General features: G+C 38.8%; 1 protein-coding gene across 1 annotated transcript; it reads left to right on the plus strand.

Moving 5' to 3' along the window:
* Nucleotides 1-20,501: 20,501 nt before the first annotated feature.
* On the plus strand, nt 20,502-23,137 carry LOC129730252 (uncharacterized). The gene is made up of 3 exons (XM_055689430.1): nt 20,502-20,765; nt 22,568-22,734; nt 22,795-23,137. The coding sequence occupies exons 1-3, from the start codon at nt 20,747-20,749 to the stop codon at nt 23,020-23,022; spliced, it is 414 nt and encodes a 137-aa protein (XP_055545405.1). The 5' UTR covers nt 20,502-20,746; the 3' UTR covers nt 23,023-23,137.
* The last annotated feature ends 48,952 nt before the right edge of the window (nt 23,138-72,089 follow it).

A 72,089-nucleotide genomic window follows, 5' to 3' on the forward strand; every position in this document is an offset into this window, starting at 1 on the left:
GTTTCGCTGGCCAGTAAATAAAAGTACCCACTGCGGCAGCAGCTAAGACTAAGAAATGGCGGCGGCCCAATTAGTCGAGCGCGCCGGACCATTAACGATGATATTGGCAGCTTCGCCGCCGTGACGCTGCTGGCGGGCTTTCGTGACAATCGGTTGAACTGCAATTTCGCCGTAATAAGCTCTCCGCTAGGTTATCATCGTCTGAATGAAAAGCATGAGTTTTCCAACCAATGTTCAAAGGTAATTTAATTGATTGAACTATTGAAGTCTTGTCTAGATCAAGCGATGAACCCGTTTCGGATAAAAACCGAAGGAGTCGCTTGGTGATCAGTGTGAAACTATTTAATGCAAATGCTGACGAAATAATTCATTAGTGTTACAGCATGGATATTCACAAAATAAAAATTAATTTACATGTAACCGCTCAGACTTGAAGCGTTACCAACCATGAGTGAGAACGTGTTTTCCCGTTCCTTAATACGCGGCTCGCATCGCGAAAAGCAGCAGACCACCAGACAGCGCTCCCTGCTTCAAATCCATCAATAATTGAGAAATTATGCATCATTTAAATTGATGTGTTTGATAATTATTTCGTCTCTGCACGACTGCTACCGTGGTGTTGCTGCTGATTATAACAATGTGGATGATGTGGTTGATGATGATGATGGAAACGACAGCGATGACGGCAACGGCTGGCTACTGCAACAGTTGCAAACTTGCAACCGAACGGTGATCCGATGGAAAGACGGGCTAAGCCGATTGATGTAAAGTACTTTTTAGTGCGGCATTTACAGGTAAATGAGCTGATCGTATGTTCTGACAGTTAGTTGAAGCATTCCTCCGAGCGGCGGTCGTTTGCGAAGCGCGATCGGATGTTTTATCTGCGGGAAAATAGACCTTGATTACACGTGTTGCGCCAGCTCGTGCTCATTTGCAACTTATTGACAGCCGGATTGTGTTTTTGTAATGCGCTGCCGTGCCACAATAATTCATGCCAATCTATTTTTACTACGCATAAGTAATGCAAATTATTGTCTATGAATAACGTATGCCAGTTGCAAATTATAGCAATTTGAATTTTGCTCCGTTTTAAATGTGATAAAAATAGCTCTTCAAGTATCACACACACACACACGGAACAGATACACGTAATAAAACAACACAGATCAAGCAGGAGGCCGACAAGCATCGTCATGCTAGAGAAGCCCGTTCATCAACAACATTATTTTCAACGATCGCCGCATTTGAAATGAGCTCCGTAAAGCAAGATGAAGTTGATCAACTCATGAAAAAAGAAACACACCCCATTATCCTTCCTGCCCGATGGCCGTCGTAGTATTGCAAAAAATTACACGACAAGCAGCGCTTCGGTAATTGAGACGGAAAAAACCCCGTTGACATAATTTGACTCGGTCCCATAAAGTCACCGGCAGTGAGAAGCAAGCACTACGGCGGCAGTACGGTGACTGTGACAGCGACAGGTTAAGTAGAAAAAAAAAAAACAAGTCTCAGTCCGCGTGTCACTCTGCACTTATCAACAGCAAACGTTGCGCCTGAATTGGTGGACTCTGGGAACAGAACAAGCGCGACAAGATAGAGAGAAGTTAACTTTTTATTTTTTTTTGTTCCACCGCTGGTACCCTTGCGACTTGTTGGAAAATGTGTGCTGTGAAGATGCAACTTCAAACCCAAGCGAAGCGGGATCATGAAGACTAGCTAATGATAAAAAAAAAACACATTGGTACGTTTGCAGGCGAATAGCAAAAAGTTAAAAGCCTTATAATGGCCGATTAGATGAAAAAGCTTGCTATCACGAAGAATTTTTGGAGCGGCAAAAACAACTGTTAGTTTTCGTTCTGAGCTATAAACAAGGCCCAATAGTAGAAGAAGCATTTTAAGACCGAAAACTCTATGTTTGAGTGAGAAAAGACTGCTCAAGAGGAATCGATAGTAAAACACTATTAAATATCCTCTCATCTTTTCATATATGTATATAATTTTTATTATTATTATTATTATTATTATTATTTCGTAACCTAAGACTTCTGTCTGTAACATTAAAACATTGTTAACTATTTGTATTTGTAATAAGAGATTGAGAATAGAATTTGTCGTTTTGCTAATTTCTCCTAGAAAGGTATAGCAATCATTGTGCACTGGGCCAAAAATAAAATCTAGCAGAACGAAATTTCAAGCGCTCTCAGTGTTTAACCAATCGATTTCCGATCTTCTACAAAGTTTTTTATAATATAGCTAGAGTTTCAATTTGGATGCTTAAATTAGTTTGCGACTGGCCGCTAAGTTAGCAAAGCGATGCGTAGATGTAAGAATCTTAAATAATATTTTATAAAACTTTGTAGAATGCAAGTTTCTGAGATCTACAAGTTTTTATTTATTTGGCTTGATTATCCGGAGAATTCGGTTAGCCGGAGTGAAATATTTTTAAATAATTCAAACTTTTAAATTTTTATGTCTTCATATGGGCAGAACTCATCAGCCAGCCACGTACCATCGCAAGGGTCAAGTAACGGAAAATCCTTGTATTACAAAACACAGAACTTGGCAATTTTCAATACCAACCGCTCCTCCCGCCCCCACGCACAGTGGTTTAAAACGCGAAAAACGTGATCGTCAGCCTTTTGAGTATGAAAATGTCATTTAAATGCTATAGTGTATTCGACAAAGTTTTCGTAGATTTTAAGGGGCATCTGTTGATGCAAATAAATTTTTGATTAATTCACCTAAAAGTGAGATAAAATTTTTATTTTTTTATTTACTTATCAAATCAAAACAAAGTCTTCGGTAAAGTTGTAAATAATCTTATGTAGAAAAAAATTGCTGAGGACACTTTGAGTTTGAGATCTATCTCTTGAAAATCGACCACATACAGGTAAAGCATAGACATTTTAAAATTTTCTAAAAATCGGAAAATACCAAATAACTTTTTCTGATGTAATTTTAAAGGCCAACTATGTTCTAGGAATTTTTTCATATTTAAATAATACATCATTCTGCAGAACATACCTTGGGAAAATTTTCAACTTTTTCATTGGCTTCAAGACATTTTAGATAAAAAAATGCACTTTTTCAAACTGAAATTTCTCGAAAAGCTGCAAAAATAACAGTCTTCACTCGAAAGATGGGGATTAGTATTAGCTTCCCCAGGTGGTTCCACTAGCTTCTTGCAGTCTCTTGAAGCCTTGGGCGTGGGTAAAAAAAATAGTTTATTTTGGTTTTTCGGCGTTTTTTCATGGTTTTTTCTTCAAAGATGTACAGATAATTTTACCCTCGCCCAAGGCTTTAAGAGACTGTAAGAAACTAGTGGAACCACCTGGGGAAGCTAATACTAATCCCCATCTTTCGAGTGTAGACTGTTATTTTTGCAGCTTTTTGCAGCTTTTCTAGAAATTTCAGATTGAAAAAGTGCTTTTTTTTATCTAAAATGTCTTAAAGCCTATGAAAAAGTTGAAAATTTGCCCAAGGTATGTTCTGCTGAATGATGTATTTTTTAAATATAAAAAAAATCCTAGAACATAGTAGGCCTCTTAAATTACATCAGAAAAAGCTATTTGGTATTTTTAGATTTTTAGAAACTTCAAGAATGTCTGTGTATAAAACTACATGTATGTGGTCGATTTTCAAGAGATAGAACCGAAGTGTTCTCAGCAAAGTTTTTCCACATAGACTGTCTACAACTTTGCTGAAGACTTTGTTTTGATTTGATAACCAAATTAAAAATAAATCGCTTATCTCACGTTTAGGTGAATTATTCAAAAACTTATTTGCATCAGAAGATGCCCCTTAAGATGTACAAAAACTTTGTAGAATACACTATAGCATTTAAATGACATCTTCATACTCAAAAGGCGTTCACGTTTTTCGCGTTTTTAACGCTAACGCTTCACTAAATACCCTTTGAGCGTTACGTAGTATATGCATGATCCCTAATATTCGGATGGTGCAATATCTGAAGAATACGGCGGGTGAGTGAATATGAGTTTCAACGACCTTGGCAATATGAGACCGAGCGTTGTCATGCAGTAGAACCACTTTTTTGTGCCTCTGCTCGTATTGTGGTCGTGTTTCGCACAGTACCTAATCGCATCCATTGAAGTAGATGCCATTCCCCTGTGATGGTTTCATTTGGTTTCAATAGGTCATATTAAATAACACCTGGTGACCTGGTCCCACCGAATACACAGCAAAACCCTCGCAGCTTGTACTTTCTGCCGAACCGACACGGCATGGTATATCATTTGAAGCAAACTGCATTTTCTTGAACAGTCCAGTCCAGTCCAGTCCAGTCCAGTCCAGTCCAGTCCAGTCCAGTCCAGTCCAGTCCAGTCCAGTCCAGTCCAGTCCAGTCCAGTCCAGTCCAGTCCAGTCCAGTCCAGTCCAGTCCAGTCCAGTCCAGTCCAGTCCAGTCCAGTCCAGTCCAGTCCAGTCCAGTCCAGTCCAGTCCAGTCCAGTCCAGTCCAGTCCAGTCCAGTCCAGTCCAGTCCAGTCCAGTCCAGTCCAGTCCAGTCCAGTCCAGTCCAGTCCAGTCCAGTCCAGTCCAGTCCAGTCCAGTCCAGTCCAGTCCAGTCCAGTCCAGTCCAGTCCAGTCCAGTCCAGTCCAGTCCAGTCCAGTCCAGTCCAGTCCAGTCCAGTCCAGTCCAGTCCAGTCCAGTCCAGTCCAGTCCAGTCCAGTCCAGTCCAGTCCAGTCCAGTCCAGTCCAGTCCAGTCCAGTCCAGTCCAGTCCAGTCCAGTCCAGTCCAGTCCAGTCCAGTCCAGTCCAGTCCAGTCCAGTCCAGTCCAGTCCAGTCCAGTCCAGTCCAGTCCAGTCCAGTCCAGTCCAGTCCAGTCCAGTCCAGTCCAGTCCAGTAGCGGCTTTTTCAAATGATTTATAAAAACTGGTATAGCTTTAGGACTCAATTCCGTTCGATTCTCAGATTTTCCTGAAATTTAAGCTGAAAAATCTTCTCAAGTGTTTTGAAGAGTTTAATCTAAAAAATTAGGGGAAAAATTCTCATTTTGTGGTTTGTGGTTTTAGTGATTTCGTTGCTTCGAAAAATCATGTTTCATATATCACGTTTTCGCAACTCGTGAACATATTTTTAGAAAGTTGTACAAAAGTATTTTAAATAACATTTGCCACATTGTTTTTTATTCTCGCTTATTTTCCGTCGGTCTAGTTCTGCCACTGTTGTTGTGCCAATCACTGACACCCAGGACCCTAACTTACGACCCACCCGTTGATTAACGGACCGGCGCCAACGGTTTTACTTCCTCATGCGATGGAAGGCGTGATCCCAGAGATTTTTCGCCTCAGAATAACTCCCGGTGTCGGCTAGGATTGAATCTAGACCAGTTAGGTTGATTGTGAGTGGATCACGCTGCCTCACAACCATCGAACTCAGGCTTCGACTCGAAAAGGAACTCATTACGCGTTAACTTTACTCAACGTTTACTTATTATACAATTTTTCTTCTGAAATATCACGCGAGAGACATTCCGAGCTCAACCTTTGTCAACAACAGATGTGCGATAGATAAACTTAGATATGTACAGTTTTCTTCGTTAACACACAAAAAACTGATTTTGAAGAGAGGTGTTCTTCAAAAAACTCTATTTTGTAGTGTCCAACGTACAGATAGGACATCGCAGTATTCAGCAATTGTTTTTATTTTAAAATTTTCCACAACTTTGCTGAAGTAAGCTATCTGGTATATTGAAAATTAGGAAAAATATTTTTTTGATCTAACTGTTAGGTGGATTGATCGGAAAACTGAAAATGCCAAAAGTAAGGCCTTGTTCTATGAAACAATTTTGCTGAAGACATTGAGTACATAAAATCAATTTTTCACAGTCAAATCTAGATGATCACGATTTTTCAAGTTTAGACCACTATGCACTGTGGGATTTTCAAATAATTCTTTTCACCAATTGTTAATGTCTTGAAATATAACCCTTGGAATGTGTAGAAACTATTTTGGAAGTTATTTCATGAAATGGTGGTTGAAAAACGAGCTTTACAATAAGTATTTCGTCGTTTTTATATCACTTTTTTGTACTTTACGACCTTCAAAAGGGCATTACTCAAAAATGTACCGTACGATGATTTTGAAATTTTGACCAGAGATCGTGGACGTCATAACGAATCAAATGGTGTACTCAGATTCTTTGGTGCATTTTATTTTATAATAACGGTCTGTGGGAGCACCGTGCACACATGATGCCTAACTTATGATGGCAGAAAAAGCTATAGTTTTGTAAAAACCATAAGAAAAATAAAAAGGATATAGAAATATAAAAGTTAAAATGGTGACAATAAAACAGAGCGTTCTAAAACTAGTTTAGCTTGAAGAATTCCTGCAGTCAATTTTTTAAATTTTGCTTTGTTTATATATTGTCTTAGAATGGTGAAATTTTTCAAGTTGATTCATGAAATTTATGATCAGAGTTTAAATGATACCCAAGAAATGCGACCGGAATCTGTGAATTTTCTCAACAAACAAAATTTTAAAAACAAAACAAGTGGCGACCTCGTATTAGGATTGATAAACCTTAAATTCTCTCGAATTATTTCGAATAAATTAAGTCTCAAAAATGTGTATTTTAATGCAGCGCCGTGGTCTTTCCGCCGGCAAATGTCATGCAAACTAGCAAGCATGTTTTTTTCTTTGCCAGTCTCTCTCTTAGCTAATGCAGGACACACATCGGACCCCACACAAACACACCGGTAGCTGTTTTCTCTTCAAATTACCGGTCCCCGCGTTTACTGAAGTTTCACATTTCATCGCGACAAACTACGCTCGTTCCCACAATACGCGCCCCAAACGACTCATCATGATGTGTTGATTTCCACCAGGCCATAACTTTACCGGCCTGCCTGTGACTTCCATTAGCGCACATTTCTTCTCGCTAAAATCTGCCAAATTAAATATATTCCCAGCTCTCATGGCAGCACACCAAAATAAAAACAAAACAACGGACCATCGCCGAAAACCTGCCACCGATCCATAACACGTCCAACCGAAGGATCGGGTTCCTGGAAGGCTTGAATCCTTCAACGCTGAGTAAGTGTCTGCGAACAGGGCTCTCCACGGCGGCCAAACGATTCGACGATTGTATAATAACATAATTTTTATGACCACGTCAAACGTGCCAGAAGAGGACGGCGAGCCTGTCCAATTGATATATTTCGACTAACGTCTAATTTAAATTTTAAATGAGAATCATCATTTTTCTCGCAGCTCCATTAGAATATATGCGCTGCCAGCGAAGCACGTAGATCACGAAATTCGGGCGTTGATGGTGGATCGAAGCAAAGCAAAAAAAAAATATAATTCGCAGCATGAATTCTTGAAGAGATCAAAAACGTTTGCTCCAGCTTTAGCAATATTACTTGTTATTCTCTTCAATTTGTTATCCGTTCGTTTAGGTTGTTCCTAGCTTTATAAACAGTTCATACCCAGCAGCAATATCGGGCCAAAGATCCAAACGCCGAGCACGAAACTCCACCGTGTGCTTTCCAAACTAAGAAACACCCTGTCCGGGTTAAGCTTATATTTTCTCTGTCTGGGGGTCTTGATTGGATTCGGGCCGGCCTTTCCTCCTTCTGCCCCGCCAGCCATATTATTTCACGAGCGCACAGAAAGGGGAGGTGTTCTAATATTAAGCTAACAGAAAACAACATCTCCGGCATCGACCAGCAGGTAGACGTGCCGTGGCCGAGTATGACATGGAACCTCCGGTCCCATCCCGCGAATGCTAGCCGTGATCACGCGGCCACGATCCGCCAGACGTTCATCTTGAATTTCTTGAAAAACATGTTAAGTGTAACTAACTCATTATGAATGCTTATGACTGTGGCCGCCGCGTTCGAGGTCCGCCCGAGGTCCTAACAAACGATGGACTTCGAAACAAAAACAAAAAAAAAAATAAACGATAGTGAAAGAAAGACAGCACAAAAGGAGGGAATTGGGAACATTCGAGCCGGAATGGTTGGGTTTTGCGTTGTTGCGCTCGCAGATGAAGACCCCGCTGGGTGCCTAAATTATTGTATATATGCTCCGTTGGATCTCTCTCCGTAGGCGGAGGAGTGGAGGAGAAAAGAGCGCGAAGATATTTTGATAACTTGCCGGGGATAACTTTGGCTCGCTATCGAAACGGAAACGTACCCAGCTTGAGGTTGGTGGAGATGAAGCAAAAAAAAAAACGAAAATGAGTTCGGAGACTTAATTTTAAAACTTTAAATTATCTCATTATGGTTTACCTCTTTCTAATGATGGCGCACGGGATGAGTATTCCGCGCTTTGCTTCCTTTGTGGTGTAAATAAATTAATTGGATAGGTAGGTTTTCGTGGATGTGGATTCTTCACACACCGAGCGGGGTTTTGGATTCGACACAAATTTGTTCGGGTAAATATTTACTCTGGAAGCTCTATAGAATCTTGAATAGAGATTGTTGTAGGTGAGTATGGGATTTTTACTCAGCTGATGCAATTTATTTAGTTTACCTGATTTGATCATTTGATTTGATTCTTGACTTTAAAAACGGGAACAGAGATGTTTTGCCAAATACAAATCATTTCATATCGTTGAAATTGAACTTGAATTCGAAATTAATACTTAGCTGTCCTTTAAATCGAGTCTGGAAGGCTTAGTAACAGATTCAAGCTTTTATAAATTTTCTTTATAAATATTTTAAAATAGTCAATTCTTGTAAATCTTATTTCGATTTTAAAGACAATCATAAGAACTGATACAGAATTTTCGACCTTTTGAATTTTCGATTTACTATTTCCATAACTTTCGAATTTTTGAACATCTGCTTTCAATTTTAAATAATTTTGAATCAAGTTTTGAATTTTTGTCAATTTTATACTTCGGTTACTAGCTTTTGGGTGTTATAGGTACTTGTTGATTTTTGAATTACTGGCTTTCTTCTTTTCGGTTTTATCGGAATTCTACTCTTTGATTTTTAACCTTTTTTGAAATGTGAATCTCCTGCTTTTGCGAACCAAGGTTTCATATGGCTTTCCCTTAACAGACTTTTACTTTGATGCAATTTCGGGTATTTGATTCCTGACATTCGATGTCTCGATACGTTTTCTGTTTCAATACTAATTTCTTGATAGTCATATGAAAAATGCTGAAAAGGATATAAATATGCCTTTTAGTGACGTTTGAAAGAAGTTCATTTTGAGTTTCCAAAATTTTTGTTTATGGTATTTAATTTTCTGTTTCGATTTGTGGGAATGAGAGGTTTTAATTGCTTATGGTTTTGTTACCACTAAAAGAATTTTGGTCCTTGTTATCTTGTTAGATAGAGAACAAATTACTTTGATTTATGATATGTATCATTAAATAATTTTTTTCATAGCAAAGTCTTTATAGTTCAAAACCATTTTGATTATAACTCAACAAATCGCGTGCCCGCAATGATACAATTCAAGCAAAGATGACACAGGACGATAAAATGTTTTAAAACTATCAGAAAACGAAACATCTCTTTGCTGTTTTCAATCCGCAATATTTTGCCAAGTGGTAACATCAATAATTTCAAATAGTGGCACACTGCAAGTCTGTTAATTTTCTCTTCATTGCGAATAACCATTTGCATATAATTCGGGATGTTACTCGGTTTCTTGTTATTCCAAGCAGTATATATCTTTTATCTTAATTATCAAGCCATTTTCCCGAGTAGTGTTGTTGTATCAATCTTGCGGTTCAATCCGGGCCGGGGCTTGGCCGAGTCCGGGCCGTATACGTGTTCTCTTCGGAATTTTTCATTCATTCACACTGCTCCGTGTTTGAACCGTGCCTGCGCCGTGCTCTGGCCGAGAAATGTTGATGTGTGTATGTGAAAGAACGTCTTCGACTTTTTTTCATACCGCTTCGCACTCTGCGCGAAATATGTCACTACAACACGCACGCATCTACCCGAGTGCCTCCCGTGCACTCATCGGGCAACACAAAATATCGTCGGCAACGATAGTTTTTCTCTCGCATGTCGGTAGCACGGCGGCAACTTGGCGCGTCAGTGTGAATGTATTCGTAAGAACGCATGCAATCAATCTCAAACAAGCACGAACGACACACGGCACAGACACGGCCCGGACCCGGCATGGAAGCAATGGGTATAATCACAGGGGGTTGTTCATCGTCACATCGCTATTTTGTCTAGTCGAAATGCAATTTACATTGTCTGGCCGTGGCAAAGGAGGCAATGACAAGAGAAAGACAAAGTCCCGTTTATTTCCTCTTATTTAAAATTCATAATTTGGGTTCCTAATACTTTGAAGCAGTCCTTCTTTCGTTCGTAAACAACGGCTCAAGCGGTAAAAAAAGGAAGGGTTATCACCATCACAAGCAGACGAAATATTGTCCCCGCAAAAAAAAAAGAATATTTCTTCAAGCTCGTGTCGATTTGTTCTGTACCTACTACTATGTGTATAACCAAAAGAGAACATTTATTAACTTTTCAATTATAGATAAGTTTGTCATAAAAAGGACAGTGTTTATATTAGAATAATTGTCCTCAATTGTTGATCGAAAATCGAATTTCGTTTCGGTTAATGAACATTTTTTCTGATGCTTTCACAGCAGTCACCATAAACATTGTCTATTCTACAGATGAAAACTGTTTTCTGCCGTGTCGCGACCGACAGCAAAAGATGGTTGCTCCATCTTGAATTGATATCCGTTTAAGAAAGGCTTATATAGCCAATCCGAGTGGTACTGTCCGAGGCCTACCGGACTAAAGAGCAAATTCAATGCAACTCTTGGTTAGTTTGTTGCTGTTGACTGATGTTACTTCTTCCGGTTGATGAATGACGAGAATACACTTGGAAGAATGGAGCGAAGCTAGTCGTTTTCATTGCCTTAGAGAGAGAAAGAGAAAAAAAAACAACAAACTTCGTAAACGTAGAAGCGAGAATGACGGAATTTGAAAAATTTGTAAAGTTGTATGTGTTTTATATGCACCATATCTCGAAAGAAATTTAAGAACTGCTTCTGTTTCGAAAGCCAGATTGAAAATGAACGCGAGCCGCATGCCTGTGCTGCTTTTATGCATTATGATCTCTTCCATCTCTTCCACGGGAACAGTTAGATAATTGATGAAACGACCAATCGATGCGATGAAGATGAGATGCAAGGAGTAAATGCAACATTTGGTACATTTTTACGATATTTATGTATGGTATGCATGCACTTGGTTGGTTGAATGATGGTGATCTTCAATTGAATTTGGAGCTGTTGATTGTTTTTATTTTTAATAATAACAAACCTTATAAAATGCAGGAATCCAATGATACATAAACCATAAACATATGTGTCAGTTTTAACATCGCTATACATGATTGAAACGTTACATATAAAACGGTTCACAGGATGCGAGAGAAATCTCAAAATGACTCTTACGGAAAGACGTAGTTCTACGTCAAAAAGTCATGGGGACAGCCCGGTCATACTTCTTCGTCGCCGGCTCGGCCAAATGTTCACGCTCCGAAGGTTAAACTGTATAACCTTCGGAGCGTGAACATTTGGCCGAGACGGCGACGTAGAAGTATGATCGGGCTGTCCCATGACAGTTAGGACTCGATTATCCGGTGACTCAATTAGTCGGGATTCGATTATCCGTAATTTTAGACTCGATTATTATATTTTTTCTGTTTGTTTTCATTATTTATTTCGAAATTTTACCTTTACTATCCCTTCCAGCAGATTTTTTACCATTTCTGGCTTTTGTGGCATGTTTGAGTAAAATGAAACCAATCAGTGTCACATTATTTTTATTTTCTCGAGAATGTACTCCTGTTTTCCACAGGAATGATTTTTGATTACGCCACTGCACCATTCAAGTAACATAACGAAAGAAAATAATTATTTTACGTTCGTTGAAGGCAAATTTGTAAGAAAATTTGGTGATGGTAATTATCCTGTGTATTTGGTTGGACCAGGTCCGTTTTATTTACTAGGGACCCTCCATTAATGATGTCACGCATTTAGGGGGTGGGGGTGGTGATGTGGAGATGGTTTTTATAATTGGGATATTTTGTGACATATGGGGGAGTAGGGGTTAGTTTGAGTGTGACATCGCATTTCAACTCAAAAACAAAAATGAAGAAGACACATATGCCTATACCACAGAGTTCAACTCAGAATTATTTATGATACTTGCATCATTTATTCATAGTTCTACAATCCCTGTTTTTGTTCAAGATTTGCTAAAGATAAAATAAATGACAATCTTTTTCCTTTAATAATTATTAATAATTCATTAGTTCTGTTTTACCGTGCATATTTGACAGCGCAAATTTATTCTTTTTAGTCTCTCTCAATCCTACTAACATGAGGAGAAGATTTGGGTTGCGAATTGTTTGGAACTGAATATGGATGGTCTTTCAGAAATTAACAATGATGCTGCAGTTACTGCCTCGGCTATCTATGTCGTCGATATGCGACTCCATCAACAGAATCCAGAATAATGATTAAACGCCTTTTCTAGTTATCGTTTACAATCTTCCTTCCCTTTAAGTCTCAGTTTTTCTCTCCGAAAAATCGTTCTTATTTTAAGAAAATGCATTTATTTACAAATTTCTCGTTTTTTAGTTAATTATAAGCAAAGAAGAGGGAGGGGGGTTTAATGACGTGACGTAATTGAGTGGGGAGTCAAGGAAGTTGTGTTCCAAATTTTGCGTGACATCATTAATGGACGGTCCCGTATGAAACTGAACGAAACCATCATTCATGTGATTAGGCCGAACACTGCTCGAAAAGTAGCCACAATACGAGTATAGGCACGAGAAAATGTTTTTTTTACATAACAACGCTCGACTCAATATTGGAAAAGTCGCTAAAGCTTACGTTACGGAAACGCTTAATTGGGAAGTCCTACCTTACCTGCCTTACCCACATATCGCGCCGTTTCATTATTACTGGTTCTGTTCAATGGCACATGGTTTGGTTGATTCTGATTCTGCTCATACAAAGGCATCGGAGAATGGTTTGATTCGTTCAAATGACGAATACTTTTATCATAACGGTATTCGAAGTATTTCAGAAATAAAGGGACAAAACTGTAGCTAGCGATGGACAATACTCTAAAAGATTTATTTGAGCTTGACGGCCGCAAATTCCGTAGTTGCTCCTCAGTGATGGAAACAAGCTATTGACCTTGCTCAAAAAGCCACACGTCAATGGCTGTTTGGAATTAGTTTACCATTTTCAATGAACAAGAATACAGAAGCGTACGCTTTGGCTACGTCCTCACTGTCGTCTAGGTAAAGAAGGAGATTTTAGAGAAGGAGATGTAACAGTTTTTGTTGTCGAGAACCAAGTTTACCACCGCATCTCGCATGACTGCGACGGAAAGTATGGTTAAGGTTACTATGTCACCGTGGCAAGTTATGGCATCGAACAGTGTTGTACACAAAATGACATCATTATGAAGACAAACTATAAATATCGTTCAATCAACATTAAATGTGCTGCACCTAGAGCAAAATCTGCATCACTAATTTCACTTTTTGCACTACACACTAAATTAAACGCAGTTTTTTACTCGACTCCTCAAGAACTTATGCACAGTATCCAAAAATATAGAAAATGTCAAAAACGACAGTTTGTAAACACCGTTTAGATAGTGAAACACCTCAGGTAAAACGTGTAGGCACGATACATGTTCACTTCCACTCGCGGTTACAGTTTGCTTCGATCTTTTCTTTCCAAAAGAAAGTTGTATTTTTATGAAAAAGCAATGAAAAGTTAGTTGCGTGCCATTATATTTTGTCACCTTTTTTGGCTTTTGTTTTGTTATTTCTCTTTCAATTCCTGTTCAACTTTTTAACCTATGAATGTTTAAATTACTGAATGGCTGGAGTTTTTGATGTTGAATATTAAATTTCGGGCTTCGAAATGAGGCTGGCATCACGGCTAACTAATAATACGTGCCATTTCAGCGATCCGTTTAAGTTATTAATTTATAAGTGAATTAAGTGGCAAAATTTGCTAAAAAGTGTCAAGTTGTGATCTGTGATGCTTTGTTTAAGTGAAAAAAGTGAAGGTTTGGTAAAAAGCACAGTGTTTCTTGCGTGAAAGTAATAATTCCTCTACGAATTGAAATTGAAAATTGTAAGGCCAGCTAAGTTGCGTGAGTGTGAGTGCCTACTTTGTACGTCGCGCTAACTAGCGGTTCGTTATTAACATGCAAAAATAAAATGCATAGTGGTGTGAGTGAAGAGAACGATAATATTTGGAAAGAGAGTGAAGAGAGTAGCGTTGCGCTGTGCTTGTCGGCGTTTGTTTCGCTGGCATAGGCATAATCAAAACAAAACAGATGAGTATAAGTTTTTGTATCAAACATTTTAATGTCGTTTTCGTTTTCGCGGTGTAGCTACACTCAAACGACACTTTTGACACCTAAAATGTTTTATTTGATTTTTCGTGCTACCCTTTTTCTGTCCCTCCCTACACTTTTTCTGTCACTGATGACACCCGAAAAAAGCAGAGTGTACTGTAGGAAGTTACCAACACATTTACACGTATGTGTCAAAACTGATTTGTTTTGGTTTCCGTTCCACGTGGTAAAGTGTCAGGTAAATTTTTTCTCAGCACATTTGCGAGATGGACATATGAAATGGAAACGAGACAAAATAAAGAATGCGATAATGACCAAAACAATTACGCATACCAATGCAATGACACTGAAAATGTTTTATTTGAAGCTGCAAAGTATAGCACGGAAAAAAGGTAGCTACACCGCGAAAACGAAAACGACATAAGAATGCATAGGCTCATGCAAAGTGTGGTAGCTTTTCGGTTGCGGGTAGAGTTTTTTTTTGTTATATTTACAAACCAGATTAGGCGATGCACTCTTACAGGTCAAAATTGGCAGTTTTACAATATAGTTCCAAAATTTATCATTCGAGCATGACAATGCGGCATGCGATTGATGCATCGTCTACAATTGTGAGTTCTGGCAGGGCGGTGACATTTCACTCAGTTCTATGTTCTTGTTTTATGATTTTCCTAGCTTTTGGACAAATGTTGATATACATAAGTAACTTTTATTTAATTATGTTGCAATCGTGTTGGGCGTGAAAATAGTTCATGACAACTGAACTTTGATTGCAATTATTTTGGCATTTTAATAATAAACTTGGAACTCTGTTTTGCTTGATATGAATATTTGCATTTTTTCAAGTTTTTGGGCTATAAATGCATGGAACTTTGTCAGTTTTTATATGTACCGTCTGCCGGGGTGAGATTGTGCCAAAAAGGATACATTTTTGTTCCTTAGCTTGTAATGTACACATTTAGGCAATTAGTTTGATCAAAATCACGTCAATGCACACTTGAATGATTAGTTAACGACTGCCACAAATATGGTTAAGTTACAATAAACTATAATTTTGCTAAAATTAAATGAACTTTGGCCTAATCTCACCCCTTATATGGGGTGAGATTGTGCCAAAAACAAAAAGTTGACTTCAACACCAGAAAAATGATCAGTATTGTATCTACGAATAATTCACATAAATAACATGATAAATCAGTAAATATAGAGTCCACCATAAACAACGTGGACTATTAAGGGGCTGTAGGGGGTAGACCAGAAACTACGTTTCATATGAAGTGTAGAAAAATGTATGACTGGATCAAATCGATATCTGGAGTAACCAGTTATGAGAACGTGGCTTATAGACAGTCTCTATACACATAGTGGCGTCTCCAGGTAGCTTAGAAAGAGAAAACGTTAGGACATAAGGCCTGAGAAGACTTTTCGTTTCAATTATTATATGTCATTGACCACTGTATATTCCATTGGAGATCTCGAAACCACTGGAAACGTACCCACAACCCTCCTTCCTCGCTGGAAAAGTTATCATAGAGTGTACAAAATTTTGTTACATTCCATAAGTAATATCAGTCAGTTTAAGTTTCCATCTAACAGTTGTTAGCTTACTGTTCTCAAGCTTTTAGTCATTATTTCAAATAATACCTTGGCTAGACAACACACCCCATGTAAACAATGCAAGTGTTCTGGTGTATACTGATATAATTTTGTCGTAAATATGAATTCCGTACAGTGTACCGTTCATCACAGCTTAGCACAATCTCACCCCAAAATGGCTAGAAAAGTGTACAGTTTGGAAAAATATTATTTTCTGAGCCAACACAGATTTAATGCATAATATTCCCGATCAGAAAGAAAAAACAAAAATGTAACAGAAGCTGTTAGTGTGTTACGGGAAAAACCTTACAGGCTGTGTTTTCAATTTGATTTCGTTAGGTGTTAAAATAACAGAAATTATAACAGAAATGATTCTACTAGTATCAAATACATATCATAATTTGTTACTAATGTATCAGTTTTCTAACAAAATAAGATAAAATATAGAACGATATAATAACAAACATTGTTAGAAACAACAGGTTTTGATAAAAACGAAAAATTAGTTAGACTTGTTTCAGAACTACTTCATTTCAGGTTTTGTTATTATAACTCATTCAGATTCAATTTTGTTATCAAAATTATATTAAAATATTCAAAATTGTATCAAAATATGTTATTCATATCTCGCGTTGATAGAATTTTGTAATTTTTTAGTTATGCTCTTCTGATCGGGTTTCCTCAACACTGAATGTGTGAATGACGACATCCTAACGTATCAACTGAGCAGTAAGTTGATGAGATTTCTTGAACGGGTTGGTTTGCCTTGGACATTTTGGATAACGTTATTTGCGCATGTTTTTCACCCTGTACTTTGAAACATTATTTAAGTGAAACAGTTCACTGATATTATCTATATTTTATTTGAAGTTGTGAATAAATATGTCACGTTTCATAAAGTATTGAATTTGAGGTATTAGGTTCTAGAAATCTCAAGTAATTTAACATACAAACATTTCCCGTTTTGGCTCAATCTCACCCCCGTGGCTTAATCTCACCCCGGCAGACGGTACTCAGTACTTCAGTAGTTGTCCTTGGTGCGAAACGTCGTGTCGCGTATGCGTCGCGAGGAGAAAATGGAGCGGTCGTACATAATGCCCCGGTGAAACGCATCATCGGCCCGGTTGAGCTTTGCTTATCTAAGGGTTTCCGGAGTGTAGTGGAACACTCCGCTATTGTTTGCTTCGGGAAGGTCAGCTCATTTTCGCGCACGTTATTTTGACTGTGCTCAGTGTAACTATCTTAATACAGCAATTTCGGAGTTCAATGACCATTACATCGTATAATGCTCGGGTGTGCCTCGTGGGTTTTTTTTACTCGCTTTATCGGTTCTTTGAGCTGGTACCAGTAGTTTGCGTTCGGCGCGCGGTGCGTTTTACGAAATTCATTCGTTTCGAGGAAAATTTTAATGGCTCACGGGATGAAACGCAAAGTTTGGTGTGACACAGACTGTTAACGATTGGTAGGTTGCCGATGATAACTAGAAACTTCGATTTTCATATATGCCGATACAGCGATCGTGATACGGTTCTATTTATATCGTCTTCTGGTGGCCGGTTGCGCGGAGACCGAGAAATATCCATATCGGGCGCGAATTTGTGTAGAAAAGATCGCACCATCAACCTCGATGGATCCGGATCAATTCCTTTCCAATAACACTAATTCCTTCCTTTGATACTTGTGGATGATGCAGAGGATTCCTCGGTCTCTAGTAGCAACAAGTATTAAACTAATGTCGTTTTCGTTTTTGCGGTGTAGCTACCCTGCGGACTACACTTTGTCCTATCACTGTTTTTTTTACATTTTACTATCGCGGACAACCCTTTTTTTGTCCCGGGCAGTCCGCGAAAGAAACAGAGTGCAGTTTTGAAGACACCAACACATTCACAGGTATGTGTCAAAATAAAAAAAATGTGTCAAAATCAGTTTGCTTTGATTATCGTTCTTCGTATGTCAAACATCAGGTTGAATTTTATTATTATTTCATTTTATTATTTTGTCACTTTTCAGTAAATTGGCAAATTTTTCGTACAGTAGCACAAACGCGATAAAAGACAATGGCGATAATGACCAAATCAAAAGTGACAGCTACCTCTGGTATTACGCACACCATTGCAACTGCTCGGGAAGTGTTTTTTTTTCAGTTGCAAAGCGTAGTCCGGGACGGGATAGTCCTACCGTAAAAACGAATTCGACATAACTCTCCCGATATCCCTTCCTCTATTGATCTGCATTGGGCGTGGCCAGCTACGTTATTGACCAGTGAAAAGAAAAATCACCAGGAATTGTACACTGAAAATGGCTTGCTACTCCTAGAAACCATTTTGACGGTTCTTTGTGCAGTTTCAGCTGATTCTGGTCAATCGCGGGCAACACACGGGCGATCAATGTGCTATGCTGCTATGCTTGAATATTAAATTTCTGGCTTCTTGAATTTGGGTGTTTTTTGTAACATTACTAGACCTCACATGGTTTTTTGTTTCAATTTTACCTTATCGAGTTAAGAATTATAATATAGAAGAAGTTAGGCATCCGAGTGATACTCTATAAACTGAATATCTAGCAGTATGATTCAAAACTGTTAGTAGGAAATAATAATAAACCCGGTTCAGCATAAACAGTATCTATTTTGGTCCTCTTTTCAGTCATCCAACCCAACCAAGTGCACAGTAAACTGCCAAACGGGAGAGAATGCTACAAGGTCTGCATGCAAACGCAGTTCAACTGTTGTTTCAAGCTTCGTGCACGGGAAAAATTAATGTACTTTCGAATATCGAAAACCACTCACTTAGTAGGGGGCATCCAAGCTGTGTACCTGGCAACGCGATAAACCGCAAGCTCCGAGCTCGGAACCGTGGAACCGACAAAGATAGGAAAGAGCAAATTTAATAATAAATGAGAATATCATTATTATTAAAATTTATAAATATGTAAATTTAAAAACTTGCTTATTCAATTTTGAACCTCTCTCTTGCCGTGGACAGACAATAGGGAGGGACGGGACAGGACTGCTGGAGCTGGGCTGTGATCGGCGAACTCGTCCGGAATGGAGCTGTAAGAAATGATGGTGCTCTTGCGTTGTCCGCGTCCAGAAGCAAACGGAAAGACGCAGCTATTCGATGCGGCTTTTCTTGAGTAAGTAAAATCTTCCAAGATGGCAGACCACGGCGAATGTAAGTTGGTTGGAACCGGAGAGAATGAGATATAAGAAATTTGTTCATCTTAATATTTTCTTAAACATTTGTCTGCTCTCGGCCTGGTCGAGTCGAAGCTCTGGAATTAGGTTCTGCCACCTTTCCCCGCTGGTGCTGGCTGTTACTATCTCATAATGCTTTGAAAATTACGTACCATCGTCGGGTAAGTGGAAGATGTGGATAGAGGAGGCCCTGGTACGGAGAACACGATCCTTTCCGCCCAGTTCGAACCAACGCTGCTCAGCGGAACATGTAATTTTTGTATCATTAATCACACTCTCGGGGTGCAGTAGTAAAAGAGACGGGCAATCATCGCTTTAAACTCCAATAGGTTACCCGATAGGGTGGCCGAAAACGAGGAATTTAAATCAATAGTAGCTGGGAGGATTGTTAAAATTTAATCGGTTAATTATTCATATTTTACAAAAGGAATCGAAAGTGGATTAGTTTTGTGAAACTTTTTTGGTTTGATCACTCTAAAGTAGCACCCCACGCTAGCAGATAACTCAAAGGCAGAGAGCCTGGTTTTCCACTGGTTCAACTGTCAGTGTCCGAACTGAGTGGAACAAAATTAAGAAATGATGTAGTTGTTTTTATAAATTATCCATCAGCTATTAACAACGTAATTGCGTATAGCGTGTCTTGGACTGGACGCGCGATTCAAAGATTTCCTTCTCATTTGCGCCTTCCGTATTTTTTTTTCTCTCTCTTTAGTTTCTTAGTCGTCGCTATTAAATCCTTCGCGCGCAAGGGCAGACTGGGCCGAGTTCGTGGCGTTCGTGGTACGAATGATTCAAATTAGCTGACTGATTGCGTGGTCGACGGGGGTTGCTAAGCACCTGGACTTGCCTGGTTCCCGTTGGCAATTGCGTACCGAAGGATCCGTGCCCGAACCGTTTTCTGCAGCTGGATGTAATAAATCAATTAAATTGCCCAGCGTCAATCGCGGAGCCGAAACGATACATTGTAGATTGTTAATTTGTTTCGATGCGAAAACGGCCCGCCTGAGTGAGGAATAATGTTGCTAATGTTTTCTGATAGATAGGTGAGATAAAAACAATTATTAATTATGGGATGAGGGCTGCTTGGAAACCGAATGATGGAAAAGCGGGGGGCTCGGATCTTCCTGGGATATAAATCATCATTCGCAATAAATATCCACGTGAAATTTTAGCAGATGTAAACATATTCGATAATTGTTTATACAAATTTATATCGATATTGCTACTTAATGAACTCTTGAAAATTAAATCGAAGGATAAATGCTGTATGCGCTGAATTTTCAAACCGCAAGAAATACAAAACTTTGAAGCATATTCTATTAACAGAGCATGAGCATGAGCATGAGTATGATTGACCGCCCGCGGTTGCTACTCCGTTATTGCCAGATCAGCTGTAATTACACAGAGAACCAACAGATGATGCTTGGGACCAACATGCATCCTCAATGTGTAAAAACCGGTGACCTTAATCTTTATATTAGGCAATACCAGCGCCGGCCGCATCCGAATGCAGGTCAAAGAAGGAATTTGTATAGGAAAATGTTGACGTGATACTCGCTTATTGGAAGCCGAGAACACCTCTGCACTTCCACGAGAAATCACTGGGATGTTGGAGAAAGGGCAAGGTACACAGCAGGGTTCGTTTTGGTAAACGATGCGCTGATTTCGAGTGTCGGGTTCTTTAGAACAAGTATCGCGCGAACAAGCTCCGTCACGATATTCATAATGCGATTCGAAGTCATTCAGTTTGACAATGTTACACCGCAACAATAAATCGTACGCAAGGATACTGGACCTTTGATCAAATTGGGACAACTTCAAATAATATGATATCTCCTCGTAAGGTGATCCTCTTTACACCGAAATCAGTTGCGCGTTGTTGATCTATATGTAGATAATTCGACCTTATGGAGGTACCGACGCGGAGTCTCTAGGGGTTCGGTCAACCGGACATTTTCTACCTAACAGATCGACCAACGACGTTTCTCGTATACACTTTGTCTGCTCTAAAAAAACGATAAGATACCGCGAAAAACGCTTATTACGAAAACTAACCATGAGTATATTTCTAGCCAACCGTCGCGATACTCTGCGTACGACGCACGCGATGTAGCCCATGCTACTCGTAGCAATCAGCTATTTGTCGATCCCGAGTCAATCCCAATCCCGAGAAAAAACGAACGCACGTCGCGATTCTTGGGAAGGTATACATCGCGTTTTCGTTAATCGCGATATTTATCGACCGGACGAAATCTTCGGTTAAACAGTCACAGTGAGACATGAACAAGTATCTGGGTATACCCCTCGAAATCATTATATTCCGAAAACGTTAATATAAGTAAAATTCTCCCGAGCCGGAAACGCGGTTTACATCGAAACACTACGACATTTCACGCCGATTCTCTCTTAGTTGTCGATGCGAATGTTGCCTATTAAATAGAAAAATTGGCAAAGTTTCATGCATACAAAGCCTTAATAATTTAAAAATGAAAATTTCCATATTGACCATCCATCGAGCTAATATAGTCTTAAGTTTGTTAACAAAATGCCGACCTAGTCATTATTGGAACATAGTATACAAAACATAAGCAGCCCAAAAGCTAGAATAATCGAAAAAGTGAAGCATAAGATTTCATGTATTATCCACAACCATTGCTTTCGAGGTGAACACATGTTTGGCTGATAGAACCCTACTTGAAGCCTGACCGTGCAAAAACGTGGTAGATGACGGATTCGAGGCATACTATGCGTCATGTTGGCTCATTACTAAGTTGAGCTACTCATTACCTAGGGTGTGATCCTGTTGGAAAGATAGAAAAATGGCAAAGCTTGGTGTATCTAAAACATTAAGTGCAAACATCAGGTGTAGATGTACATACTAATCCAAAGTCTTAAAAATATTGATAAGACCAAACCAATCATGATTATTTCAGGCTGACTAAATAGTCATCAGATGTCAAACTCAACTTTATTGAATTTTCTATTACCTGTCATGCGAGAGTCAGTGCGTTCAAAAATTCATTGCACACGACATATCAGTGAATACATATCAATTAATCTATTCCACCATAAATTCTAATAAACAATACTATTACACAGAACTACACGAGAAAAAGGCTCCAGAAAAACACCTTAATTGCACTCTGTTTTCAATTTGGACATTCAAAAGTTAAACATTCATGACGAGCACAATCAAAACGGCGTGCTACGTCGTTCCGCAAACTGGCAACTACGTGGTATTCGGTGGATCATCACATGATGTGAACCATATTCGAACGCGGACCATTTAGGAAAATAAATATAATACCAAACGCAAATCGTGTATGTCGTATCGAGCCCATTGATAAGTTAACTCACCTGACAATTCTTAGTGCTTTTACTTCTATGCAGCGATTAACAAAAGCACTAACATTTTACTACTCTGCAGTAACCACACCGGAAAAATACTACATTTTATCCTCCGATGAGATTTACGAAGTTCGCGACTCAAATGCACCGTATGTAACTGGATTTTCGTTCCCCTTAGTCGAACCGGAGGAAGTCGAGAGACTCGAGAATTCGGTCTCTCAAAACGATCGCATCCGCGAGGAATATGTAGGTTTTTCAGCTGATTTCAATCGGGCAACATATGAAAACCTCTAACTATTTCGCAAGGTAAACTTTTTGACTCGCAAGAAACCTGCTGGAATGTCGATAGTTCAATTTCTTCCAATGGTTTTCTCGGACGAAGCTCTGGATGGATATAATTACAACGGATCTAATGCGCTCGGAAAATGCAAATTGCCCATGAAAGGGTATGACATATTTTCGCACTGCTTTATTGGTAAGTCTAGCTCAGAACGTCTTAAGTTTGTAATTGCAATTCCACCGTTGAAATACTGATTCCTATTTAATCTAAGAACTATGTAATTGGGATCTTATTTCAATTAAATTAAATTTTAAAACCGTTCCATGAGAATACTTTGTTATAATTTGAAATGTTTCAGACATTGAATTTACCTGCGATGATTCTGTCACATAGCTGAAGCGAGACCTTTATGTCCCGACCGGTCCTGGCCAAAAATGAGACCCCCTCCCCACAAAAAGGGGAGAATCATGTGAAGACAAGCTGTTATTGTATCTTTTAGTGTCGCTTACACTCCTGATGTTACATCAAAGAGACTTCAAATAAGGTAATTTAACGTCGTTATAAACCTATTTTAGTATTGTAGGGGAAAACGACATGTTTCTGACATTCTACGTAGATCAGACACCTGCCAAACGATTTCTAAGACTTTTTTCTCAATATAAGACATAATCTGACCACCACTTTTAGAAATTAGCGCATTACGATCAATGATTATCATACTCCATATTATTTTGCTTTGTGGAACATACCAAAACCATACCAAAACCGTTTTCGTAGAATCGTCGTTTTGCGCCCAATCCCCGTTCGATTCAAGATCTGTTCCTTTTTAAGGTAGGTAAGAAGATGCCAATATGTGGTCAAACTCTCGAAATTTCGATATTTGGCTTTGGCGTCGAAAAAACATCAAAAATTTCCGATTTCTCAAAAATTCGAAATGGCGCCGTTGTTGCGGCTTAAGTTGAAATATATCCAAACTCGGGGAAATCCGCTTTCGCATCAAACTACATCAAAAAATCATACATGGAAGACGGAACCATTTACAGCAAAAATTAGAATATATTTGTCCTGTTGCGTTTCTTGGCCCTTCTAGGCTAAATTTTGACTAGATTCATTTCATTTGTGGCTTTTCTGGTCTAAGCTGCTGAATTTGAAATTATTTTTGTTATTTTTTTGCTGGCATTATTTATGTTTAATCCCTTAAATAAAGCATAGTAAAGCATAGATAGACTGCCCGCAGTTGCACTCCGTGGTTGATCAAACCAACAGAATTGCAAAATGAACCAGACTAATGGTGCTTGGGACCTAGGATCAGCGTTACATTCTCATTGTGTAATTTTCACTGGTTCGAAATACTTTTACAACTAACCAAGAACGACGCTGGCCACGACCAAAAGGCGGTACTACTTGGGAAGAAGAGGGATGGTGATGCTCGTTTGGTTTAGAGACCGCGGGTTCCACTGCATCACTACGAGTATAACAGGGTAGGATTTGTGATCATATGAAAAAGAACAGCTTTTCTCCTTTTTGGTAAATGATACTCTACGTTACGCGAAATTAAACTTTCAATATCACAAAGGCTGTTGTGTGGGCTAATTAGAATTATAGATATTTACCAACTCAATAGCTTCAACATCACCAGTTTTCCTTAGAAAATCCTGGGAGCATATCAGTTACTAAAAATATCTAAAACTACTGAATACCACCTAACTATTACGCAGCAATTCTTCCATTAACTATATTAACGCGTTATGTAAATAATCCTCCATTTTCATCGATGAAATCTAAGATAGAATAGAAATATGCAGGAAAGAATACTTAGCCTTATTTATAAACCATATTTGCGCCGTCTAGGGTTCTATTACAAACATCAATTCGAATTTAAACTTTTCCACAATCCTGCGACTTCCACTCACTCACTGAACTAACACGTTTAACAGCTCACTGGCTTATTATCACAGCAAATTGTAACACTTGGCACTAGTGGCATATGTAGCTTAATAAATTTATGTATATACTTCTGTTGTCGGTTTGTATTTATAATTTTCCTGTAAAAACACGGACGCGAAAAATAAAAGACGTCTACTTGCGTTGCACGCTTGCTTCGATCCTTTGAAGCATATTCTATTAACAGATCATATAAAGTCGCAATAATTGTGAGAGGAAAAAATCATTGTTAAAAAGTATAATAAAATAATAAAAAAATAACATTTTCAAGATATTATTGAAAGATCGAAAAAAACGAAAAAGGTTATTCAAACCATGTAACAAAAGGTTCAACATTATCGGTCTATCATTTGAAAATTTTTTCAAATTTATATTAGAAAAAAATTTGAGTGTTGGAAAATCTTTTATAAATATCTAACAAACTCTTTGGATATGTCTTTATCTTTATGAAAAAGCAAATAAATCATAAGAAATATATTGGAAAGTGCCGTTAAAATTTGCTCTGAAACCGTTAGAATGATCACTTGAATAACATTAAAAAAATATAACAATAACCGCTACTTAATTGTACTTGTGATATCTTATCACTCAACACTAAAAATATTCACTAATCACAAAAAACATTCAAAAATATTTTAAAAGTTATCAAAACCATGCACGAAATTACCTGTGATTATCGATTTCATATCTTAAAATTTTCACCATGGTAAGATTCAGCTCAGCGTATTAAAAATTGTCCCAAAAGACATTTACCTCTGTCTGCCCGCTAGGGGTGTGCGAAACTGGCTTTTCTGGTGTCGAAGCGAAACGAAACGAAATTCACCCTTAATTTCGGTTTCGCCGAATTAGTCGAAACGAAATCAAGGTGAATTTCGAGTTCTCGAGACGAAACGAAATTGGTCTATATATTTCGTGAAATTTCGCGAAATTTCGAAAAATAAAATAAATGTTTCTGAAACATAGCATTACAATGATTTGTAACGTTGGAGCGTACGAATCCATACGTGATGAAATATTTATTTTAGCATGCAAATATTTTGAGAAAAACCAGTTTAAATTCACCAAAGTACGTATTTTCATGCCAATCAAACCAATTGTTTCGATTATAAAAATATTTTTATTACCCACAGAGTGTCCAATAGACTGGGACACGGTTATATGAAAAAAAAAAAACGATGGTGTTATTTTTTCGCTCCCATGAACTTTTCGTGTTCCCTATGGGTCCTATAACAACTGTGTTACTTTTCAGATCGATCGGTGAAACGCCCGATTTGCGTTTCCATACGATTTTATATGGGAAAAACCACATTTTCAAAAATTTTTCTATAGAGATGTCCAGTTGGCTCCTAAAAATATATCAATACATGATATTTATAGGAAATTTTCCTGGAAAAAAACTCTTCTGAAGACGGCAAGGCGCTACCTTGCTTGTGAAAAAAGATATTCACCATAGACTGATTGAATATCTGACGAACGGCTCACCATTGAATTTTACTAGCAATACTGCTGCAGCATGCTGCTGTTGCAAATTCAACCATGTGATGAGAAATGATATCGCTCAAATTTATCTTGGAGGCTTCCCCGAAGATAAGCAAAAATCACACTTTGAAAATTGATTCCAAGCGAAATTATTTCTCATACTTAAACAAGTTTGCAATAGCAGCATGCTGTAGCAGTGTTGCTGGAAATCTTCAATGGTGAGCCGTCTGTCAGACATTCAATCAGTTTGGGGTGAATAGCTGTTTCTACAAGCATTGTAGCGCCTTACGGTCTTCAGAAGAGTTTTCTCAGAAAATTTCCTACAAATATCATGTATTGATATTTTCTTAAGAGCCAATTTGACATCTCTAGAAAATAAGTATTGAAATAGTGGATTTTCGATCGATCTGAAAAGTTACACAGTTGTTATGGGACCCATAAGGAACATGAAAAGTGCATGGGAGCTAACATTTATTTTTTGTCCCACCCTAGTGTCCAATTGGAGATTAAAATTATTTTTTCAGCTAAATTGGTTTGTTTGACTGGCATAACTAGTGTCTCTGGTAAGGTTGTAGAAAATAATTTTGTCCTAAAAAAATATGCCCTGTGAGTTTCTGCGACATCAAAAATAATAAAATGCATTTGGGACCATTCCTAAACTACGTGGTCATATTTTGATCCCTTCTATAACCCCCTACTCCCCCGGGGTCTTTCTTGGTCTTTTGTTTTGTGATCTTATTCTGCAAATATATGAACAATGAAGTATGAAAAATTTATAAAACAATGAAGGTTCAAGAAAACTGATTGTTAATTATTGCGCAAATTGTAAATAGAATTTTCAGTAACATCATTTTCTCAAAACCAAAATAACAAATTGATAATGGTTGTTTAATTTTTGATAATATTTCATTGTCTTTAACAAATATAATAATTTCCTTACCTGGAAGAAATTTGAAACACGCTTTTCTGTTGAGGATATTCAAAATGATTTTTAATTTGTTGTTGAGTTTTTCAATAAATTACAAAGTTTTTGAATGTCGAACAAAATATAAACATCTTTCTTTCTTCCTTCTGTTCACGAACATCCAGGTCTTATATATTGTTTTTAAGACGAAAACGTTGATTTTTTTCTACCGATCGTTGAGTATTGAAATCTACTTTTAGGAAAAATAACATAAATCCCGACGTATTGTAAAATAGAACTATTATTCTAAAGAAGTAAATGCCATATAAGGCAAAGCCTGTTTAAAACAAAAAAAAAATTCTTCGTTAGGATAAATTTGAAATATGTTTCAAAAATTTGATTACAGTTAATTGCTGACAACTATCAAACTTTCCGTGACCCTTATTAATTAGTCGAGTCAAATAAATTTATTAATTAAAAATAATAAATTATAAGTCAGACTTACAATAATAAATTATAATTCAGAAAAAAGACTACGTGGTCTATTTGTTAACCCCCACACACCCCGCGTTATTTTTCGTGGTGTTTTGATAACACCCCCCCCCCCCGTCTCTCTATATATGACTACGCGGTTTGGGAACGGCCCCTTTGAAACAAACCAAAAATTATTTTTCTTTCAACCAATCAACAGTTAGAATGGAATGTTGTAATGCAACAAACAAATAGTTTTCTCTTTACTCAATTAAGTTATTCGTAATCATCCTCGTTATCTTATTTCTTGTACTTTCTAACCTCTTTTTTCTTCCTTGTATATTCGTCCTACCTTGTATATTCGTCAAGTGCAAAGTCAGAATCACTTTTTTGCTATAATCTGAACTTGTTTTTGACATTGTAAAATTGTGTGTCCCCTAAACAAGAATTCATTCATTGATAAAGTATACTTTTTTGGTAACACGTTTAAAATATTTTTGATAAGGTACTTGGCAATTTTGAAACCTATGCTGACTTTGAAGTCGGAGTGTTTTGAAACAATACTAAAAATTCAGGCAATTACAACTTTTTCTGCTTGACACATCGATCACTCTGTCTGCACCCTATAAGGCATGATATCTGGTCAGCCTAGTGATAGCAATGAACTATCTGAAAAAAACACATTTAAATACACTACGGTGTGCGAAGAGGAGTCCTCTAACACAGAGAATCCGAAAAACGCTTGAAAATTTTTACAAGTCGAGTAGCATAGAACATTTGGTCTGTAAGATAGAGCTTCAGAGCTTTAGTTTTGACAGAAATTGCTGTGCCCTCCTAAACGAAAGACAAAAAGTGACCTCATTAACCTTGTGGGCTGCAAATATAACCACATTTTGATGTACGTAAAAGATGCGTAAAATTTATTCCTACAAACAAATTACTAGATACCTTGTAGCGCATTTAGACGGCTTCATATTCCTCGAATATGACTTCAGTGATGACATGAATTTTATGCTCTGCGTGAATAAAAAATACCTCCCGCATGATGTTACGGTTTTGTCTTTAAAAACAAAAATTACCGGCAGAGAGTTTATTCTTCTACGTCTGACTTAGTGTATAACAGATATCTGTTGAGATATATTCAATTTGATTTATAGTCGCAATGAGCACAAACCAAAATAATGTAATAATGTGCATCGGAAATTTGGTCCGAAATTTCGTAATCGTCGAAATTGGAAGTTTTATTTCGCGAAATTTTAGGCGGAATTTAGTGAAATTCAACGAAATTTTTCGGCAATTTCGCGAAACCGAAATTTCGGGAAATTTCGAGTTTTGCGAAATTATACGAAATCATTCGAAATCTCGCACAGCCTTACTGCCCGCTCGGTACCAATCAACGCGGAACTGGGTTTGATTGGTTGTTTTCGTGCTCCTTCCAGACTCTAATAGTAGTGGTATCCTTTTCGCATGTTATCGCAACCGCGCGAGACATGTTCATTTGAGCCGATCGCCGACTTCTCTTACCACCACCACTTCTCTCGCGCCGGTAGCCCCTCCTTAGGAGGAAGGTTTTCATCGTCAGCCATGTTCCTCGTCTGCCCGGTTAATAACGTGCATTCGGTCGTAAGCTAAATTGGTTCTTTGCGTTTTATTCTGTTTCTGGTAGCAGAATTTATCGACTACGAGTTCGGTGGATGCGTTTCGAAACGTCCTCGCGGAATCAATAGAATCATTCAAACGTAACCGTGGTCGGATTTGGCGTTGCTGGAGGTTTAATAGCTGAAAGGTTGTTATGAAATCTAATTGAGTTATGCTCAACACGTTTCAGACTCTCCATTATAGACTGTTGTGAGGATATCCATTCCATTCGACACCCTTCAACGGTAATCGATTCGATTGGTGGTTATTCTGGAAACCAATCAGTTCAAACCAATCTCACGAAAATAAAAGAAATCGATTCCGAAATTCCTCCGAACCCGTAAACTCCCCTAATTTACGAACCATTACCGCCCGCTTGAATGGCACAATGCAATCAATACCTGGCAATCAGGGTAGGAACGGCAGCGCCCAGGATCATTCCGGCCGGACTGGGCTGGCATAATTTGACCTGCCACGATCGAATCCATCCGATAGGGCGGTGCGCGCGACACCATCCGCGCTTGATGGGAAACCGGTGGATATATAATTTCGCGGGCACAATTCAGTGGCATTTTTGGTTTCGGTGTTAGCAACCAAAACCGAACAACGAACGGAGGAAATCTTGACGAGGGGAAAACAGTTTCAAATTTCCATAAGCCATGAAATATTAATGTGCGTATTTTTGGCTCACCGTTCGACGCTCGAAAGTTTGGCTTTCCAAGAAGCCAATGAGCAGTCGTGGGACATGGGGTATAACGTTACATTCTTCTGTCAAAGGGGGCGGTTTGCTGTCGGGGCGGGTGAGAAATTTTTCTCAGATTAAATTGAAATGAACACGGGAACTAATGTGTTATTTTTGATAATCGGCGCAAACGAAGCTGCTAGTTTCGGTTGTTCATTCATCACGATCTATATCTCGACGATGATGTTGGTGATGATGATGAGGTGAAACAAAAAAAAACGGTGAAGATTGAAAAATTCAAGCGGTTTCGTTTCCTAGTTATTAAATTCAGTTAATAATTAACCGCTCATTTCTCACAGTTTCATTTATTCGGTAACTGTTTTTTGTTTTGCGTTGATTCACCGACGCTCTCTGCAATCAAAATGAGGAGCTACCAATTTGCTACAGTTGGGCTGGAGTACGAATTTAATTAATGGTTATAGCTACTAATATTAGTTTTTTTATAGGAAAAGTTTGGCACCGTCAGATTTCTTTAATTGTCTTTTCTTTGCCATTGCTACCACTCTCTAGTTTGAAATTTATTTCAAGAAAACGGTCTCCTATACTTCAAAGAAATTATTTTTAGAGCTACGAGATTGAAATGCGGTACATCAGTTAGGGCAGCATATCTATTTTTACCAGACAGTAATAAATTTTCAATTGGTTCACAATTGATGAAGCCTTGATGACCAAAAATATATATGAAATTAGAGATTTGATCAATCACCAATACTTTATTTATTTATTTCTTCGTTTTGATAAACAGCGTTGGGTTTCATTTCAACTGATGATAGGTTGATATGTGAAATAGAAAATCATGAAATTTTGGTCTACAAACTCGTCAAAATCCACCACAAAAGTTATTTAATTGTTGGAGCTGTTTGAAAATAACTTTTTTTATTTTGTTGTGCATCAAGCACTTTAGGGCGAAGTGTCGAAAATAGTCAAATTATTGACCGACTCAAAATTGTGCACGAAATTGTTGCAACTATGGGTCGTTTCGTTTAATGCACCGAAATAATTAATAATCGTGTAAATTATGGTAAAATAAGCTATGAAAACTAAAGTAAACAGTGAAATTTTTTTATTTTCCTGAGAATTTTCAAATTACAGGTCGGACTCGACTATCCGGAGACTCGATTATCCGGAATTTTAGACTCGATTATCCGGAATTTTATTTTTTTGGTGTCCGTTTTCAATTTTGATTCCGAAATTTTGCCTTTACCATCCCTTCTGGCATATTTGTAACCATTTAAGTCACTTCCGGCATGTTTGTTCGAATGTTCGAATGGGGACATGTTCGAATTGAGTGAAAATAATCAATGTCCAATTTATTTTTTTTGCTTCTCAAGATTTTATCCCCTTTCGCCTCAGAAGTAACTTCTGGTTACGCCACTGCATCATACAAGTAAAATAAAGAAAAGAAATATTTATTTTATGTTCGTTAATCGCAAAATTTCAGTATTTTGTGTGTGATTCGATTATCCGGAAAACTCGATTATCCGGAATGAAAAAAATTTTGATGTTCCGGATAATCGAGTCCGACCTGTACCAAAAAGCGTTCAGATCTAGATTTTTATTTTTTCGATCATTGGGTTGTGTGATACTAATTTTCTCGTGTATTATTCACTAACAATCCAAGAGTTTTAACTTGCTAATTCTTATCATGAGTGCCATTAAAACTAGTACAAATGGACTTCAAGTCAAAAAATAAGAATGTCACGAAAGTCAAAATAGCATTACAAACATTGGAATAGACAGCATAGTAGAAAAAGTCAACAGAAAAATTAGATAGTAAAATAAAAAATGTGCCCAGATAGGGTTCCGATCCAATCTTTTGATCCAGAAGTAGACACGTTTTATTTTAACTACGGCAAGTCGACATTGTTTGTCCTAAAGTTTCAAAAATTCCTTTTTTTAATTTTCCTAGCTTTTGGGTAAGTATTTCTGTATATAAACCGTTTTTCAAACAATAATATTCAATCTTACTTTGATTGTGATTGGTTTGGCAGTTTTTTAAATAGACTAAGAATTCTTTTCGGTTTTAATACAGTTATGCAGGTGTGACGAATATGTGTATCTGCATTTTAAAAATTTTTATTTTTATATCCACTTTTCTGAGTAAAGTTTTAGCACATTTTGTAAGAAACATCTTTGTCGAATACACTATACTTGTATCTTCTAATTCGAATGAAGTTTTGTGAAGTTTTCTCTAGAATGCCCCTAAAATCATTTTTAATATAACTTTTTATAGTGATTTTCCAATGTTCTACAATGTCGTTAACTATCATAAAATATACAAGTTCACCGAAGAAAGTTTCTTTTTATCTCTTAAGTTTATTTAGTTATTAAAGATTTTTTTAAAATAGCACACCTATTCATTTACAAATATCTGAACAGGAGACAGCGAGGTAGAAAAGGTTTAGTCTGCAGATATTGGCAGATTTTAAAGATATCTAAAAATAAACTTTCATTGATGAAATTGTTGGTTTTGTGATAGCAAACAACATTGTAGAAAATTGAAAAATTGTAGAAAATTGAAAAATCACTACTAAATGTTATATTGAAAAAAAAAAAAATTTTTAGTGGCAATCTGTAGAAAACTCCACAAAAGTCCATTCAAAAAGGCAGATAGAAGTATGGTACCTTTAACAATGTTGTTTCTTACAAAATGTGCAAAAACTTTGCTGAGCAAAGAGAATTTTTTATTAGATGAGAAAAAAAAAGTTGAATTTTTATTAGCAAAAATGAAAAAAGGAAAATTCGCTTCTCACTGTTAATTGCATTAATCACGAAATTGCAACTTCTATAAAATGGAGAATAACTAATGGATCAACTTTCGTGAAGGCACAATGGCTCTAAAATCTAGTTTTTTGGGTCAAAATAATTTCTATCACGTTTCTGCAGCTTTGGAAACAGTGTGCACTGACCGCTGGCTCGTTCACCAGTACTAGGTCGACAGCTCTAGCACGAGCGTTCTTGTCTGGGTTTATTAGCGCTAAAACGTTAAAACAGAATGCGTCGTAAAGAGCACTTCCAGCTGCGGTTAAACGCGATTTACTCGTGTCAGCGATAATGCCACCGCTTTCCGAAGGTACCCAATGTAGCTCTCAATGGTTATATTATAATCCTCAAATAGAACAGCAATGTTGTATGGATTCAAGCAGGATAAAACGGATCCAATTGAGTCAGCATGTCTCTGAACAGCATCAAAATCACGTTGTTTGCTTTGCATCCCAAAACTTAGGAAAAAATGTTAAATAGATTGTTTAACTCCTCGTTTTCTTATCTAGATTAGATTGTAAGCCTTGAGTTCTAGATAGTTATATTGATTATCAGTGTGTTTGCGGTTGTATAGTATAAAAGAGAGAGTGGTGAGAGGCTCAGCCTCTTTTCCTGATTGGACGTTACTAAATAAAGTTATTATATGAAATAAGAAAATAAGTTGTTTGAATACGAGTAAGAAGAAATTATCAAAAATTAATCCAGTGATTCACCACTAATCGATTTTGCCCCAATTCCCCTACATTTTTTATCTCTGTATGCCTGAAGGGCACTGGGTACTGAAATGCCACTGCGACATTCTTGCTGATTGTCTTTTGTGGCGGGCCCCGACTGCTGTGCACAGGTTACGGATTGTTCGTACTCATTGATGGAGTAGAACTGTTTTGTTGTAAACCTGTACCCCAATTAGGTACAACATAGTTGATGAAACTAATGACCTGCTTGGGATTGGAGCTCCATGCTTGGTATGGAGTTAAAAGGTAACTTCCCAAGAAGTTGTACCTAGAGGAAGCAAGAGCTTCGCAAGAGCAAAGCAAATGCTCTGAACTCTCTGGTTCAGATTTGCAGAATCGGCAGGTGTCGTTCAACACTACGCCGATTTTCTTTAAATGATAAAAAGCGGGACAGTGTCCGGTGAGGAGTCCCGTGATTATCCGTAGGTCACTACGATTTAGACTAAGTAGCTTTCTGGCGGTTCCAGGGTTCGGATAGATAAACTGTTTGCCTTGTCTACAACCCTGTGCCTGTTGCGATTGGGATACTATTTCTAGTCTTTCCCAAGTTAATAGTTCGCTTTTGATAGCGGAAATGGACGTACCCAGAAACGGCTCGGGACCAATAAACCGCTGAGCTGATCCCTGTCTTGCTAGGTAGTCAGCGTGTTCATTACCCTCGACTCCGCAGTGTCCGGGCACCCAAAACAGAAAAACTGAATTCTGTCGGGAAAGTTCCCGTAGAGTTTCAATGCATTCCCAAACAAGTTTGGAAGCGCATTTGACGGACTTAAGTGCTAGTAGTGCTGCTTGACTGTCCGAGAATATACCGATTTTCGCATGTCTGTAGTTGCGTTGCAGACATATTTTTGCGCAGATATATATGGCATATACTTCTGCTTGAAAAACGGTGGGCCATTTTCCCAGGGAAAACGTTTCCCTGATACCGGGTCCGTATATACCAGATCCCGTTAGGGATCCCATTTTCGAGCCGTCCGTATAAAAACTGACGATGCCAGGTGGAAGATTAGGCCCTCCATTGTTCCACATAGAGCGGTTTGTTTCAATCACTCTATATGGAATATCCATGTTGGTCCTAACGTCCATCCAGTCGGAGACTGTGGTTAATAGCGGAGTTAGTTTGAACTCCCTAAGTATGCGAAGGTGGCCGATTTGGTCCCCTTCAAGTATGGTTTTCCTCCTTTGCAACCTTAGAGCGCCAAGCTCTGCTTCCTTTTTCACATGAAGATGTAGAGGTAGTAGGCAAAGCATAGCTTCCATGGCTGCAGTTGGAGTTGTTCGCATAGCGCTGGTAACCGAAAGACATGCAAGTCTTTGAACTTTTTTGAGTTTGGCTTGCGCAGTCACTTCGTTCACCTTAGGCCACCACACTAGGGCAGCATAGGTGATTTTTGGTCGGGCAATGGTCTTGTAAGACCAGAGTGCCAAGTCTGGTTTTAGTCCCCAGGTCTTACCGAACAGAGTTCTGCAGGCCCAGATCGCTGAGATCGCTTACTTAGCGGCATGATCCAGTTGTGCAGACCAGTTCAGTTTCTTGTCCAAAATAATTCCGAGATATTTGACTTCATTGCTGAAGCCCAGTCTAACTCCATTCAATATTGGAGGAGTGATGGAGATCGTCCTTCGTCTGCCGAATGGAATTAGGACTGTTTTGAGGGGTTTATGTTTAGACCTTCCTGTAAACACCATGACATGGTGGTATTCAGAGCCGTTTGCATTCGGCTCGACAGAGTTGCGTCATCTTTACCTTTGACGATGAGGACGATGTCATCGGCGTATCCAATGACCTCGTAACCAAGCTGTGAATGCTTGTTGAGAAGTGCGTCGACAACTAGTGACCATAACAAGGGCGAGAGAACTCCTCCTTGCGGGCACCCCTTGACCACTGACATTGTTACAGACGAATCTCCCAAGGTTGCTGTGATCACTCTGCTAGAGAGCATTGCGTGTATCCAGCTCCTTGAAGTGTGGTCGATTCCCTTATGAGAAAGAGCCGTATCAATCGATGCAAAGGACGTGTTATCGAAGGCCCCTTCAATATCAAGAAAGGCACATAGCGCCGTCTCCTGATAACTCAGGGACTTTTCAATCAACGTCACTAAGCTGTGAACAGCAGTTTCTGTTGACTTGCCGCATTGATAGGCATGTTGGTTCCTGTTCAGCGGGGAGTCTTTAAGAAACTCATCACGGATATATTTATCCATTATTTTCTCCATCAGCTTGAGAAGTGATGAAGTCAGACTTATGGGCCTGAAAGTTTTAGGTAGGGTTTTGTCCTTTCTTCCAACTTTGGGGATAAACACTACCTTCACCTTCAGCCAGCTATCCGGAATATGGCCCAGGATAAAGCTGGCTCTGAAGAGGTTGATGAGTTCGGACATGATAACTGCGGCCGATTTTTGTAGAAAGATGGGTAGTATGCCGTCTGGACCAAGAGACTTCATAGGGTCGAATGAGCTTAGAGCCCAACCTATTGAAGCTTCCGTGAACAGTCAACGGGCCAGCAGGATGGACTCCCGAGACGCCATATGTCTCGAATTGTCCTGCCGCGACCCATCACTATTCAGTTCTTCGGTCTCTGTCGATCCAGGAAAGTGGGTGTTCATAAGAACCTCCAGCGTTTCCTTGGTAGTGACAGTGAGGCATCCATCCTCTTTCCTCACCTGTCCTAAACCGTTAGTATGGTCTTTGGACATCGCCTTTTGGAGCCGCGTAGCTTCCGGCAGAGTTTAGATTCTTTCACAGAAACCAACTCTGGATTTCTGTTTAGCCTTGCGTAGCTCGGCGTTGTACTTAGTGAGGCACGCCCTGTAGTCGTCCCAGTTAGACGTGACTTTTGCCCTGTTGAACAACCGCCTAGTTTCCCGACGAAGGTCACTAAGTTGATCATTCCACCAGGGTACGTCACGGCATACTGACCGCTGTGTTAGTGGACAGTTAGCGTCGAAAGCATCCATGATTTTGTTTTGTAGATCATTTGCTGCCGAATTCAGGTCAACTGAATTTCGAATGTTGCTGTAACTGAAAGTTCGTGAATCGATCAGGTGTCCCTTAAAGGATTCCCAATCTGTATTCTTAGGATTTCTGAACAGCTCTCTTTTCAGAGGGTTAGCCTCTATATTAAAAACGATGTGTCTGTGGTCCGACAAACTAGTTTCATCGGAGACATGCCAATTTTTAATCCTTTCAGAAATAGAGGCGCTACACAGAGTGAGATCAAGGACCTCCTGTCTGTTAGCGTTGATAAACGTGGGATTATTCCCTTCATTACATACATTGATATCGTTAGAAGTAAGGTATTCAAGTAGGTACTCACCCCTGGTGTTGGTGTCCGAGCGGCCCCAGATCGTGTGGTGAGCGTTGGCATCGCAGCCGATCAGAAACAACTTGTTGATGGCCTTGCAGTACCGCACGAGCGCAGCAACTTCGGGTGGCGGTATATCACCTTGGTCGCCCGGGAAGTAGGCCGACGCGACAACCATTTCCTGCTTTCCTCTGGTTGTCGGTACTTCAACCGTGACGGCAACGACGTCGCGTTGGATAAATTCTGTAATAGGTAAAAAATTTAGTTCTCTATTTAGCAGAATTGCAGTCCTTGGTTTGGACTGCGAGTCACAGTAGATTAACCTACCGTTAGGAGCGTTAAGTCCGAGAACTTTGGATTCGTTGATCCACGGCTCCTGGATGAAAGCAGCCGCTAGCTGCTCTTTGGCGGATCTCCTGCAAAGAACACCCGAGGCGCCTTTTGCGTGATGGAGATTCGCTTGCAAGCAGCGAAGGCTGCTCACTTTGCAGTGAAGTTGCCGTCTTTGTCCGGATCGGAAGATGATCCTGGTATTGGCTGACGGCTGCCAACAGCGGTTTGGCTGGTTGATGGAAGTTGCTCTTCCTCACTGTTCGGCTTCGGTTGCAGCAGTCGATTGGCAACAGAAGGTCGTCGCGCACACTGTGGCGGTTTTTGACTCCGGGGGGTGCGACTTTTCGGTGGTTGATGCTTCACACTCTTGCGAGTCTTCGGCGGAACCGTCCGAGCAGCCGCGGGGTTGCGTTGTTTGGGTGGTGACAGGGCACTCACGGGGGAGCATCGTGCGCGTACCTTCCCAATCGCAGGGTTGCGTTTGGGTGGTTGTGGGGCACTCCCGGAGGAGTTTCCCACGCGAACCTTCAACCCATTCGCAGGATGGCTTTGCCTGGGTGGTGGCAGAGTACTCCCGGAGGAGTTACCCGCACGTACCTTCCCTGACATTGCGACGGAGTCTTTCCTGCCTGTGACGTTCGGCCTTCCGCTTACCTTTCGGATGCGTGCTTTGCCGAAACCGTAGTGCAATTCATTATTTCTACTCTCAACGAGTTTGGCCGATTCTTCGTCAATATCCAGAACTAGTTCGACCAAGGTCTTTACCAATTTGCGGTTACAGACTCGCCACATTTTGGTAGAGAGATGGTCGTTCTGATTCTGGAGTGAACGAAGAATCTTCTCGTCCGGAGAGTTCGCACTGTCCGCGAAGTAACCGACATACCGTCTGGCCTTCGGCAGATCCTTCATGTGGTATACACGAAGTTGTGCTCCCTCCCATGGTACGAGAGAAGGTACCTCCCTTTCCAACCATTGCACTGTGTCGTTGTCGGCACAGGCAAGTTGCAGGAAGCCATTTTTTAGATGGCAACCGTTAAACTTGGGCTTGGTAGTTGGATTTTCCTGGTCCGCAATGTGATCGAGGATGGAGGTCCGGACAGCCTGAAGCTGGTCCGTTGTGAGTAGGGAGCTGGGGTGGGTAGCAGAAGTAACCGCAAGGCTTATAGCTCCCACCATGTCCCTATATGTGGCCTTCGGGAGCGGCTTCGAACCCGATGACCCCAAACTAGTGCCGTTCCGCAGTTTTTTAGGCTGTGGACACTTAGTACTGGTGTTTGGGGACACCAAGTCGTCCGACCGCTGTCGCTTGACGGCAACTTGGTTCGATTGAGCAGGCTGCTCTGTTGGAAGGAGGGCCAGCTTCCAGGCTTCTTCGTACGAGAGACCGGAGCGAAGATTTTTGCTCAGTCGCCGCCTTTGCGCATTTGAAATTCGCTTGACAAGGGGTGTCGATGATTCGGGTTTCCCTTCGTCAACGGGCCTTGTCTGTGGACCGGGAACTAAGTCCATTTGACTTTCGTCATTCCCTTGTGGAGAAAGTAGGATTAAGGATGAAGCAGAGGGTCCTCCGTCCAGCGATTCGCTGTCGAGGTTGAAATCATCCTCATGCTCCATCTCCTCCGTTCTGCCCGGTGCGTTTGTTTTTAATGGACTACGCTCCGATGAGTCCATGGGTTCCGGCAAAGAAAGGCTGCCGGTGGCCGAATTTTGTGAAGTTTTGTCGTTCATAAAATTCCCACGAGTCGCTGGGTAAAGAAGAGTCCGCTGCATCAGTGACCCGAGTGATGCAGTAAGGGCTAATTACTGTGAAGGGTGCCCTGGTACTCCACAGGCTCTGTTAGAGGCTGGGTATTTCTTATATATCCTTCATATAATTTGACTACCACTTTAAGATATTAGCGAATTACCATTAATGCTAAAAAATAATTGATATTATTTTGCTTTGTGAAAAATATACTAAAACTATGCCAAACCCGGTTTCGTAAAATCACCGTTTTGAGCTCAGTTTTTGTCTGATTTAAGATCTTTTTTTTTCAAAAGATAGGTAAAAAGATGCTAATATGTGGACATACTCTTAGAATTTAGATATTTGGTCTTAAAACAAAATGGCGTCGAAAAAACCACAAAAATTACCGGTTTCTCAAAAATTCAAAATGGCGCCATTGTTGCCCCTTAAGTTGAAATATGTTCAAACTCGGGGAAACTTAGTTTTGCATAAAAATACACAAAAAAATTATATATAGAAGCCAAGGCAGAAAAAAAGTCAACTTTTGTTGCACTGTGCACAGATTATAATCTGTATCAGTTTCTGGGTTGTTTCAAAAGAAATATTTTTTAAAACAGCCACGAGGTTACAAATTATATTCAAGATAAAAAAAAATGTTTTGGGTCAGAATTCGTGAAACGGATCACTAAAAATCGCGATGTTTAATTTTTTCAAATAAGTATTAAAAACTTCAAGAGTTTCACTCGGGAAGTTGATTTTCCAATTTTTATTGAATTTGAGTAAGTTTACGAGTTGTTATTGTCATTTGAAATTTAGGTCAAAATTGTTTTTAAACAGACATAGCTTTAAAAATACTGCATCGAATTTGATAAAATTTTCACAGCAGATGCATCCTAAGTTGTAGTTTACCAAAATAATTTTTTTGGAGAAAAAAATATTTTTTCAATAGTAACTATTCAAAACAATATGTTGAAAATCGATGTTCTGGGGCACTGAAAAATCTGAAAAAAATCACAAGTATTTTTGACGAAATTTCGAAACTGCCCTGAAAATTTCGCGGTGGTGATATATTTTGATCAAAAGATATGGGTTTTCAAAGTTGGTGCCGCAACGCATTTTCAAGCGAGAAATGCTCTTAAACCAAGTTTTCTTCAGTTCTCATACAAAAAAGTGCACCATAATGGCTAAAAGTAATAGCACGAGCGATCTTAACCCGCTGATGCGTTCTGTACGGTTGGCCCCTAACAAAATTTTACATTATTTTTTCAGTAAAATGTGTAGGTAGGCTTGCGAGTTGTAAGGGGCATAAAATATACTGTCTTCATCATTAAGTTGGGTAACAGACTAAGCATATTTTGACTATTTTGCGACTAAAAATCATTTCTATTAAACTAATTTTACAAACCTTACGGAATTTCTGCATATAACTGAAACTGGGATTGTCAATAGTAGTACTGCTCACTTGCTTCTCGTTTGAAAATGCGCTGGGCACCAAATTTAAAGGCCCATATCTTTTGATCAAAAAATATCACCACCGCGAAATTTTCAGGGCAGTTTCGAAATTTCGTCAAAAATACTTGTAATTTTTTTCAGATTTTTCAGTGCCCCAGAACATAGATTTTCAACATGTTGTTTTAAATAGTTACTGTTGAAAAAATATTTTTTTCTCCAAAAAAATTATTTTCGTAAACTACAACTTAGGATGCATCTGCTGTGAAAATTTTATCAAATTCGATGCAGTATTTTTAAAGCTATGTCTGTTTAAAAACAATTTTGACCTAAATTTCAAATGACAATAACAACTTGTAAATTTACTCGAATTCAATAAAAATTGGAAAATCAACTTCCCGAGTGAAACTCTTGAAGTATTTAATACTTATTTGAAAAAATTAGACATCGCGATTTTTAGTGATCCGTTTCTCGAATTCTGACCCAGCATTGTGAAAATGGTTTGTTTTACAAAGTTCAGGATAAATACAACTAATTTTACTAAATATACAATGCTGAACGATTCCATAAAGGCACGTAAGCATATTTAGTTTATTCGCCCAATGATTTCGTCAAAATTTGGTGTTTGATCCGTGCATTCGTCGTGAATATCGGCTTAATGAGATGAATAATGGAGCAGTTCCCCTATAAGAAAATAACTGTATATTTGCCAGTAGAATGCTTCTATAACAGCTAAATTCCATGTAGGAACACACCTTGTGCAAAATATTTGCTTTTAAGTTGTAATTATTGATGAAATGCGAAGACCTGTTTTGTATCACGATCCGAACAGCTTCTACTTCTGAGACTTCACCGCTTCGCTTTGCTTGTGTTAGGTATATGGAAGAACCCAGCTCTCCTGCAATTCTCATTTGAAAAAGTGCGCCATAATAAATAAAAAACTGTCGAATTTTCTGTGGCTCTGTCCGACATGTAATTATTCATGAATTTTATATAAGATTTTATGGTTAACTGACCTGCGAATAACACAAAAAAAGCAGTGGTTTCTCTAACTATGAATTTTGCAATTTATTTCACTAACACTCGTCAATTTTTACCTAGAAACCATCAGAATTAAAATTGGGGTAGAATGCACTATGAAGCGCTGCAGAAGATTGCTTGACAGCTTAACCCTCTAGTGTCCAAATTAATTTTCAGACGGACTTTGAAAAAATCTCCATGAATTTTTATAAACATTTTTAAGTATTGATTAAAGCTTTTTAGAGGTACAACTGAAAACCGTCTAGAGGCGGCACTGGGCACTAGAGCGTTAAGGTCTGTTTCATTGCTTTTGATTTTACTGCAGAGACTTCAAGCGCTTCTCACTTCGCGTACTGATTTCTGCTAGGGGCGTATTAGCCTACTGCTTTGGAGCATATTGGCCTATGTTGAGGAGTAAGCTTCATCATAAACATACATTACATAGATCCTACAATCATCCTATACATTCAATGTCGCTTTAAATTGATTAGAAGCGCTGTAAATTGCGTAAATGCTTAATTGGTGCGTTTCGTACCGTTTTATTATACTCGGTGCAGGAGATAATTCCGAAACTTGATGTCCCCGATTTTTTGCTGACGTGAACGAAACTTTCGCCGGGTGACTGTTAATATACATTTAAAAAAAATTAAAAAAAAATTTTTTTGTTGTTACTTAATCAAGTTCGTCTAGCTAACAATGTTTGGTTATTGTAAAAAAATAGGAATTTTTTTCTCACGATGTGCATTTTTTTTTTTCAAATGACAAAATTGCTGTATACAACTTTGCTGAAGACCAAGGTTGTAACTTTTTTGTTTCTCATTGCACTTGTTAGCTTCAATATGTAAAAAAATCATATTTAGGAAAAATGTGCTTGTTGAAATTTTTTAAATTTTGAAATATTTAGTAATTCGTAAAATTCGGTACAGAAAAAATATATTTTTTTTAATGTACATGCTTTTTCTGGAGTCGCAATTTTATAACCTGCCACTTTTCTGAAGACATCATTTCAATGAAATAAACTATTTTGCTAATATCTATATCAAAATATTTTCTAATATTTACATTTTTGGATAGGCATTTTCAAAACAGCAGTCGTCAGTCAACATGAAGAACTGATATTATATGTATCGAAGAGGAAAAACTGTACGAAGTTTCAGCGAAATCGGAAATGTCATTTTTCCTTTTTTTTTATTTTCTATGGACTATTAAAAAAATATCAGTTTGATGGGGTTATGGCCGTTTCTCCTCTATTTTTTAAAGTGGTCTACGGTATTTACGATGGAGACTCAGCAGGTCAACTGAAATCATTCCATAACATTCCAATAGTTCAGAGTTTGCCGGGTCCCTGAACAATCTATTTTATTTGTAAGTATTTAGTTTCTGTTGCAAATGGCAACGTTATTCCACAAATCCTTGTTTTGAGTGCTAAAAATTATACTGAAGAGTTTATTTTCGGCAAAGTAAAAACTTATGTATTAAAATATAATCGTTTCTATGACTGACGACATAATACCGAACATTAAAAAAAATGAAGAAAATTAGCTTAGTAGCACATAAAAGAATAAAAATAACTATTATTTTATGAATATTTTCTTAAAGTATAGTAAGATTTGGGTACTAGAACCAAAATCCTGAAATTTTCCAGCGTGAAATAACGTGTATATTTCATCTATTTTTTATTTCATAAGCTGTCAATTTACCCAGTACACGCAAAACTTTTCCTTATTACTTTAGAAGCAATAGTGCAAAATTGCCTTTAAGGTAACAAACCTATTACTTAAAAGGCAAAAAAATTCTTCCCCAGTCAAGTAACAACACATACCGTGCTGGATCGAAACCCGTACAGTATCGAAATCCGTACACCTTGATGTTTTTCTTCAGTTTTAAGCATTACAAAAATGAAAACTCATATAAAAGTTACATGTACATGTCCGTTGAACTATTTGCTTTCTGTTAAATTGAACTATGCGCCAGTAGGCCATGAAATAAAAATATTAAAAATAAAAAATCAATCGTGTATCGGTTTCAGTTGTCATTTCGTCGCATCGTTAGAGATTTCACTAAGGAAACGTTCTTCAGATAAAAACGTTTTTCAAGTGGGATATAAGTGTTTTACTCTATGAATCTTTTTGAAATCGATTGAAAAGGTAAGTCTTTGTCATTTTCGAGCTGTGTATTGTCTGGTAAATAGTGCAAATTGTATTTATTCATCAAAAACTGTGCCGTACGGATTTTGATCCTTGTTAATCGCTTGAATCTAAATCCGTACAGCGTGTGTATCATGCATATTTTGTTGAACTTTCATCCTTGTTTTCAGCATTTTATGGAAGAAAACAAGCATAAATATACGGCAAATGATCCCGAAAGAGCTGTGACAAGCTGTAACTCATGGCTACGAATCTCAATCAAAAGGAGTTCCACCAACCTTCACTGCTGGAGAGGAAGATTTGGATCATGAAGTGGGATATAGCAATCGGGGGGCCCGGGGCATTTGCCCCCTCCTTGAATCTGGGCTTGGAAGAAGGCGTCTTGCAGCTGGTAGTTGAGAAAAATTTTATGTTTTTTATGTCGAATCATTCAATTGAGACCTAAAGCTATTCCAGTTCTTAAAAATCATTCAAAGAAAGCCGCATTTTCTGAGCAAACCTTGATTTTCAAAAAAGTTTATCGTTTCCTTCGATTTGTAGACGAAAAAATAAAAAATTGCTTGAAATTTAGGGCATTTCGAACAGTTTTTTATTCTTTATTCAAAATTTGAAGGACAACGATGAACATTTTTTAAAACATGTTTTCCACAGAAAGCTGCACTATTTCAGCTGATATAAAAATTAGAAAATCGTGTTAAACTTTAGGAGCCAATGGCGGTCAACATTTTTTTTTTGCTTAGAGTAGAATTTTATAAGAAGTAATTCTTACTCTACATGCTCAAATAAACAAATAATAAATAAATACAATATATTCAATCGTAAATTTAAATATAAATTGAAAAATAAAATTCATTTACGTACTTCTATATCTCTACGGATTTTGATTCACTGCTGTGCGGTCTTTAATCCAGTCTATATCGCGTGCGTGCGGATTTCGATTCAAAAGTGTACGGATTTCGGTTCAGACAAATAACTGCGTACGGATTTCGATTCAAAACATGTTCTATTCAAACATGATTTTTTCAAGTTACAGAGTAGTTTAAATCATTTCACTTGAAAATAGTGATAAAATATAAGAAGACCTAAAAGTTAACATGTCAGTTTAAAGCAGTATGTAATTTCTTGATTTTATATTGACCGTTGAAGATTATCATGTGCTTAAGTGTACGGATTTCAATCCAGCACGGTACTGTCATATATTTAGCACGTGCTACGGGAGTACGACTATCTATTAATTCAACCACATGCACGATTTTTTCTGTCAAAAACTGCTCCCTTTCCATCTCAAGAAAAAAAAAACACACACCGTCACATATGTTGCACATGTTACAAGTTCCTTCAATCTCCAATTCATCCGGTGAGCGTGTATAAGCTCGCTCGTTGTATGCATACGGAGTAGAGAAAGAATATGACAAGAGCTGCCAAGCAGCATTTTCCCCGTCATAGAGTATGCAAACGTTGATGATTTCAAAGACTTGAAATGCGTCTTCAATTGACATCACGATCTGTAAACTGCGTTAGAGAAAAACAAAAACATTCACTTTCTTGCAAGCTATCCACAACACATACTCATTGGTTCATGGAAACTCATTTGCACCTGTTTGAAAATACAAATTTCGTGCCCATCCAGAACAATATTCGCAACTTCGGCAACTCTGTTCAGACAGTATAACATATTTTCATTTCAAAAAAACACTGCGGGACGAAACGAAAGTGCTTCTAATTAGACATTTGAGGTTGACGGTTGAGATTCTCATTATGTGTGGATGAAGAGGACAAAAATTAATCTGATCGTTGCATCAATACAAATGCAGCGAGTGAAGTTTTGCTAACACATGCATTGCGGTGCTTGGCTGTATGTTCTCCTGCAGAAACACATACAAGCGTGTGGCCGTCATAATTGTTGTTACTTTTCGGTTATTACTATTTGTGTATAATGCGCAGTCATAAGACACAATCAGTAGGGTAAATGACCCAATAGTGGAGGAGCTAAGCACGAGTTATGCATGTTTAGCCATGTTTTGGCTAAGAAAAACGAATCTAGCTGGTACGTTTCACTATTTTCTGTTGAAATGGGTTCTATTTGATAATTTTGCACCTTAAAATTGACTTTGAACCCGCTTTGAGTGTTTCAATTAACTAAAAGAAGTTGCACGCTTTTGTTCCTATAGTTGCGGTAGAGTTCCTATAGTTGTGAATGGGTGTTCCTGTAGTTGCGGTATATAAACATTCGTGTTTGCTTGGTTAAATGAAGGTATTTGCCTCGCTTGAAGTGGTTTTTGATTGTTTTACTATTTGTCATATTGTTTTTAATAGGTTGACACGTCGGTTTGTAAGTAAATACAAAAATGCACGAAGTTAACTAAGAGACGGATTTTGCGCCAGTTTGGTCAGATGTTGGCAAAATTCAATGAGGGTATGTAGGTTTTATTAAAATAAAACAAAGTTTGCATACTTTTTATAAAATGTCTTTAGACTAACATTTGAAAAGGGCTGAAATTGACTGAAGAGGAAGACCAATGGCGCTCATTTTGAAATATTCAGAAGAATTTTTTTTTTCACAAATGGTGACACTGGAACACTGGAAGTTAGAATCTATTCCCTCTGCTTCGTATCATGTTTGCACTTACATTTTTGACGTTAGTGTTTACTAAAAGAGCGACTGGGCAGTGGGTACGCATCGATTAAGAGGTCATAAATGCATAATACAGCATTTTAGGAGTGAGAGCGATAGCTTTTGTGGCCGATCATGTATGAAGTATCGGTAAACACACGGTGGCAGGGGAAGGTGGGGTTCAAAAATTGAAGTTACATAATTTAGGTATGTCCCCTAGTACCTGCTTGTCCCTAATGTACACAAGTAGTCCCACATACATATGTTCTGATAAACGTAAATCAGAATTGCGAAACATACCGCAACAATAAGAGCATAGTGTATCCTGTGATCCAATAGTGGAGGAAGTAATTTATGAATAATATGATCATCTATTAACGAACTTCACCTGTGCAACAGTTTCCATAATAAACTGTTATGTGGGAAAATAATTATATGAGTAATAATCGTACTAAAACCACACACATATCTTAAAACAATCGTGGACAAAATAAGAAAATGGGTAGTTAGTGGTGCCTCCCGGGTAAGTTTCTGAAAAATAGATATTCTTCAGTAATTTGGATATTTTCAGTATATATTGTTGTAGTAACATATGTACTTATGTTTAATCTATTATTTCTTCAACATGCAGACATGGGAAAAATGGTTCACTATAGTGAGCGGATCAGAGCGGTTTCGCTCGCTAAGATGAACTAGTGCTTTTTAACAGCTCACTCGCTCTTTTCGTTCCTACATAATTTTTGGTTTTTATCAGTGTAGCTAATTATCAGACACCGCAAGCGAGAGCCAGGTGAAAGCTTTACACCCGATTTGCCAAGCGCAAGGTCGCGCGCAAAATTACAATAGAACTCCCAGAAACAAGCTGCAACCAAACGTCTGCCTTGATATGCATGACTTGCATTTTTCATCACCCAGCCACCAGCCAGCCGCAAGAGCATGCAAAAAAAAGTAGGAGGGTGGTATTCAAGACACGACCGCATGACGTTGGACTACGGTATTCTTATATTCCATTAAAACAAATAATAGAGAGAATTGCAACTCTAGTATTTGCTGCAATTTTATCTTACAGTGCATTTCTGGATGCTGAGACGTTAAAACGTTATAAATAATAATATATACTAAAAGAATGGATATCTTTTATTTAATCGCTGTCATTTCATACATATTTGAATCAACCCTTTGTTTGCTGCACTACCAAGACAATCATTTAATTGAGCGAATTGGTAAAATTTTCCTATCTAAGCAAAAAGCAAACTTTACGAAACTATCTGAAATTGGAGCCCAGAACGATTCAACCAAAAATTTTAAATTTGAAAATTGTTTGACATTTAATCGATAAAACTCATGCTAGGTTAGTTCCAGCCCAGCATATAACTTCATGTATTTGAAAAAAAAAAACGTTTGGTTCAATAACTCAATATAGCAAGAGCTCAATCACACGTTTTTCGGTAGTTGTTATCAAGGTTTGGGCGAGTGACAGGAAAATATCTTAACTTCTTCAGTTGTGATTTAGAGCATTTCTAATTGTTTTGTTATTTTTCACGATAGCGACAAGTTTGTTTCTTTCTCTGAGTGCGAGAAACAAAATCAAAACCGCGCACCGAGAAACAAAAACGAAAATTTAATGAATGCTCATTGAGAAAACTTGCAACTCTTTTTACCAATAACTTATGATACTCAAAAGAACCCGTTTTGATCTAAATTAAATTTCTAGTAAATAAGTGTTGATCATTCATAGGTAGTAATTTTTCTTCGATGAATAAAGACTGGCTGAAGAAGTTAAAATCGCTGTTGTAAAATCAAATTCACAACTGTGTTCGTTAAGACGTTTTAATATTTTCAATGACAAAAATAATCTTCGATAAACACCCGCTATAGTTATTCACACACATGCTATAACTATCTAAACACGCGTTAAAACTATTCATACACACGCTGTAGCTATAGCTATCCATACACACGCTATTCCTTTCCATACATCCGATACAACTATCTATACACACGCATAAGCTATCCAACCATGTGCTATTACTATCCATACATACGCTATAACTAATCATTACACACGCAGCAGCTATCCACACACAAGCTATAACTATCCGTACACACGCTGAAGATATACACGCAATAGCCATAATATGCTACACATGCTAGTGTCTTACACACGCTATAGCTAGCCATACACACGCAACAGCGCCATCCCTATCATCGCAAATGTCATAGCAATACAGATGCACATACGCTATACGTTTTCACCCAACGATATCTGAATTGGATTACCGCTGGTGGGGTCCAACTCAGATCGAAGGAGCACCGAACTGAATGAAGAAATGCAGCTTCCCACTACCTCCGCCGCTGCTGCCTGATACCACCGCTCTGGTTCTGCTGCAGCTCAGTTTGGCCGCTGGAATCAGCCACCGCTGCTGATTATACAAGACCGGCCTGGTGGCCTTTCACTTGTTAACTGATGACTGCTATGAGACGACACAGGCTATTATATAGCCCAAAGCAAAAATCCATCCGCGAGCAAACAAGAAGCGAGCTTGTGATTGGTTGGATGTGCACGACTTTTAACACAACTTTTAACTAGTTTAGTATCGAAAACATATTTAAATTATTATATGACAATCTTGCGCAATATTTCCCCTATCAATCAAGCCATTGGTGTTTAGAATGTGTTCAGTGGTAATGATAAAAGAAGCATTTTAAAACGGTGTTGAAACACCTGTTGCAGCTACCGAAAGCGAGCTCGTTATTGGTTGAAACCTGTGAGACTGTTTACAAAGTCAGATCGGTTGTATCCGTTAGTGTCGACTGTGCTTGTGAAGAGAGGTGGTGATTGGTTTCTCGGTATGTTTTAGTCAATCGATGTGATTTATCAATTTTTCAATAGTGTATCTCGAACAATAGGTTATTTTTGTTACATAAATTCAATCGTAAAAGAATTTCTGATCGGTTGATGCCAAAACCTCGAAATTCTGAAAAGAAATTACTGATATATAAGTGCTCAAAACCTGTTTTCCCCGGTTGAATTACTAGATTTTCAAATTCAGGTGCCTAACTTCGATATAGACGTTAGTCCAACGTCAAAACAACTTGCAACAGTCCATACACAGGTACACGGGTTGACTAACGCCGAGTACGCACACGAATGGATGTGGAACGAAAAGAACGAAAGAACTGATTCACTGATCTGGCAATCCGCTCGCAGGCTGATCAAAAGATTCAGTTCTTTGAAAGAGCGAAATCTTTCGCTCTCAGAAGAACTGGTTCTTCCGACGACTCTTCGGTTAAGCTCGCAGGCAATCCGCTCGCGATCAGAAGATTTCGATCTTTCAAAGAACTGATTTTCTGATCAGCTCGGGAGCGGGTTGTCTGCATAGATTCAAAAGATCAGTGAACCAGTTCTTTCGCTCTTTTCGTTCCACTTTTCGTTTGCGTCCCGGCGTTAGCCAGCCCGTGTGCTGTGTGTGAACTGTGGCAAGTAGATTTTATTTTTTATTCCCGCGGCGGGTGGATGGTTATGCATAGGAGAGCAGGCAGCTATTTTCTGGGAGTTCTATTGCAGTGTCGCACGCCGCGTTGCGCTTGGGGTGTAAAACATTCATATGGCTCTCGCTTGCGGTGTCTAATCAACAAAATCGACTTCAGCTTTTTGCTTGAAGTAAGGGGTGAGTTACCGCTCTTTAAAAAAGAGCGATAAATCACTCACTCACTTTGAAGAACCAGCTCTTTAGATCAGTTCGTGAGCGGATTGTCCACCTCTAGTATGAACCCTGATGGTTTGGATCAGAACACTTTTGCGACGATAATCTCTCAGTTTTTGTTCTTTCTTTATAGATTAGTAGGAATTTTTCTATAACAATAAATCGAAAATCATAACTACCAACCAATCTTTTATATTTTATGCTGAAGGCCTTAACCGTTTTTAATTGATGCAATGTGAATAATTACTGCCCCACAGGGCGAGTTAGATAACCACCAAATTGAAAAACCATCACACAAACTAGCCATCATCATCACAAAACCTACCCGTGATTGCCCAAAACACCGATGGCGAGCGTTGTATCTCTATCCTCCCCGTGACCCGAACGGTAACCGCAGCTGGAAGGTCACTCCATTTTCGAACTTCAGCTCAGCACACATCCCATTCGAGCCGCCACCTGTAAGGGGGAAGCAGGGAAAACTGGGAGGAGTTGGATTAAAATTTGAATTTTAAATTTAATTTTACTCAGATCCCCAGCCGTTCATTATGTCCCAGTGTTCGACGCAAGCAAACGGGCACCGAATCTCACCGCCAGCATTATCTTAAACGAGAAGGAAAATAAATTTGATAATTTATGAAACTACATTAACATCTTAACATTCGGTCCCGGTCTGGCTTTCCTGCTTTGATTGGGCCAGAAATTAGGCCCGCAGCTTAGAGAGATCCGTCCGGATTGGTTGCAAGAGCCGGCGGAGACACACGGCCGGGATTTTACGACTCTGGCCGCAGCCGGCTCGTAAACTCTTTATTTCAGTGTGCGGCTCAAGCTTGCTTCCATTGAGGGGGGGTAATTTTCGAACCGTCTGAAATGAAGCTACCAATCTTGAGCTTTTTTTGTCCGCTTTTTTTATAGGGGACGAGAGTTGAACTTAAAAGCCGAGCTCTTTCGAAATCCATATGTCCGAGCTAGACACACATAAATAACAGGGTGGCGGCGTAGTTTTCGGTTACAGCGATCTAAATTTCGGTGGCCAGGGGATCGAGATGGTCGGGCCGACGGAGAGCTGAAGGAAATTTATAACTAATGGCTTTTTAACATCGCCGCTGGAGTGCATGCTGCTAGAGTTTGGATAAAATGGAAGAAATTCTTCGAGCTATTCAAGTCATTAGAGAACTCCCAAATGGTCACAAAACAAGACCTTTATGAGCCCATCAAGGCGGGACATCTCTGATTTGTGAGGACTGCAGACCGAGGGCGGAGAGAATTTTGATCAATCTAATGAACAGCGTATTCGTCGTCGTCGTCGTCGTCGCTGTGTGCGGGAACCAGTGAAAAAAAGTATCCGATTTCTAGAAACAATTTAATCACATGCCCAAATTGGCGGACGCAGCCCGCATCGGGGGTTACTGGAAATTTTACGTTAATTGGATGGGAATGAATTAAGATGGTTGTTCTCAGATTCGATTGACGGTTATCTAATTTGGAGGTAATCAATTTTAGTTTCGGTTTGCTGTTTTGGAGCACTAATTGTCCACACAGGTGGTCGTAGCTAATATGATTTGTTAGACACCATCGATAACATGCGAGATAAGACTCCTCACGCCCCGAGGCGAAAAATTGTACAGCTAAAAATATATTGCTGCTATCTTTTAGTTTTTGTCAAATTTGTTGCGGTAGTTTATATTAAATTCCAGTTGGTTTCCAAATTGAAGTTTTTCAGAAAAAAATTAACAATTCAGCATTTGTTACGGGAACTATCAGCAGGCGAAATCATTCCCCATTTTTATGTTCATGTTTTCTGCCAAAGCTCATAAAATGAATGTCAATTTCAAACTCATTTCCGCCGTCGTTTCAGTCGCTGGACACGTCCTTCTAATTAGACCCATGGACCAGCGGCCGAAATCTGGTCGTCGAGTGGCTCCGTAACCCCGACGCGCTATCCGCAAACCACCGGTCGACCAATCTTTAATTGGCTGAGACGAAAAGGCAAGATTGGTTCGTATAATTTTTTTCTCTTCTCCGTCCTACCTAATGGTCTTAATTTTAGGCGGCTGCGGGTGCTGCTCGGCCATGTTTTTTCTCTGTTTTTTTTCTCCTCTTGTTTCGAGAGGTCCAACTGAAAATTGACCCACCGCCACGACAGACCGAAAAAAGCACAATTTATGAAAAACAATAAACCAGTTGGCTACCTGTTGTGCCGTTGATGGCTGCCTCTCGTCATTATATTTGCATAAAATTGTAATGAGCGTAGATTGGCGGGGATTTATGCGGATAATAACCGAGCTCTGGGTGGAATTGAAACGTACCGGGCAGCCTCGATTTGGTTCCGTTAGCCTTTATTGGACTGTGATTGGTTTGCTTTCGGTTTGCCCGCGAATGATAAGCTTTGCAGACTGAGTCAATTAGAAATTTAACCTCATGTTGAATTTAATGGAACATATTTCAGTACCATCGTCAATCCGTTAATCGGTTCGAAATGACCTTTAACGATTTTTTGCTTGAAATGTGCATACTAATGCACTATAAAATATTTTATTATACTTGTCGAACAACTGTTTTAATTAGACATTTGATGAAAATACTGTCTACTGGATTCGAAATTCAACTTCAGTGTTTGATAATAAAACTAGTATTAAAATATACTAACCTCTCGTTTTCAAGAGATTGTTCAGCGTAATTGTAGAGTGAATTCCGCCTACAAAATAACACGAAGTTCAAACAAAAAACTACCGAAATTCAAACTTACATATGATACGAAGAGCGCCAAGCCGTTCAAGGTCGTATTAAAAGGTCTCACCAACGATCAAACCGTTGATGAGATCAAAATTACTTTGACAGAATTAGCCCCTACCCAAGTAATTCTGATGAAACAAAAATCACGAGGCGAAAACAGTTTTTTTTTTGTTTTTAAATAGTTTATTTGACACGGCACGATACAATTTATGTTTAACTGAGCCAAGTACATTTTTTTTAAATTCTAAATTAGCAGGGAAAAGAGGGAGGCCTTTTCTTTATTCTCGCGGCCGACTACGAGCTAGTGGGGATTTAAGGTGAGAGGAGGGGAGTTACAATTTTGATTTCAACTATATTGAGTTATACGATTTATTTATTTGTACATGGCTAAGCAGTGATGTTCTATTTGAGCAGTTTGGACTGAGGTGTCTGCGTGAACATGACGATGCCGAGTCTTCGTTTGGGTGTCTCCAGCTTAGTGTATCATCTTCTTTCAGCGTGTAGCGGGAATGGTAATCTAACAAATAGATAGAAGAGTTTCATATTTTAATACCAGCGTGTTTTATGAACACGTATAGCTGTGTCATGTACTGGAGATCACCGCTTCCCAGAATGTCTCTAACGGGTACGTTCGGTTGTTTTCCTCGGGCCCGAAGGGAATCTATAAGCTCAGACCTAACACCACAGTATTCGGTACACGACCAAACAACATGCTCGATGTCATGGTAGCCATCGCCACAAACGCAGTGATTACTGTCTACAAGCCCTATACGAAAGAGATGCGTGTTTAACGTATAGTGATTGGACATAAGTCTGGACATCACGCGAATGAAGTCCCGACCTACATCCAACCCCTTGAACCATGCTTTCGTCGATACCTTAGGAAAAATGGAATGTAGCCACCGTCCCAGTTCATCTGAGTTCCATGATGATTGCCAACTGTTGAGTGTTCTCTGACGCAAAATGCTATAAAATTCATCAAAAGCAATTGGTCTTTCATAAATATCGCCGTCAATAGCACCCACCTTAGCTAAAGAGTCAGCCTTTTCGTTACCCGGAATCGAGCAATGAGAAGGGACCCACGCTAAGGTAACCCGGTAATTTTTATCTGTTAAAGCACTTAAAAACCGCCGTATTTTCCCCAGGAAATACGGGGTGTGCTTCACAGGCTTCATTGATCGCAGAGCCTCAATGGCACTGAGACTATCTGTGAAGATGAAGTAGTGGTCTATGGGTAGGGTTTCGATGATTCCAAGAGAGTACTGAATAGCAGCAAGTTCTGCGACGTACACGGAAGCAGAAGCATCGAGTTTGTAGGAGGCGGTAAAATTTTCGTGGAAAACACCGAAGCCAGTGGACTCATCTAGATTAGATCCGTCAGTGTAAAAGCTTTTATCATAACTAACATGTTTAAACTTATTGGAAAAAATCTTAGGGATCTCTTGGGGTCGCAATTGATCCGGGATACCAGAAATGTCTTGTTTCATGGTGGTGTCGAAGAATATAGCATTATTAGAAGTAGCTAAAAGTGCGACATTGGAGGAATCGTATGAAGAAGGATTAATATCTTGAGCCATATAGTCAAAATATAAAGTCATAAATCTGGATTGAGATTGAAGGTCGACCAACCTCTCGAAATTTTCAATTACTAATGGGTTCATAACTGTGCATCGAATTAGCAACCGGTAAGAGAGATTCCAAAAACGATGTTTCAACGGAAGAATACCCGCTAGCACTTCAAGACTCATCGTATGGGTCGACTGCATGCAACCCAAGGCAATACGCAAACAACGATATTGTATTCTCTCTAATTTTATAATGTGCGTGTTCGCGGCGGAGCGAAAGCAGAAACAGCCGTACTCAAGAACTGACAATATCGTTGTTTGGTATAACCTTAGAAGGTCTCCTGGGTGAGCACCCCACCAAGTTCCGGTAATCGTACGAAGAAAATTAATCCTCTGTTGGCATTTTTGTGTCAGATACCTAATATGACAAGCCCAGGTGCATTTGGAGTCGAACCAGACCCCGAGATATTTAGCGACTAAAACCTGAGAGATCGTTTTACCCGTTAGTAGGAGCTGCAGCTGAGCTGGGTTATGCTTCCTAGAAAAAACGACCAGCTCAGTTTTCTCCGGAGAGAATTCGATACCCAGCTTAAGAGCCCATTCAGACAAATTGTCTAAGGTATCTTGCAATGGTCCTTGCAGGTCGCTAGCCTTGCCACCAGTAATGGATACAACGCTATCGTCTGCAAGTTGCCTTAGCGTGCATGAATTTGCAAGACATTCATCGATGTCATTGACGTAAAAATTATATAAGAGAGGACTTAAACATGAGCCCTGGGGGAGGCCCATGTAACTAATTCGGGAAGTTGTCGAATCGCCATGTGAGAAATACATATGCTTTTCTGACAACAAATTGAGCAAAAAGTTATTCAAATATGGTGAAAGTCCCTGCGAATGAAGTTTCGCGCTTAAAACTTCTACAGAGACAGAGTCAAAAGCCCCCTTAATATCCATGAACGCAGAAGCCATTTGCTCTTTTCGAGCAAAGGCTAGTTGAATTTCAGTAGAAAGCAACGCTAGGCAATCGTTCGTCCCTTTGCCCCGGCGAAAGCCAAATTGAGTATCTGAAAGTAACCCGTTTGTTTCGACCCATTTGTCTAACCGTAAGAGGATCATTTTCTCCATTAATTTCCGGAGGCAAGAGAGCATCGCAATCGGCCTATATGAATTGTGATCAGAGGCAGGTTTCCCGGGTTTCCGAATAGCAATGACTTTTACCTCCCTCCAGTCATGCGGAACAATATTTAGCTCAAGAAACTTGTTGAATAAATTCAACAAGCGTCTTTTTGCAGAGTCGGGTAGGTTCTTCAACAGGTTGAATTTTATTCTATCTAACCCTGGAGCCTTATTGTTGCACGACAGGAGAGCCATTGAAAATTCCAACATCGAAAATGGAGGCTCTTCCGTAGTTACTAATAACGCGTCGCGAAAGGTTTTCTGTTCCGGTACAGAGTCTGGACAGACCTTTTTGGCAAAATCGAGTATCCAGCGATCTGAATACTCCTCGCTTTCATTCGAAACGTCACGGTTCCGCATGCGCCTGGCGGTATCCCAAAGAGTGCTCATCGCTGTTTCCCTGGACAACGCGTTTACGAACCGCCGCCAGTACCCGCGTTTTTTCGCCTTTACTAAGCTCTTCATCTGCCTGCCCAGTGCCTCGTACTTACGAAGCAGGTTGACAGTGCCGTACTCCCGGTAGTCCTTATACGCCGCGGACCTTCGCGCGTACAGCTCAGAGCACTCTTTGTCCCACCATTTGTTGGGAGGGCGCTGTCTAATCGTTACCCCGGGTATCGGTTTCGTCTGAGCTTGAGTCGCGGCGTCGATTATCAAGCCAGCTAAGAACGCGTATTCTTCCTCCGGAGGAAGTTCCTCGTGAGTCTCGATAGATTGCGCTATAATAGACTCATAACACTTCCAATCAATATTACGTGTAAGGTCGTAGGAAATATTGATTGGGTTCGGGGGAGTTGAACCATTAGCAATTGATATAACGATTGGAAGATGATCACTACCGTGGGGATCGTTGATTACTTTCCACCGGCAATCTAGCGCTAGTGATGTCGAGCAGAGGGATAGGTCAAGCACGCTTTCACGTGCTGGAGGATTAGGTACACGTGTCGCTTCCCCAGTATTCAAAACTGTCATATTGAAGTCGTCGATCAAGTTACAGATTAAAGAAGATCGGTTGTCGTCGTACAGCGACCCCCATAGCGAACAGTGAGAATTAAAATCTCCCAATATCAAAAAAGGCGCGGGAAGCAACTCTGCTATATCAGTGAGATGCTTCTGTTCAATCCGCGCGGATGGAGGCATATATAACGAAACAAGGCATAGGTCTTTTCCATCCATATTCGTTTGAATGGCAACGACTTCAATATTCGAGATCGAGGGGAGGTCGATTCGGAAGAAGGAATAGCACTTTTTAATCCCTAAAAGTACCCCTCCACCGTGTGAGTCTCGATCTCGACGAATAATGTTAAAATCGTGGAAATTGAGTTGATCGTTTGAATTGAGAAAGGTTTCACAGAGCGCAAATGCGTCACAATTGTATGTATTTATTAAATGAGAAAATAGATCGAATTTGGGGATGATACTTCTGCAATTCCACTGTAATACAGTGATAAAATTCCTAACCTCTTTCGCCGTATTAGTCATCGAAAGATATGATAGCTGAAATGAGGGGCCAAGTTGCTGCTAGTTGCATCAAAAAGGTTTTCACTGTAGGAAGAAGGGCAAGAAGAATATTTTGTAGGGGATCTGGTATGTTGAATGTTTTAAATATCCAGTCCACAATATCAGAAAATTTTATGAACCCTGTTTCTATTTTATCTTCTGATCGAGAAATGGGTGCACGAGGGGTTTTTGGTGCCCCAGGAAGCGGTGGGTACTCCTGGTTTGATTTAAAATTAAAACCGGGAGGTACTTGCTTCGGTTTTTCTTCACCGCTTCCTTTTTGTGTTGGCTTATTGGTCATTCCGCTAGGGGTTATCTTGCGACCTTTGCGAGAAAGATTAGGAGAGTTGATCATTCTCCTCTTCCTAGATCCTTCTGGCATGGCATAAGAACACCCTTCGACGGGATCGTCAGATGTACCCTCATCGGTTGGCAAAAAGGAAAAGATGTTTCCTGTCGAGGGTGGCTCAGCACTCTTCAGCATTTCTGCGAATGAGCGCTTTGATCGTTCCTTGAGGGAACGCTTTATTTTTTCCTCGCGCTGTTTGTACGCGGGACACGCCGAAAGGTCATGCCGAGTTCCCTCGCAGTAAAGACACTTTTCAGTATCCTCACTGCAAGCGGTCTCAGCATGATTGCCTCCGCACTTGCTGCAGCGTGCCTTGTTGCAGCAGTAGGTGGCTGTATGACCTAACTGCTTGCAGTTTTGGCAATGCATGACCCGCGGTACGAACAGGCGTACAGGCAGACGAACCCTGTCCAAAGAGATGTAGTTCGGCAGTGCGGATCCGGCGAATGTTACACGGAAGGAATCCGAAGGGAAGAATTTCTTCTTCCCTTCTTCGATGGATACTGAATGCAATTGCTTGACATCCAGTATCTTTACATCTTGAATCAGGGGGTTTTTGAAGCAGCCAACCCCGTGACGCAAAATGTCATCGACCGTGAGGCTTCCTTCGGTAACCACACCGTCGATCTCCACGTCCTTGGCAGGGATGTACACGCGGTACTCTCTCGTGAAGAGCTCGTAGCTAGCAATTGCGTTTGCTTGCTTCAAGCTACTCACAACAACTCGCAGTTTGTTCGGTCTAACCTTTGTAATTTCGGTTACGTCCGAAAACTGTTTTGCCAGGTCCTTGCCGATTTGAATTATATTTAGAGGCTTCTTTATGGGCCTGAAGTAAACTACGAACGGACCTTTCGAAGCATCTGGGTAAGCTTTCACCCGTGTTGCCGGTACCCTTGGTACGGGGCTAGGTAGCGGGGAAGGTAGAGGGGAATTGATGGGGGAGATCTCAATCTCTTCCCCAGTTGTTTCCACATCCAGGAATAGTTGCACCTGCATGTCGTCCATTTTGCGGGAGCGTTACGCTCTACCGCACACAAACGATAAATATTCGAATGTGGGGGGGGGGGGGGGGGGTCAAATAGTTGCTATTAAATTTTAAAAACAATTTTTCAAACTACAATGGATCAAAATAAAAAAAAAGGCAGTAATACTAATACTAATAACAATAGTAATAATAATAATAATAATAATAATAATAATAATAGTAATAATAATAATAATAATAATAATAGTAATAATAATTATAATAATAACAATAATAATACTATTAATAATAATGATAAAAATTCTAAAGTGAATACTTCACCGAACGTCTAAGTCACGACCTCACGGCTGATAGTAGGATTAATCGAGCGTCTCCGCAGAACAAACAATGACGATCCAGCTTCGTGTTGTGACACAGTGGCCGTATCCTACACGCGACCTTGTAGATGCCACTTGTAGTTGACTTCCACTCGCTCGATCGTATGGTGGTCCGTGCTGCTAGCGGGGTAACAGCGGTGCGGGAGAATTATTCTTGCTGATATATCAGCTGCGTATCGGATCACTGGCGGGGTAGCCTGCCCCTACCAGTGTGCAGAAGATGTTTCTGCCGATAAACTACCGGCTATTGTTATCGCGCAGCACAAGAAATAATCGACAAAAAAAACACCCGTACGATAACTCGTGTATTGTTATTTTGCAAACTCAAACGGAGATGAACAATTTGCGTCTAATCGAGACGAAAGCAAAACAACGAATGAGGCGAAAACAGTCAGTGAACTGGAATTTCCCTTGTAAATTATTTAATTCATTTTAACCGCAGTGAGGTTAATAACTTAAATTTTTTTGAAAAAGCACATGCTTTATATAACGTTCGTGTAAAATGGGAATTATATCGAAAGTTTGGCGGAGGTGAAAAGCATATCACCCAATGCCGTGTTTGCCAACGTTATGGCCATGGTTCAAAGTTTTGTAACATGGACCAAAAATGCCTCATTTGTGGAGACTCTTCTCACAAAAAGGACACATGTCCTGTGAAAGAGGGTAAAAATTTTCGCTGTGCGAATTGTAACGGCAACCATATGTCGAATTTTTATCAATGCCCAGCCCGTTTAGCAATTGTTAAGGCAAGGCAAGGTAAACAAAATTCAAAACAAACTTCAAAACGAAATTCTCCAAGCGTACCAGTGACGCATAGTTTACCTACTCCTTTGCATACCCGTTTAACTTATGCACAGGTTACAGGTAGTTCGAACATTATACCGCCTAGTGTTGGTAGTTCGAAAATGACCGTTAATATGGGTAAGCAAAACACGCTAGAAAATAATTGTACACCTATTACTCCAGCTAATATTGCTGCCGAAAATATTTTTTCTAATGTCAACTGCCTGGGGCCTATTACGGAGGGTAAACTTTCTTTTTTGCAACAGGCAATGTTCGATCTTATGAACGCCATGTTGCAGGCAAAATCAATGTTTGAAGCCATTCAAATAGGCACAAATTTTACTATTAAAATTGTTTCTAATTTAAAATTTAGCAAAGATTTTAAATAAAACAATTAAAATATTAAATTGGAATGCTCGCTCATTGAAGGCCAATGAGAATGAGCTATTTAATTTTTTAACAGTAAATAATGTGCATATTGCAATTATTACTGAAACATTTTTGAAACCTAACATAAAATTAAAATATGATCCCAATTACGTGGTTCATAGATATGATAGGATTCAGGGTTCCGGCGGTGGAGTTGCAATTGTTATTCATCGCCGAATCAAACATCGTGCTCTTCCCCATCTTGAGACGAAAGTTATTGAAACTTTGGGAATTGAAGTTCAAACTGAGCTTGGGATTTTATTTATTGCCGCAGCATATTTACCATTTCAATGCTCACGCGAGCACAAAAATTATTTTAAAGGTGATTTATAAAAACTCACCAGAAATCGTTCGAAATTTTTTATAATCGGCGATTTTAACGCTAAACATCGTTCATGGAATAATTCTCAAAGTAATTCCAATGGCAAAATTTTATTCAATGATTGTTCTTCAGGATACTATTCTATTTTGTCTCCGAATAGTCCTTCATGCTTTTCTTCTGTAAGAAACCCTTCAACAATTGATTTGGTGCTTACAGATCAAAATCATGTATGTAGTGATTTGATCACACATGCTGACTTTGATTCTGACCATCTTCCAATAAATTTTTCTTTATCACATGAATCAGTTTTAAACCCTATGAGCTCTGTTTTTAATTATAACAAGGCTAATTGGGATTGGAATTTCAATAATGAGCTTGATTTGCAAAACGAAGTGAATATTGACTCCGCTTTGGAAGCATTAAAATGTGCAATTGTTGACGCCAGGAATTATTCTGTTCCAAAGGCTCAAGTAAAATTTGATTCACCAATAATTGACGAAAATCTTCAACTTCTAATTCGTTTGAAAAATGTCCGCAGACGTCAATATCAACGTTCTCGTGACCCTATTTTTAAAACTATTTATAAAGATTTACAGAAAGAGATTAAACATAGATTTACTCTTCTGAGAAATCAAAATTTTGAGACTAAAGTTGAAAAATTGAAACCATATTCAAAACCCTTTTGGAAGCTGTCGAAGATTCTTAAGAAACCTTCAAAGCCTATTCCAGTTTTGAAAGATGGTGAACGTTTTCTTGTATCCAATGAACAAAAGGCTCAAAGACTTGCTCAGCAGCTTGAGAGTGTTCATAACTCAAATTTGAATTTTGTGAGTCCTATTGAAAATGAAGTCACACGTCAATTTGATTTATTTTCTTCCCAGAATTTTCTACCTGCAGAAATAATTGAAACTAACTTGAATGAGATTAAATCAATTATTAAAAAATTCAAAAATATGAAAGCACCTGGTGACGATGGAATCTTTAATATACTAATCAAACATCTACCTGAGAGCACAATGGAATTTTTAGTGGAAATTTTCAATTGCTGCTTCAAAATGGCATATTTTCCCAAATTATGGAAAAATGCCAAAATTACTCCAATTTTAAAACCGGATAAGAACCCAGCTGAAGTTTCAAGTTATCGACCAATCAGTTTGCTTTCTTCAATAAGTAAACTGTTTGAGAGAATTATTCTTAACAGAATGATGTCACACATTAACGAAAATTCAATTTTTGCAGATGAACAGTTTGGATTTCGCCATGGGCATTCCATAACTCATCAATTGCTCAGAGTTACTAATATGATACGAGCTAACAAATCTGAAGGTTATTCCACTGGAGCTGCTCTTTTAGACATAGAAAAAGCATTCGACAGTGTTTGGCATAAAGGTTTGATTGCGAAATTGCAAACTTTTAATTTTCCAATTTTCCTAATCAAAATTTTAAAAAATTATCTTACTGATCGAGCTCTGCAGGTTGTCTATCAGAATTCAAAATCTGATAGATTTCCTGTCAGAGCAGGCGTGCCTCAAGGCTCAGTCTTGGGTCCAGTCCTGTACAATATATTCACTTCAGATCTTCCTGATTTGCCTCCAGGATGCACAAAGTCATTGTTCTGCGATGACACAAGCATTTCCGTAAAAGGAGAAAGTCTTCGTGTTATATGCAGTCGATTGCAGAAAAGTTTAGATATATTTTCTTCCTACTTGCAAAAGTGGAAAATCTCTCCCAATGCTTCTAAAACTCAAATGATAATTTTTCCGCATAAGCCTAGGGCTTGTTTCCTCAAGCCAAACAATAATCACGTTGTCAAGATGAATGGGGTTATTTTACGTTGGTCTGACAAGGTTAAGTACTTGGGACTAATTTATGATACAAAACTTATTTTCAAAGAGCACATTGAGAGTATACAAGCCAAGTGCATCAAATATACGAGATGTTTATATCCTCTCATTAACAGGAATTCTAAACTTTGTTTAAAGAACAAACTTTTGATTTACAAACAAATTTTTAGACCAGCAATGCTTTATGCTGTACCGATCTGGTCAAGTTGCTGTTCAACAAGGAAGAAAACGCTCCAAAGGATTCAGAATAAAATTCTAAAAATGATTTTGAAGCGTCCTCCTTGGTTTGGTACACTCGAATTACATAGACTTACTGGTGTTGAACCATTAGAAGCTATGTCAAATAAAATTATTAACAATTTTCGATAAAAATCGTTGCAATCCTCAATTGCTACGATAAACTCTCTTTATAGCCAATAAGTTAGCAATTAAGTTAGTTGTAAGTTTACTTCCCCTTTTCTGACAAGTAGGTTTAAATCCCTACGAATGATAAGTCCTAATTGCGAAAGCAAACAAATCCTAACAATTAAAATTACAAATTTCTAACAGTGTTGAGAAGTCACCATTTGTGATTGGACACACATACTCATTATTTACTAATATTTATCATAAATTTTTTCCTGTAGGAGCCTATGACCACTGCTACCATTAGTTAGCTATATTGTGGTATACTCCGCGTTAATTTTTATGCACTGTCAGTTCGTTCCATCACTATGGGTATCAGTGATAGTAGCACCCAGACTTTGCATTTCACCCCAAGAAGGTATGACTTCTTTGATGAAGTTCCTTACCTTCATTAGTTCAGCAGACCATATCTCATTAGGCGTGAGGATACCTTTTCCAAGAATACGCAGTCTTTGCTGAATTAATGCGCTGCTTTGGCACAGTAAGTGTTCCGAGGTTTTTACTTCAGAATTACAGAAACGACATGAGTCATCTGTCAGTTTACCTAATTTTTTAAGGTGATACTTACTCGAACAGTGCCCAGTAAGTAGGCCAGTTAACGTACTCAGATCAGCTTTATTCATACTGAGTAGGTTCCGTGTGATTCTTTTACATGGTGTAATGAATAGTTTAGATTGTCTTGCTTTGGAATAAGCCTTCCAGTTGGCATCAATCATCATTGATTCCCAGCCTCTTAGCTTAGATTTCAAACAGGATAAAGATACCCCACAGAATGGCTCCGGCCCGACGAAAGCAGTTGAAGAACCAATTCTCGCTAAGAGATCGGCTTTTTCATTTCCTTCTATACCACAGTGACCAGGCACCCAGTATAGATTGACAATGTTTGTTACAGTTAGTTGTCGTAGGGATTGAATACAATCCCATACCAACTTCGACTGACATGTGTATGCTTTTAAAGCATTGAGAGCTGCTTGACTATCTGAGAAAATGCAGATATTGGCATACCTATATTTCCTAGCCAGGCAAATACTTGTGCATGTTAGAATAGCATTTATTTCCGCTTGAAAAACTGTGGGCCACTGCCCCATTGGAATTGATATATTGATTCCTGGTCCAGTGACCCCAGCGCCTGTAGACTCGCCCATTTTAGAGCCATCTGTATAAAAAATGACTGATCCTGGACAAACCTTAGGACCTCCTTCATCCCATTCGGTGCGATTGGATTCAATCACTTTGAAAGGAACACTGAAGTTAGTCTTAGAGTCCATTCGATCTTCATTCATGGTTACTAAGGTGTTCAGTTGGAAATTTTTGAGGATTCGTAAATGTCCCTGTAGATCTCCTTCCTGAAAGAGTTTGACACGTTTTAGCCTAAGAGCACCTTTTTCGGCTTCAAGTTGTACATACTGATGTAAGGGTAGAAGAAATAAAAGAGCTTCTAAGGCTTTGGATGGCGCACTGGCCATTGCTCCTGTTGTTGATAAGCATGCCAGACGTTGTAGTTTATCTAACTTTTTCTGAGCTGATAATTGTGAAGTTTTAGGCCACCACACTAGCGAGGCATAAGTTACTCTGGGTCTCACTATTGCCGAGTCGTTCCAGTTGAGCTTGTGGTCAAGCATAACACCTAGGTACTTGGTTCGCTTGGATAGCATCAACTGTGTGTCTCCCAACTTAAGAGTTGCAATATTATACTTTCTATTTCTTGTAAATGGGATAATGACTGTTTTAGAAGGATTGACGCTTAGTCCTTCCAGGTTACACCATTTAAGTGTGTAGTTTAAGGCGTATTGCATTCTATTGGAAATAGTAGATCCGCATTTACCCCTAACTAAAATAGTAACGTCATCAGCGAAACCGATGATTTCGTATCCTAGGTTCGTTAAGTTGTTAAGAAGATCATCGACAACAAGAGACCACAATAAGGGAGATAAAACCCCTCCTTGTGGGCAACCCCTTGTTGGTTTTGTCGTTAAAGTTGATCTTCCTAAATTGGATGTTATCAACCGGTTTGATAACATAGCGATAGTCCAATTCAAGATGCACATGTCAAAACCGCGTTTTTTCATAGCATTTTTTATAGATTCGTGAGAAGCATTGTCAAATGCTCCCTCAATATCAAGAAAGGCTGTCAGTGAGATTTCTTTAGCCTCAAAAGACTTCTCTAGTTTTGAAACCAGCGTGTGGAGTGCTGTTTCAGTTGATTTACCAGTTTGATAGGCAAACTGAAATTTGTTTAATGGTCTACTTTTTAAGTAAGATAATTTGATGTGTAGATCAATGATTTTTTCCATCATTTTCAAAATGACAGAAGTTAGACTGATTGGTCTATATGCTTTGGGACTCGTCCTATCACGTTTTCCAGCCTTAGGAATAAATATGACGCGGACTTCTCGCCATTTACTCGGAATGTAGCTTAGCGTCATGCTAGCCCTGAACATCTCCATCAGACAGGGGACTATAATATCCTTGCTTTTTTGTAAAAACACTGGATAAATCCCATCTGGCCCCGGCGATTTGAAGGGCTTTAAGGAATCCACTGCCCATTCAACTCTTGACGTCGTGAATATTACACTGGCTAATTCTTGAGCTTTAACCTTGTCGTGAATTGAGCTAGGTTGAGCCATATAGAAGTCCTGTGCATTTTCGGAAGTCAATTGAGTCGAGCCTGGGAAGTGTGTATCCATCATGACACTAAGTGTTTCCTGAGAGTCTGTTGTGAACTGACCGTTTTCGTTCTTTAAGCGGCCAAGCCCATTTGTGTGATCTGTAGAGAGGGCTTTATGGAGTCTAGCTACAACAGGCAAGTTTTCAACTTGCTCACATGTACGCTTCCAGTCCCTTCTCTTTGATTTTCGAATCTCTCGATTGTATTCTGTTAGACAGCTTTTATATTCTGTCCAATTTCCGGTAGTTTTAGCTTTGTTGAAAAGCCTCCTTGACGATTTTCTTAGCTTTTCAAGTTTATTGTTCCACCAAGATACGTTCTTACTAGAAGTTTTCCGTTTCACCGGGCAAATTTCTTCGAAGGAATCTGTTATATTAGTTAGAAAAGATGAGGAAACAGATTCGAGTTGCTCAGTGGAAGAGATGTCCACTGAGAGCAAAATCTTGTTTGAGAGTGTGGAATAGTTGCTATCCCAATTAGTTTTTCTAGGATCTCTGAATTTTTCGGACACGAGCTCCCCAGAAACATAGTTGAACATAATTTGTTTGTGGTCCGACAATGATTGTTCTTCTGACACGTGCCAGTTCACAATCATTCCAGATAGTTTAGCGCTACAAAGTGTTAGATCAAGAACCTCTTGTCTAATTCTAGTAACAAATGTTGGATCATTACCTTGATTACAAATGTTTATGTTGTGAGAAATTAAATATTGAAATAAACACTCTCCTCTAACGTTGATGGTACTGCTACCATAAATTTTATCATAAATACTTAAGCTACTAACAAATTCCCTTCTTTTTAAAAAAAAAAAAACCGAAATTCAAACCGTATGGTGATTTGATGTACGGCATAAAACTCGAAGAAACTAGGAATTTTGAGAAGATTAGTGTAATCAGAATGGATTCCCCAAAAAATTGCACGTTAAATAATATAGTTAATAGAGAGAAAACATTCAATATTCGAAGATTTCAGGGCTTTGGGCTACTGAAGTCCAAGGGTAGCAAGGTTGAAATTTGATGATTTTTGGAATTCGAGATTTTAGGAATCCAAATTTAAAGACTTTAGAATTGCAGGATTTAGGAGATTCTAGATTATAAAAACTTATTATATCAGCATTTAAGAATTTTAAGAATCTAGAATCTAAGGATTTTGGATTTTTGAGAATTTTCTAGACATTAAACAATTCAAGATTTTAGGATCTTAGTATCTTAAATTTTAAGGATTTCAATGTTCAAAGACTTTAATACCTTTTTTTTCTTCATCTAAATTTTAATTCCTTGGGATCTTAAGATTTTAAAAATAAAAATAAATTACTAGTGACACAAGGTCTTCAACAATTGATTTGTTTGTGTTAGTTTGATAAAACGCAGTAAAAAATAATAATTTGCACTTCAATTTATTACAGTTAGTAATGCCAAGGGATCAGCAGGCTTTTTATAGAAGTAAAAATTCAATAAACATTATTATACAGGAAACATCTACGGCGTTTATTGATAATGCTGTGTTCTTTTGATAGTTTGATCGTTTTCCATCGGATGTTGAAATGTGCATATTTTGTCAGCGCGATTGGAAACATTTCTAAAACCACTTTATCTAAAATATATATTAACTTGGCGTAAGCTTTGTAGTTTTGAAGGATTACAACAGCACTGTTTCCTTCCACGAGCCACCGGTTTGATTACTTTACCCCCGATTGTCCACATAATTCGTTAGATTCTTTTCTGTTAGTAACACAACAAATTTCCACTCAGTCTGTTAAACGTCCGTCCAAAATAAATATGAAAATCATTATACCCAACCTGAAGATGGCAAAAGATATCTTCTCATAGCGCACAGTCACATTGACTAGCCACACAATAGAATATGTACGCAATAGACAGAGACCACTCAGTGGCGAGCAACACCCGCTCCAATCAGGGTTGCCACATTTATTTATGTAAATATTTTTCGAAAATATCTGTAGATCTGTATCATGGACCAAAAAAATCTGTACTGGATGAGAATTCTAGCTCGCAGAACATATTGAAACAAAGCATTATTTTTTGCTTTAGCTCAATTTTCATTGGTTTCAAACTTGTAAATAGGCTATGATCAAATGTATTAACTGAACACGGTATTAATATTTTCCTTTACACGATATTAATACATGTTTTTGATAAACGTATAGTTTTCGTTAATATAACATCAGTAGCTCCTTTTTGACCTGAAACGTAGCTTTTAGCTTCTAAAATTGAGCTCATTAGCTTATATTGAAAATATGACTTCTACACAAGCCGATGAATGTGAAATTATTAAAAAAAATTCGCACAAATGTTCTTAGTAAAGGAAACATTAATTTATCAACTTGTCTGGTGGTGTTCAACAATTCAGACCAAGTTAAGTCATCTGTTTCAATGAATCTTCCGGTCAAACAGTTTGTTTAAGCATGCGAAATTCGTTATCCAGCCCTTGTCGGTCAGTTCCTGTTACGAATTTGGGGAACTATCGTATCAAATCATGCAATATGTTTCACTAGTCCTACATAGAAACCCTGACAAATATTACGAAACGTCAGTTTTCGCGCTTCGTCCAAGTCACACTTCGATTCTTCTGCATCGATCCCAACATAAACCGCATCAGGCTTTCTCACAAAAGTTTGAAAATCCTTCAATCGAAGTCAACATTTCAAATTTGTTTTCATTTCGACGGAATAGCAAAAAATCCATAAAATCTGTAATTTTGGCAATATTCTGTAATTCTGTTGTAAAAAGAAATACAGAAAAATCTGTGTATAGGGCATCCCTTGATACGGCGTATTTTACAGATACCACTCAGCGTCAGTGCTGATAAAAGTCGTTTTCCCCAGCAAAACTCTTCGAAAATTACAGCCAATCATTTTCAATTTTCACTTCCAATGATCGCAAAACTTTTTCAGCTACACTAGATTTTCTTCCTAGTAACGTGCTTTTATACTCAGATGAAATAGATCGCGCGCATCGTTCACGGTTACGGAATAAAATTTGACGACAAATGCAACCAAATGATCTTCACTTCAAAGCGAAAAAGAAAAACAAACAGTCCACCCAACCAAAATGAACCTCACCGAAACACTTTTTCACTGACACTGACCGATGCCTTGACAATCTTCGTTAACTGATAAACTGATTTTGTTGTCTTGCTTTCATCGCATGAAATATAATGAGGTGTTTTGACAGTTCACTTCCATGCAAAAAGCGGGAGAATTCTGAAAGGATTGTGAAAAAATAACGTTTACGGATGCTTTTTTTCACTTTCACTCAAGAGTGTCATCAAATATCAACCCTGCTCAGCGTTAGTGTTAGACCAAGGGAATGGCAGCCCTATCTAAACTCTACACGTTTGACAGTAGGCAACATATCGAGGCTTTATTTAAAAATAAAGCCCCGAGGCAGACACCCAGCAAAAGTTCCATATACTTATCACTTTTGTCGGAAAACTCTTCACTCATTCAACAAAGAAAGAGATAGCATGTTGCCAGGTCTAACACAAGGGTTAGACAGACGACACGAAGGGCAACAACCGAAATACCACACCCAACACAAACGGGGAACATTTTGTTACTTTGGTGCAACTCATTATACACAAAGAGTAAAAACCAAAAAGTTACAAACATTATGACGGCCACACGCTTGTATGTTTTTCTGCAGGAGAACATACAGCCAAGAACCGCAATGCATGTGTTAGCAAAACTTCACTCGTTGCATTTGTATTGATGCAACAATCAGGTTCATTTCTGTCCCCTTATTCACACACAATAAGAATCTCACCCGTAACCCGTCAACCTCAAATGTCTAATTAGAAACACCACTGTTTCGTTCCCCAGTGTTTACTTGAAATGAAAATATGCAATACCGTGAGCCCAGAGTTGCGAATGTTGTTCGGGATGGGAACGAGTTTTGTATCTTCAAACAGGTCCAAATGAGTTTCTATGAAGCACACTCATTGCGTATTTTAGATAGCTTGCATAAAGGCAAATGTTTGTGTTTTTGTTTCTGACGCAGTTTACAAATCGTGATGTGATTCATTTGTGACGCATTTGAAGTCTTTGAAATCATCAACGTTTGCATACTGTATGACGGGAAAAAATGCTGCTTGTCAACTCTTGTCATATTATTCCTTTATTCCGTATGCGTACAACAAACTAATACACGCACACCGGATGAATTAGAGATAGAAGGAACGGCTTGAGTTGCGATGACGGTTTGCCTTGCCGTGAGTTAATGTACAGCTCTAAGTAGTGCTGTACATTAACCTGCGGCAGGGGGAGTCGCTCTCGCAGCGCATGTACAACATATGCGACGGTGTTGTTTCTTGACTGGAGATGGAAAGGAAGCATTTTTCGACAGAGAAAATTTTGCGTGTGGTTGAAACGTCTATTATGAGATAGTCGTACTCCCTGCTAAATATTTGACAAAATCTGTTGTTACTTGACTGGAGCTGAACTTTATTACTTTTTAAGTAACAGATTTATTACCTAAAGAACCATTTCACGTTATTACTAATTAAGTAATACGGTAAAACTCTGCATGCAGTGCTTCATGCGTCGGCAAACACCGGAGCCGAGAGCTTTACTTCCGTGAAAGCATCGACTCCGGTGTTTGCCAACTAATTAAAAACGCTTTAAGAAGAATGCAGAACAATATGGTTCTAATTCTAAGAGACCTGGGTGAACAGGAAAAAAAATTCCAGCAAAAAAATCAAAATCGGAAAATACAGACCTTTATGGAAGAATGGAACGACCCACGGACAACAAGGTTTTTAGGCCTCAAGAGATTTTAATAGATAGTTCAAGTCAGAGTTATGCAAATTCGTCTAGATTCTGAGGGTTTAAAATAAACTAAACTTGTGTAGCGATGCACTAAAAACGTAAACGTATTCAACTTGAAGAGATTTTGATTTTTCCTGGTAGTTTGATAAACCTAATAGAGTATAAATCCTGTTTTTGACGAAGTGTTGAACCGCTAAAATAACTGTTAATTTTATAAAGCATTTTTACGAAAAATAGGGCAACAATTTAATCGACCATCATGCTTGTTAATATCCTCAATACACTGAGTCTTTTTTTACGCGGTTGGTTATACCGCGTTGAAAAGATCCGCGTAATTAGAAAAAATCGCGTAAAAAAAACTCTATTCAATTAAAAGATCCAATTAAAAATAATAGCACGTAAGTAAATATAAACTAGTAAAATGATATAAAAATGGTAACAAAACAGACAAAATGTTTATAAAAGTTTATAGTGCTTCCAAGATAAAATTTCATTGAAGAACCAAACAATAACTTTTTGTAATGATTTTGCCATATTTTTAGGCTTTCGTTCCTTAATCGGAAGTTAATCGCAATGACCCTGACTCGTATCGTTATACCATTTATCATTATTATTAAGTTGGACTTATGGGATCGTTTATGTAGATATCTGGCTCTGTACAGACAGTTTTTCGATGTCAATTTTGTATTTTTTTTCAGTTGCTAATTGGAAACGAATAAGAATTCAATTGGCATTTTGCTGTAAAATAAAGAGAATAAAAAAACTTAGTTATAACAACAGGGGCAAAACTATTCTTCAAGCCAGTAAAAAACCATAGAAAATAATAACCAACACCAGACCGATGCTCGTAACGATGGCATTCTGTTCATAATGAAAACATAAATCAAACTCCCAACCGGAAAGTTTCCATTACTGCATAACATTACGAATTAGTTACGAAGGTACGTATAGCTTAACAATCTGCCTAGTTATTGGTTATTGGTGTACAACTGGACACAAACGTCGAGGTAGGGAAGAACCGACTGCACACGAGTGCTTTATGAACTAGAACCGCAAACGCAGTTTGTTTATTGGTTGCTCGGAAAATTTACATTCATAATTGACTGCCACATTTTCAGCGCATTTTGTCTCTTCTCCCCTTATTGTTGTTGTTGTTTGAAGTTTACTGGCGGTTGAAGCAAAAAGAAGAGAAACCAAAAAGAAACAAAAAAACATTTGGTTTGCACCCAGTCGGTAGGCGCACATTTCGTTCCGCGTCATTGGGCGACATTGTCGTAATTTAATTTCGTTCCCAAGCGATGTTTGCAATGGTCTGCTGAAGTTATAACGTTGTGTGTTATGGAGATCTGATTTATATGAAAAAAGCTGGTTAATTGACCTGCGAATAAAGGACGAGTTTTGAAAAAATAAAACTTATTGTCATTGTCATTTTCACAATTCGGGGAAACAGGTTATTCAGCACAACCTGCGTTCCCAGCTACGCGATCGCTATCACCCTGTAGGATTTATGACAAATAAAACAAAAACTGCGAAAGACAAAATTAATGGCGCTAGCAGAAGTGCTACTCGTGTTTCGGCAGCCACCGCCCCGAAAGACATGTTCCTGGAAGAGCAGTTGTGCGAGATTTACGACGACTTGAGATTATCGGGTATAAATTTTAAGTAACAAATTTAAAATTTTTGTCTCTTTTTATTTGTTTTAAAACGTAGATTTTGTACACACTCCCACGGGACTTGGCTCATCCCGTAACGCATCCCAACCCGACAGACACCATAAATAATTCCTAGTGGAAAACGCGACCGCCGCCGCCGAATAATCTATAAAAAAAAAAACATTAGAACATAGGATGAATCCATGGGACCTGCCTTCTAAGCCTTTCTCCCGCATGGCCGCATCGCATCCGGCGCGGCGCCGCCATCAGACCCGTAACATAAATTATCGGAATTCTTTCCTCCAAATTTGTTACTGTGTAATCGATTACATCCATCTTGCCCGCTTCCTGCTGCGGTGATGATGATGATGATAATGATGATTGTTCGAATTGAAAACGGGCAATAAAAAGTAAAACATCGTGTAACCAATAGTTTTCAGAAAGCGAGCAGTGGTTCAAAGGAAAACCCAAAATGGACGGTAATAATAATCGATAATCATCAACCATTCCGGCGGGGGCAGAGGCAGAGGCAGCGGCAACCGAACCGAAAATAGATGAAATTTGGAAGACCAACGAACTTTTTGTACGCGTTTCGTGGCTTATAAAATAAGCGTTTTGGTAACGCTAACGCAGATGGTGTCGGTCCACATCCGTGGGAAACAGGAAAACGACGATGTTTTCAGGCTCGTCTAGCAGATAGCGCAGCGTTGGTTACGTCAATACTTCCTGTTGTGCGATTGTTTCCATTTAATTAATTAATTTGAAAGCTAAC

The sequence above is a fragment of the Wyeomyia smithii genome, chromosome 3 (assembly GCF_029784165.1).
Source record: "Wyeomyia smithii strain HCP4-BCI-WySm-NY-G18 chromosome 3, ASM2978416v1, whole genome shotgun sequence".
NCBI lineage: Eukaryota > Metazoa > Arthropoda > Insecta > Diptera > Culicidae > Wyeomyia > Wyeomyia smithii.

Bases quoted from the DNA above. Each gene is read 5' to 3' on its own strand.
- LOC129730252 (XM_055689430.1), top strand. The intron at 22,735-22,794 runs GTAGGTTTTTCA...CTATTTCGCAAG, and splicing joins ATCGCATCCGCGAGGAATAT to GTAAACTTTTTGACTCGCAA.